Source organism: Salvia hispanica, chromosome 2 (assembly GCF_029641045.1).
Source record: "Salvia hispanica isolate PSC_SH4W2 chromosome 2, Shi_PSC_v1, whole genome shotgun sequence".
NCBI classification, from domain to species: domain Eukaryota; kingdom Viridiplantae; phylum Streptophyta; class Magnoliopsida; order Lamiales; family Lamiaceae; genus Salvia; species Salvia hispanica.
The window spans coordinates 24,678,311-24,750,399 of NC_142693.1; the positions used below are offsets into that span (position 1 = coordinate 24,678,311).

Sequence of the window (72,089 nt, forward strand, 5' to 3'; positions counted from 1 at the left end):
AACCTGGCTGATCTCTTGACTAATGAGTCTCAAAACTCTTTGGTGTCTTGAGGTAGCCTTGTAGGCAGTGATGAAGCAACAGCTGACTAAGGCTCTCCCCATGTGCTCCCAATAGGTCCAAGGTGGAGAATGTTGAATATTAGTGGACCATTGAGTTTTGGACTCACATATTAATTAATTGGGCTGGCCCTAATCTAATTAATATTTGAGCCCATGTTTCAGGTGTAGGCCCAATTAAGTTATTTGGCTCGTTACTTGCCTGCTTACTCCGATGACCGCCACGTAGGCAGCTCCACGCGGATTGTGAGTCTTAGCCGTTGGATCTGGAGTGTGTTTGTTAAGTGAGAGTCTGACCTCTCATTCTTCTTATTCTGTGATTTCGTTCTAAGACTTCTCTCTCTCTCTCTTCGAGTGTGCTCTGCCTTCTCTCTAGGGTTCCGGCGACTCTAGTCGGAGTTTTCCTTCAAGCTTGTGTTTCCACCGATAATTCTCAGTTTTTAAGAGTTCTATCGGTTTAGTTTGAGTGTTAGGCAACTTCTTCGGTTTCCTTCTCAAACCCTAGGGTTCGGTCTTCTTTCTTGTGACCGATCTCCTGAGCTTGGAGGTGGTGTAGTGAGAGACCTTGGTCGTGACTGTGTTCAGAGAGACTTGTGGTGGTCCGCGTGTTGAGGAGGCCTACTGTGGTGGTAACCGGTGAAACTTAGGGTTTTTGGGGTCCTTGTTTAGTAATACTCCCTTGTGACGTTTGGTTGAAGCTTTGGGGAGGTTCTTGGCTCGGTGTAGTCGCCTGTTGCGACCTGAGCCATATTCTTGTGCTTGTAACCTAATCTAGCGCTATTTCTTTGTTTGTTTAGATCCTGCAGGATCATCTCTTGTGTTACTAACAATTCTACTTAAGTGTGCAGGATTATTGAAGAAGATGGAGACTCAAGTTATGTGTGATACTTGAACTTAGTCTAGGGTTCTTCAATTGTAACTCCTTGTACTTGTGTAGAGTGTAATCTTAGTATCACTCTTGTATTGGCTTGTATCTCTGAGATTAGCCATCTCGGACCCAATCAATAAAAGAGGTCCCGGTAATTAGCGAATCCCGAGTGGTCTGATCCCTACATACACAGTACAATTACTTTTATTTACAAGAACAATGGATACGATTACTTTTATTTACAAGAACCATGATTTTTGATTGAAGATTATGAAATGTGTTTAAGATAACTTATTAGGAGTATAAAATTAATAAGTATCTTACAATTTCCCAAATTGGAATGAGATAACTTAGAAACTACAATAAGTATATAGTAATACACACGATAACCAGGCCAACTAGTTACACGTTTAAAATACTATATTCTTTTACTAAAATGGAATGAGACGCAAGTAATAGGACAATAAAAAAAAAGAAAGAAAGGCGTTTCGTACGGACAGAAAGAGTATATAAAATCACATATATATTATAATCTCAATAAAACATATACTATGATAACATTATTGTTGACTAAAACATATGATGTCAATCAGTAATTTATAACAATTACATAGGATCAACACATTTGCTCTTAGGATTCCAATCGCACAAAAACCATAACTTTTCCAACGGTGGGTATATATTTGTGAAGTAGAAACCTTCAGGCTGCACAGCATAATAGCATATCCCATGTTTGCATCGATTATCACCCCAGTTTGCGTCAAAAACATGAAAGCCCCTGTCCTTTCCGTTCCATTGGAAACGACAGGAGAACATAGTAGAAAAAGGTTTCAAACAGAATGCGAATCGATATTCTACATTCGGGGTAAGATTATGATATCCCAAATCGTCGTCTTTCGATATGCAATGCACCTGTAGAAGCGGGGAATTTGGAGGGAGATGGCTTACAATGTAAACAGCAATTTTTAGGGTAATACATTTAGATGGTAGCAAGTCTTGCGACCATGTTGTTTGGAGCAAAAGAGAGAAAGCAATAAGAAGAAATAAGTTGTACTTAATCATGGTGCTTTCTTTTAAATATTTGTTGGAGGTGTGAGTTTTTTAGTTTTGAATTGATCTTATTTATAGATCAAAGTGCTTCATCATGCATTAATTGATTGAAGTCAACTTCTTTTTTGTCCAACTACATTAAAACATTTCTACTCAAATTTATTATTACTCAAAATTATATATACAGTTGAAATTGTTGTTGCAGATTCTCTACTTTCCAAAGTATTTAAACTAAAAAAAATTATGAGGATTAAATGACTTTTGCCACAAATAGATTAAGTCAACTGAATTGATATTCTACATTCGGGGCGAGTGTTGTATCCCAACTCATCGTTTTTAGACATACAATGCACTTGTAGATGTATTCATAATAAGAGCCGCATTTCTTCGTAACACTGACTTTTACTGTGAGATTTATAAGTTTCGAAATTAAATTATTATTGGGTCATATCATCATATTTAATGAGGTGTATAATTATTAAGTGGTGAGGTGCATAGTTTAGAATACTAAGAAGTGGGCCATCAATATTATCAGTGTTATGGTTGGGCTTTAGTGTTGGAAGATTATATATGGGCTAGCTATGGTTATATTATGTTGGCTCACACTTTTTTATAGAAAGGAAATTAAGAAGGTCCGCTTAATTAAGCTAAATCATGGAAAAATATAAGCACATTCCTAAATACATTTCAAGTTAGAGAAAAATAATTACAACGTAATTATTCTTTTCGAAATAAATAGAAAAGTATTGGAACGTCACATCTTTTATTTGTTTATTTGATAAATCGATTAAGGAGTCTTACACAAACACTTTTAGCATGCTTACTTCTATGTACAAGAACTATAATTTTTTCTTGAAGCTTATGACAATTTTTAGGATAAGCTTATGGAGCTGATCTGAAAGTGGAGCGTATATTATTGTTTTGAGCCTTTCTAAATGCATTAAAAAATGAAATGGACCAGATTAGGGTAGACGAATCCTATTAATTTGGCTACTTTCTAATTCAACTTCCGTTAGGGAAATCTTACATTTTCTAAAGATGGAGAAGCTCGGAATGCTACTGTATATTAATTTGAAATTTTAATCATTCAAGAAATATCAAATTATTTATTTTTTCTTTTACATTGTTTCGCACTTTATTTCAATATTAGTTCTCGGTTGATCGACACATTTTGCTTCCACGACTTTCTTTCTTTGTTCTACGTACTTGTTGAGACGGAAGGAGTGTTAATACTCAGTTACATCTCAACCAAATAAATTATTAATGGGATATTATTAGCTTGTGGGATCTAGTTTAACATTAGTAATATGATTAGGCTGTGGGATATGTATTTAACATACTACTCAAGCACTCTCTATCACACATTACGTATTCTAATTTGGACTGTTCCGACTAAAGTGATGCATTTTTTTATTTGGCAAAACCAAAAAGATCACTACAAAAAAATCGCTATTTAGTGACAGATATTTCTGTCACTAAATCTTATATTTCCTCCAATAAACGAGTCAGTGACGGAACAAAAACGCTGCAAAATATTCGCCGCTAAAATATTAGTGCAGTTTATTGGAAGATTACCCACGAAAAATAGTCCGCCAAAGAAATTCAACGAGTAAAGATTAGAAATAGTGGCGGATTTGAGACGCCATTATTAGTGGCGGAATTAGTATCCACCACTGAAATTCTGTCATTGTTCCGCCATTAACGTACAATGCTATTTAGTTGGTAGAATGAATCTGCCACTATATTTTTATACGGATTTTAATTTTATTTATTTTATTATTTACCCATTCCGGTATGATAATTTTTTCAACTAATCAATACATATTTCATGGTGACCAAAGTTTAATAATATTGAACATCAATGCAAATTTTAAAACTTAGTTAATAACAAATAATGATTCATGATCATTCTTAGTCTCATGTCTAGTGGAAATGTTGTTGGCAAATTTATCATACACACATATCTTGTTCTTTCTCAGTCTTTTGAACTCCGTCTCTTTCCTTTCCAAATCTTTGATCAAACTTATTTGTTCATCTCTTGAGCCAGTTTTTGATACATGAAACTACAAGAGTCGAAAGAAACCAGAAGAAGTGCCATGTATCACTCCCAAGAAGTGCCCACTTAAGCTAAATATTGAAAAATTATGCAAGCGCAAATAGTTTAAGCTAGAGTAAAATAATTAAAACGTAATTATTCTTTTTGAAATAATTAAAAAAGTGTAGGAACGTGACATCCCTTATGCTATTTAATTAATCGATGAAGAAGTGTTACACAAACACTTTTAATCATAAGAACAAAAACATTTAACACGATTGTTTACTGTTATGTACAATTACTTTTATTTACAAGAACAATGGATACGATTACTTTTATTTACAAGAACCATGATTTTTTATTGAAGCTTATGACATGTTTTTAAAATAAGTTATTAGGAGAATAAAATTTATCTTGCGATTTGCCAAATTGGAATGAGATACTTAAAGTAGAATAACTTAGAAACTACAATAAGTATAGTGATACACACAATAACCAGGCCAACTAGTTATACAATTAAAATACCATATTCTTTTACTAAAATGGAACGAGACGCAAGAAATAGGACAATAAAAAAGAAAGTAAGGCATTTTGCACGAGACAGAGAGTATTTAAAAATCACACACACACACACACACACATATATATATATATATATATATATATTGAGGGTAAAATTGTGTGATAACCCTATAACTAAATCTCCACTACACATTTTTAAAATATGTGGTCTAGATGTAATCTAACAAAACTATCATTTTATCAAATAAAACTATCATTTTTGGATATATTGAGGGTAAAATTGTCATTTCATTTTAAAATTTGGTGGGAAATAAGAAAACTTGACTCAAACGCCTCGTTCAATTTCTCTCACACTCAAACCCTGCATTCAATTTCTCTCACAATCAAACCCTCTTAATCGTGTTTCAAAGCCTACGAATCGAAGGAAAAATCATCCGATTCTGGAATATGTCGAAGGAAAATGCTCAAGCATCATCGAAGAAAGGTTGGATGAAGTTTATTACTTATTTCACTTTTGATTTTGCTCGATTTATCATTTTGCTGGAGATTTTCTCAATTTTTTTTAGATTCTGTAGTTTTTTAGTGTAGATATTTCTTATATTTATACAATATCATTCATGCATGACAATATTGAGAACAATCTATATATTTAGATTTACATTTTGCTGTGTGTGCTGCTGCTGTGTGTTTTTCTGTGTTTGTGTATGTGTTTTGCTTTGTTTATGTGTGTTTTCCTGTGTGTGTGTGTGTTTTTGGATGATCTGTTTAAATGTAGAAATTATGCTTTTGCTTGATAAAATGATACTTTGGGTGCATAAAATGATAGTTTCTGAAAATGATAAAATGATACTTTGTGAATAGTGTTTTGTTCTACTTAAGTGACAAGTTATGCCCTCTCTGCTTTTTTGAACTCATTGAAATTTGGAAAATGATAGTGTCAGAAGATAAAATGATAATTGCTCTTGATAAAATGATTGTTTCAGATTATAAAATGATGGTTTTACATTATAAAATGATAGTTTCATGGGATAAAATGATACTTTGACTTTATATAATGACATAAACTGTTTAACTGAAATCTTTTGTTTATTAGGAAAGAACATTCGTGATGATGATGATGATGATGAACGTAGAACATTAGCAGAAGAAGTAGAACATATAAGAAATAAGAAGAAAAGAAAGAATGATGATGCAATTGATGGTAAGACAGCTTCAAAGAAGGGCAAGGAAAAAGTTGTTGAAGATAGTACAGTCATTAAGACATCAACTTTGGCAGGAGGAAGGAATACTGACTTCTTCGTTGACATGCTTGAATCTCTAAACAAGAATCAAAGAAGAGCTGTTCGAAAGATTGGGTTTGGCGCACTCCTAAACTTCAATATAAGAAGTTTCCCAAGAGCATTGGCGTATTATCTGATCTACAACTTTAACCATAAAAGTTCATCAATTGAGTTGAACAGTGGGGAATCACTCACATAACTCTTGGGTTCCCGATTGGATCTTTACCTATCAATAAAACCAAATTTCAGAAAAATATCCACATCAAAACTGAAATTGCTAGATTCTGTAAAGGTGGAGAGAAAAAAATGGTGCCAAAGTATGTTGTAGAGCAGATGGAGAGAGACAAAGAAGGTGGTGAGTTGTTTAAATGGACTTTTATGGTTCTCATGGAGTATGCCTTGATTAACACTCCTGCTGATGGAAATATGAGGCCAAAAATTTTAGATTACATAGCTGATGTTGAGAAGATCAAACAATACAATTGGTGTAGCTATGTCATATCTAGATTGTATGAAACACAAAAGAGGTGGAAAAAAAACACAGCAAAGATATTTACCGGGCCAGTTATCTTTGTAGTGGTAAGAATATACTCCCTCCGTCGGAAAAAAAACACAGCAAAGATATTTACCGGGCCAGTTATCTTTGTAGTGGTAAGAATATACTCCCTCCGTCCCATTAAAAATGAAACGTTTTCCTTTTTTGATTGTCCCATTAAAAATGAAACGTTTTCTAAAATGGAAACAACTCTATCTCTACTTTTTCATCTCTCCTACTTTACTCTCTCTTCATTAACTCACAAAACAACACTACATAAAATCCCGTGCCGATTCTCAAATGTTTCATTTTAAGTGGGACGGAGGGAGTATTTGTTTTCCATTGTCTATGAATCTATTTACAGAAAAACTAATATTTAGTTTTTGTTTAATGTAGGCTTGTTACGTGGACATGATTGTCTTTGAAAAAAAAATGGTGCCAAGATGTTATCCAACAGTTAAAGGATGGACTACCGAACTGTTGAAAGAAAGACAAAGAGCAGAAATGGAGAATTCAGCTTTTGGTCTGGGTCATAAGTATGACCGATATAAAAAGAAGCCACATGAAGAAAATGATGAAGATGACGAAGATGATGAATCTCAAGATGTAGAAGGTTTGAAGACAAATGATCATGATGAAGTGGGGACAACCAGTGAATGGGAGAATTTCATAAATGAATGGAAGGGAGCTGCAAAGGATGTTAAAGCCTCAATGTTGAAGATTGTTGATGTCCTTGAAGCAGCGTCGGATAAACTCAGGAATCTCAATAGCTTTAAGATAATCTGTGATACAACGAGAAATGCAATGGGATTGAGAGAGGAAGGTGTGCAGCATGTTATAGAAAGTCAGAATACAATGACACAGGCTATAAACAATGATGAAACTGATGATCCTGAATGGATTGATATCATGATTGAGTTAACTAAAGCTGCTGAGAGGACATATATACTGAAAAATACGATTGAGTTCCCTACCTTCACTCTGATACATGAATGTGACGACAATCCTAATGAGAATGAAGAATTTAATCGGGAAAAGGATATGGAGAAGGAAAAAGATGATGAGGTGGAAAACGAGCAAGAGAAACAGAATGAAAGTGAAAAGGAAATGGCTAATAAAGTAGCTGGAAAAGAAAAGGAAAAAGTTTCAGAGAAAGAAGTTCAGAATGAAGAATATGAGGTAACTTTTAAAAATTATAGTTTAAGTACATAAAATGATTGTTTATATGGTTAAAATGATATATGTTTGATGATGTTTTTTGGTGGTTCTGTTTTATTTGAAAACTGATACTTTTGCATCATAAAATGATAGTTTAAGCGGATAAAATGATACTTTTGCATGATAAAATGATAAAATGATAGTTTCAGGGAATAAAATGATAGGTTCTGTGAATAAAATGATACTTTTGTTTCATAATGATAGTTTTAGATTTTTGGCTGATAATGTGATAGTTCTTGTGGGTAAAATAGTATCCCTTCAGTCAATAACAATTTATATTTGTTTTAAATGAAAGCATGACAGAGTTGATACCATAATATCCACTGTCATGGAGGATATAAATGGTGAAACAGGGGATGATGAAGTTTTAAAACAGAGAGAAGAAAATTTGAATAAGGACAAAGGGAAGAAGATGGTTTCTCAAGATCCTCCAGTCGAAAAGGAGAAAGTGGTCAGAACAACAAAGAAAATTGTTGAAGCAATATGCTCTCCCTACAATGTCAGAGCAGTAAATCTGAAAGGAAAACTGAATAAAGAAGAGAGAGAAATAATGTACTGGTTGATGACAGATGAAGAAAGTGAATAGCAAGTTTTGAATTACATAATTATATTCTTATTCATTTCTTTTAACTAACATTAAATATGAATTTGAAATTAGTTATGAGGTAGTTTATGAGAACGACATGATCAAAATGTTCAAGATTGATTTCCACAGCCTTGCTCCATGTACATACGTCAGGATCAACATCATAGATGCATGGGTTGTGTTCCTCAACTACAATGAAAAATTCAAATCAAAGGCATCACCGAGTCGTCTTTTCATCATCACCGCACCTACGGTACCGTAAACGAGTAAATAAATAATAGTATTACATTAAAAGTTAAATATATTTACAAAAATGTAAACATGACAGATTTACAACATTACTGCAAGGAGATCTGGTTGGAATGAAGCAGAGAGTCGAGAAAGATTTTGCTCAAACTTGAATGAATTTGTGTCAAAGATTGAAAATTTCAAATGGGAAAATTATGACATGGTAAGTCATAATTACATATACATTACAGAACAGGGGTGCGTTATAATGATAACCCATATTTATGTTATAAGTTAATAACCCTATCATTTTATGGGTCAAAAGTACTCCCTCCGTCCCATAAAAGTTGATACAAAACTTTTGGACACGGAGATTAAGAATTTATATTAAATAAATAGGAGAGATGAAAAAAGTAGGAAAGATAAGAGAGAGTAAAGTAAATGATGGAATAAAGTAAGAGCGATTAGATGTTTTGTCTTTTGTTAAAAAAGGAAATGACTCAACTTTGTTGGGACGGACTAAAAAGGAATACGACTCAACTTTTATGGGACGGAGGGAGTATCATTTTTACTAAAAATTATATTTGTACACGATAAAATGATATTTTTTCAACATGCATAAAATGATACTTTTAAACCATAAAATGATATTCTGTTCTATAAAATGATACTTTTCGTCCATAAAATGAGGGTTATTAGGTTATCACCATAAATATGAGTTATGATATGATCACATCCCTCACAGAACAACATACCTATATTTTTAAAAATGACATTTATATATAATGTTTTGAAAATTAGATATTCTTTCCGATCTGGGCGTACGAACATTATTATATCATCTGTTTCAATTTCAAAATGCAAATGATGGATGTGATTGACAATTCTCTGGTTAGTGAAGAGTTAATTGAGAAGAAATATGAAGATACACCAAGTACTCTGGTATGTTTAGTTATATGCATTCAATATTTATTAGTTAAAATGCATTGAATATAATTCAGTATGGAACATAATATCAGTTTTAATCAACCTCATGTATGTTTTGTGTTATTTGAATAGAAAAATTTCTTCCGAATTTATCTTGGAAATGGAGTCAATCCATCAATGGGGAGAACTGTCAAACTGTCAAAAACCAGATACATGAATATGCCATGGCAGAACGATACAAATAAAGTTGACTATGGAATTTATGTGATGCGCCATTTGGAGACTTACATGGGTGGTCCTGTTTGTAACTGGAACTCGGGTTTAACGAAGAAGGGAACAGTGTCTTTCATAAAACTCCGTGCCAGATATACTGAAGCATTGCTTATTGGAGATACTAACAAGAAGGCTTTTGAGACATTTACAATGATACAGAAGAAGTTTGAGAATGACAGCAAAAAAGGAGAAATTGATGTTGAAAAGATGATTAGAGAATTTAAACTCCCTGTATAAAAACTTGTATGACTTGATAATAGCATTTTGTAATAGTGGTTTCGAATATAATCACCCAAGATTATCATTTTATCTGCTGCAAGTATCATTTTGCCATTATATAATTCAGAAGTATCATTTTATCTACTGCGAGTATCATTTTATAATTTTATCAGTCAGAAGTATCATTTTATTAGCTTATATATCATTTTGTCAGGTTAAAATATCATACATCATTTTATAAGGTTATTGTCATTTTATTTGCTGCGAGTATCATTTTTTCAGGTTAAAGTATCATTTTATCAGTTTATAAACAAAAGAATCAGGTTATCAGCCAAAATGTCACTTTATAAGCCCAAAGTATCATTTTATTAAACAAAAATGTCATTTTATGCACCAAAAATACCTAAACTATATCAAATGTCTTCAATCTGTCTTCTCATTGACTCTACCACAATTTCTTGAATCATGACGACCCAGCTCATGACATTTACCACACCGTCGTAGAGGCTTATTTGCTTTCCTTATTGCACTCTCCCTCTTTGCTACTCTTCCACTAGCTGATCCTTTGGTACTAACAACGTCTGGAGGATGTACATCAATTACATCAGGTACTGCCATTCCATAAAAATCCTCAACCATCTTCTTCTTTTCAATGACTGAAGGTGCTGCACAATTTCCAAATATATACTCTTCCAAATCATCAAGACCAGCACTTAACAAAGACAAATGATCCATACTTCCCTCAGACTTTTGGACTAATCGATAAAAGTTGGAGAACAACTATTTCTTAACTTCCTGCTTTTCATCCAAATCTGCAAGATAAAAGATAACATTATTACAATAAATACTATCATTTCTCTGACTGAAAAATAGAATTTTTAGAAATAAGGTTAAAAATGGAGCACACGTTCAAATGGTTGTGGTTCCTCAGATGGTAGACCATGGGCTGCCTTTAGTAAAGAGCTCTTCATCCACCTTCGACCAAAATATTTCTCAGGAATGAGATTAGCAGACTTATTCTTCAGTAAACAAAATATATGACAAAATAACAAACCAATTCTGGAAAACTTCTTGCAACTACAGTCGAATGTGTCTTGCTTACAATCATACTTAACATCCCATGTTCTACCATATTGGTCCTTGACCTGATGCATCTTGATGTTATCCTCAACAGTTATAGAAACAATCTCACAAACCATACTTATTTCCTGTTGTACATGTTTGAAAATAGAATCAGTGTAGATTGTAGATGCATGCTTCTCAATAGGAAATTGGGTTAACAAATCAGGAATAGTTGAGTAATCCAAGTAGTTCAATCGTGAATTGGCATTCCTTTGATCTCCCACAGCATAATTAAAGAAATTGATGAACTGTACAAGATTTGCACGTGACTTTGTGTAGTTTTAAAAAAAGCTATTCTCCGATTCAGACATCGATGTAGTCCTAAGAAGCGACCCCATGGGAAAATCTCGAAAATAAGCAGGAACCCAGAATTCTCTATCTTCAAACATTGATCCAAGCCAGTGCACGTCTTCTAATCCATACCGTTCCATTATATCATTCCATATTATATCAAACTCATCAGGCTCTAACAAATCAGACCAAACACATGCATTCAACTCTTTTTTGAAATCTTCATTACCAAGTAAAGATTTGGGCAACTTATCTGACACCTTAACCATGATATGCCACATACACCATCGGTGCCTTGTTTGTAAAAGTACTTGTTGAACAGCAAGTTTGATCCCCCAATCTTGATCAGTGATAATCAATTTGGGTGCTACCCCATGCATCGAACAAAACAGCCAAACAACCAAGAATAGGAGTCTCTACCTTCACTTGATAACAAGCCAGCTCCAAATGTAACTGGTCTAGAATGGTTATCTTTTCCAGTGAATGGAGCAAAAATCATGCAATACCTTCAGAATATAACATAAAAATGAATTATATTTTCATGCATATAGAAAAGTATCATTTTATCAGCTATGACTATCATTTTATCAGCCAAAAGTATCATTTTATCAACTGAAATATAATTTAATCAGCAAAAAGTATCATTTTATGTCTATTAGCAACAAAAGTAATATACTTGTTGGTGTTGTATGTTGAATCAAATGAAATTACATCTCCAAACATATGATAATTTCGTCTTGAAATAACATTAGCCCAGAAGAGTCTAGTTAACTTTCCATGAGATCCTATCTCAATTTCATAATAGAAGGCATCAGATGATTCCTTTTGAGAACACATATAATCAAAAATCATTGGAGCATCTGAACCATCAATATTGGACATAATATCACGATAACCATTTCTAATATCAATAATATCACATCCAACATTTTCAGGTCCACCCATTATCTCCTTCAAAAGTTTGAATGTGAGAGTGGGACCAATATTACACCTGCCACAATCCTCCATAAACCTCCGATGGATAGGATCCAGATTGCGATTGGCCATCATAAAATGCCTATGCTCATCCGCAACCATTAAGTGATTATGATACTCAACAAACTGATAAACCTCATATCCTCTGCTCATGCCATCTGAAAAATATCTCAAGTTGAGCTTATCAAGACATTCACACCTAAATGACCGACACCTACGCTTCTTAACAGACACTTCAGTTGATTGGGATGCATGACCAGGTATAAAATTCTTAGAGCCTTGTCTGCTGCAAGCCAAATACTGCCACTTAGTAATACCTTGAACTGATTTGTTGCCCATTTTACGAATGCCAAAACCAACTGAACGAGCATAATGTTCATAGAAACCAACTGCTTCTACTAATGTATTGAATTTCATACCAATCATTGGCTTCAAAGAATCATCACAAACAGGAATGTACATACCTACAAATAAGTAAAAGTATCATTTTATCAGAGTATCATTTTATCATAGTATCATTTTATCCGACAAAACTATCATGTTATGCAGTAAACCTATCATCATAAACAGGAATGTACATACCTACAAATCAGTAAAAGTATCATTTTATCAGAGTATCATTTTATCATAGTATCATTTTATCCGACAAAACTATCATGTTATGCAGTAAACCTATCATCACAAACAGGAATGTACATACCTACAAATCAGTAATAGTATCATTTTATCAGAGTATCATTTTATCATAGTATCATTTTATCCGACAAAACTATCATGTTATGCAGTAAACCTAACATTTATAAGCCAAAAGTATCATCTTAACACATAATCGGCAATACGTAATATAATCAAATAAGAATTTCAGTACATCAGAAACATAAACTAATCGACAACTAATATTAATCTAAAATCAAATTCAATACGTGAGGAATGCCAAAAACCAACTGAACGAGCATAATGTTCATAGAAATCAACTGCTTCTACTAATGTACTGAATTTCATACCAATCATTGGCTTCAAAGCATCATCACAAACAAGAATGTACATAGATAATGATTGTACCTTCGTTATTTGCTACAGACTCCATCGAAGCAAATTCTGACAGCAATTGAAGAGGTAATCAATGAAAATAAGAACGCAAAATTGAAAACATCTTCTGCGATCACAATTATGCGAGAAATATGGAAACAAAATCTGGAGACTATGGAATAACGAACCAAATCGAAGAAAATCTGGAGATGTTGAAATAAATAGGCGAGAAATATGGAATATGAAGATGAGAGAATCGATCTGTTAGAAGGTGAGAGAATTGAGTTCCAACAGAATGAAAGTTTGAAACGAGTTTGGAGAAAAATCAGAAATTAAATGAGGAAATTACATTTTTACCCCCCTGCGCCTTTTTTATGAAGTAAATCTAAGTTTGAATCTCAACCACAAGATTATCAAATATGTGTGGTCCAGATTTGGTTATAGAGTTATTATGTGATTTGGGGGTTATGATATGATCACATCCCTATATATATATATATATATATATATATATATATATAGATGTGTAATTTTAAAGAAATAACTAGAGAATAAATCTCAGCCACACAATATGTCAATCCAAAGGCTAAAAATAAAGGAAACAAATCTTTTCCTATTTAATTAACAAAAATAGAATAAGGGCATTATTGGAAACCAAATTTTATGGTAGAACCACACAATCTCACGCAAAAGTGCTCACACAAAATCAAACTCGGCGATGCCCTCTTCTGCTCCGCCACCGCTCGCAGCACCGGCAAACCTCCATGCCCGCGCCCTTGCCTTCTCTTGCTCCTCTTCCGCCTCCTACAACTTCTTATCCCTCACATCCATCACCGCCAGCCACTAAGAGGTCTCCGACGCCGTCGACGTGGCGCTGCGTTGCAACAACAATATAACCCCCTCTTCCTCGACTAATTTCAATGCTTCAACAAGATATAGCAAGACAGATGCTGATTTGTTGCAATCTTCATCGTTTATGCTCACGCTCAGCAATCTCCATTGTCAATTGTGAAATCTTCACTGCAAGAGCTAATTTCTTCATCTCACTTGTTGATTTCACGATCAACTATATCTGTATATCATTGCAAAAGATGGTTTCTCCCTTGTCAATTGTTGACTTCATGATTTCCTAATTCAATATTTCATCACAAGAGTTGATTTCACCATCTCATGAATTGAATTATGTGATGATCGAAGATGGTGTAATTTAAGAAAAAATTAGTTCACTTTATTTCACTAAAATATGAAACATCATATTTACTTCACTACAGACAATATTTACTTCACTATAAACATCATAGCATCACTATATGATCAATATGCTTCACTGAAATGAAAAAAATAGTACTACACTATAAGGCATGCAGAATATACTTCACTATGTGCACAATATACATCACTATATACTTAATATACATCCCTGAAATGATAAAACAGTGCACTATATTCTGCACTCAAATATCAAACATCATATTTACTTCACTATATGCACTATATACATCACTATACTTTCATTATACTTCACTGGAATGAAAATCAGTACACTATAAACAATATTATTCACTGAAATATCAAGCATCACATTTACTTCACTATAAACAACATGTTAAGTGAGTTTATTTTGTTGCAAGCTTGTTTTTAGTTCACTTCTTACATACGTGTAGTTCACTGCATACTTGTTTTAGTTCACTACTATAGTTGTTCACTTCATACCAAAACTTATTAGATCACAATTTTAAGTTGTGAACTATATTTTGTTTAATAATTAACAAGTATTCATATGTGAACTAAATAGATTGAACATAAAGTGAAGTATATTGTGCATATAGTGAAGTATATTGTGCATGTCTTATAGTATACTGTTTTTTTAATTTTTAGTGAAGTATATTGTGCATATAGTGAAGTAAATTGAACATGCCTTATAGTTTACTATTTTTTCACTACAGTGAAGTATATTGTGCATATAGTGAACTATTATATGCTTATAGTGAAGTATAATAACTTTACAGTGAATTACAGTGAAGTAAATATGTTCTATAGTGAAGCAAATATGCTCTGCAGTGAAGTAAATAGTCTAACATAATATTGAATTTTATTGAAACGGATGAGCTTTATATTGAACTAAATGACACATATTATGAACCATATCAGTTTCATACAAATGGTGATGAACGCTTGTAGTTTACAATCATTTTTCCACATCTATATTCATGTTGTTGCTACATTCTTGATAATGTTTGGATGTTGTCGCCAAGTTATTCAATGACTCATGGTTTGCTTCCAACAACATTAATGCCCTGCAATTCTTTGCTCTTAGCCTTTGGAGTATTCCCTTGCTGCTTCTTTTAGGAAATACATTTCCAATCTTGTTCCCTCTCACCATAGAAACAATCATCATATACTTCACTCTAAGGTATATACACTTCACTCAAATCAGAAAACACAAAACACTATAAGACATATATCGTATACTTCACTCTAAGCATAAACTGGTTCACTGCAAAGGTAAAACACTTCACTCTTAACATTTATTAGTTCACTTTAAGCTCTATACACTCTAACCATTGAATACTTCATTCTAGCCATGTTTTACTTCACTGAGATGAAAAAATAAATCACTAAAAGCATGCATCACAAACACTTCACTCTAATAATGAAATACTTCACTCTATGCACATTATAGTTCACTGAGATGGAAAAAAAAGAGCACTATAAGCATGGATCACAAACACTTCACTCTAACCATGAAATACTTAACTCTAAGCACGTTTTACTTCACTGAAATGAACAAATAGTGCACCATAAGCAAGGAACACAAACACTTCACTCTAAGCATGAAATACTTCACTCTAAGCACGTTTTACTTCACTGAGATGAAAAAAACAGATCACTATAAGCATGCATCACAAACACTTCACTCCAACCATGAAATACTTCATACTATGCACATTTTAGTTCACTGAGATTAAAAAATAGAGCACTATAAGCACGGATCACAAACACTTCACTCTAACCATGAAATACTTAACTCTAAGCATGTTTTACTTCACTGAAATGAACAAATAGTGCACTATAAGCAAGGAACACAAACACTTCACTCTAAGCATGGAATACTTCACTCTAAGCACGTTTTACTTCACTGAGATGAAAAAACAGTTCACTATAAGCATGCATCACAAACACTTCACTCTAACCATGAAATACTTCATACTATGCACATTTTAGTTCACTAAGATGAAAAAATAGAGCACTATAAGCACGGATCACAAACACTTCACTCTAAGCATGTTTTACTTCACTGAAATGAAAAATAGTGCACTATAAGAAAGGATCACAAACACTTCACTCTAAGCATGAAATACTTCACTCTAAGCACGTTTTACTTCACTCAAATGAAAAAACAGATCACTATAAGCATGCATCACAAATACTTCACTCTAACCATTGAATACTTCACTATGTGCACATTTTACTTCACTGAGATGAAAAAAAACATATCTCTATAAGCATGCATCACAAACACTTCACTCTAATCATGGAATACTTCACTCTATGCACATTTTACTTCACTTAGATGAAAAAATAGTGCACTATAAGCACGGATTACAAACACTTCACTCTAAGCACGTTTTACTTCACTGAAATGAAAAAATAGTGCACTATAAGCACGGAATACTTCACTTTAACCACAATATACTTCACTGTATGCGCAATATACTTCACCGAAATGTAAAACTAGAACACTATAAGGCATGCATCAAATACTTCACTATAACCATAATTTGGTTCACTATAAAGGTAAAATATTTCACCGTAAACATTCACTATATGCACAATATATTACTAGTTCACCATAAACAAAATATACTACTAGATCACCTCACATACTTCACTATAAATAAAATATACATCACTATAATCATATAAGCATTTCACTGTAATCATGTTATCACAATATAGGTAAAGTAGGCTTACATACTTCACTATAAACAAAATATACTCCCTCCGTCCACGAATAAGAGTCCCGTTCACTTTTTTGCACATGTTTTGTAAAAATGATAATAAATAGTTAAAGTGGAGAAATGATAAAGTAAGATAGAGAATAGTGTAGACAAGACTCTTATTTACATTATTTTCTATCTTACTTTATCATTTCTCCACTTTAACTATTTATAATCATTTTCACAAAACAAGTGCAAAAAAGTGAACGGGACTCTTATTCGTCGACGGAGGGAGTACATCACTATAAACAAAGAATAGGTACTTCAATTACACAAAATATACTTCAGTTTCTACGGTTAAACAAAATATACATCACTATAAATAACTATGCATTTAGAATCACATTTTCTACACAGAAATATCGTAAATTAAAATTTAAAATAAAAATAGGAATGACTCACGATCGAAGCCTTGGAGTATTCCGTCGAGACCTCCGGTTGCATTTTCTTCTAACGTTTAAAACCTACAAAAAATGAAATCTGAATCAGTTGAAGAAATAATAAAAAATGAATTCAAAATTGGTAGGACAACTTGCATTTTGAAAAACATTTCTGATTTGAATCCGTTATTCGTGACGGAATGAGAGAATTAGATGTTGAGGAAAACGGAATGAGGTGACGACGACGACGGAGTGAATCGGCGTTTTGTGAGAATTTGAGGTTTAGAGAAGAGGAGATTTGTTCTCTAGTTATATACTTAAGGGGTACTTGCCCTATATCACTACTATATATATATATATAGAGAGAGAGAGAGAGAGAGAGGTGTATTCATATACTTTTCCAATATTTGATGCTTTTTCCTTCTTAATCTCCACCATTCATTATCAAGATCTAATGGACGAGATTAGGGCCTGATTGAATTAATTTTATTCATTAAAAAATCGGTAAAAGGGCTTTTAAGGGAATGACAAAATCGTTGGTTATGGTAAGTCCATGATTTTCTCCCTCAAAAGATCTTGCAGCGGTTTTTTCATAGTCTCCCAGAATTCTTTCTTCTCTGTCGTCCTTCTTCCATCTTTCTTCTCTTTCATCTTTCTTCGTTATTTGGTCGTTAAAATTTCGGTTTTAAATTCCGGCTTTAACAAAGCCGTCGTTCGTGCCAAACAATGGAAGAAAGTGGTTCTTCAAAAATGGACGAAGCTTATGATTCAAACATGGACGAAGGTAAATTTGTTCAAAAACTCATAGTTTATTGTATCCACGTTTCATTACGTCCACAATTGACGTTCCATAACTGAGTTTGCATGGGCTAGGGTTTAGAAACTGACTTTCCATAAATTTGTTGTAGGGGTCTACTAGGGTTTAGAATTGAGTTCGCATGGGCTAGGGTTTAGAAACGGCGGTTGGGATGTTGTATTATTTGTTAATCTTAATGTTCAATCATTAGTAGATAATGCACAGACTCGAATAAATGTTCCAAGTTTTATTTGGTCTTGCTTTTGGTTTACACACGTTAAGTAATATAGGGTGTTGTGTTATTAGATACAAATAATGTAGATTTAATACAGTATAATGTAAATGATTATATAGATAATGCACGTTTTATTTTGTATTGTTTATGGTGGAGACTCGTTAATTACACTAGGTGTTGTGTTATTAGATACATATAATGTAGATTCATTACTGTATAATGTAAATTATTAGATAGATAATGCACGTTTTATTGTTTATTAGCTGAGATTTTTTTTTTGATTGTGTGCAGTGGTTGTTGTACTTTGAAGCCTGTGGTTGGGCAGAAGTTCAAATCTCTGGATTTTTGTTTCGCATTCTACGACGTGTATGCCCGTGCTGTGGGTTTTGATACTCGCAAATCACAAATGCGGAAAACTGATGGTATAATTACTTGGTATAACATGGTTTGCAACAGGAAGGCAGCAAGAGGTCGAGCGAGGATGACCAAGCAAATGCATGATCTGGTTTTTCGATTAAACGTCGACGTTTATCAAAGCGTTGTGGTTGTAAAGCCAGTATCACATTCAAGTTCTTCTCCGATGGAGGAGTTTCAGGTTATACTGTCGAGGAGTTTAACGAAGTTCATAACCATTACATGGTTGGGACAGAGCATCAGCAGTTTATGTCAATCAAACGAAAGTTGGACGACGTACAACATCAATTTATCCTTGATTGTTCAAAGGCTAACATAGGCCCCACGCTCACGTTTAACGTGCTGAAGGAAATTCTCGGTGGTTTTCAGCTCGTTGGCTGCAATGTTGGGGATATAAGGAATGCTTCACGAGACCTCAAAGCATACGTTCATGGTATTGACGTACAAATGGTTTTGGATGATATGGCTAGGATGAAGGAGATGTCAGAGGCATTCACATATGAGTACGAGGTTAATGCTAGCAACCAGCTGGTTGCTCTGTTTTGGTGTGATGGTTTGATGAAGAAGAATTACCACATGTTCGGTGATATTGTGGCTTTTGACACCACCTACAACACCAATAGGTATACCTGTCGTGCATTATAACAGTTTAATATGTACATTATTGAATGCATTTAAATATACTATTTATGCATTATACAAGTTTTTTGCTTGAATTATGCTGGCTTATGTTACATAAGTATTGTATGATCTTCGCGCCATTCACGGGAAATGACAATCATGGACGACCAGTAACTTTCGCTGCTGGTTTGGTAAGCAACAAGAAGACAGGCGCTTTTGCATGGCTGTTTAGACATTTTGTCCAATGTATGGGTGTTGCTCCGAAGATGATTGTTACAGATCAAGATTTGGGGATGAGATCGGCTATTGAAGAGATTCTTGTTGGGACTCGCCACAGATGGTGTATGTGGCATATCATGCATAAGTTGGCCAATAAAGTTCTTGGTCGGTTGTTGCGGGACGAAGATTTCAAGAAAGAGTTTAATGCCTGCGTCTGGTCGGATCTGCTAGAACCCAACGAGTTCGAAAAAGAGTGGAATGGAGTACTTGAACGTTACGAGCTGGAAGACCATGGTTGGTTGAAGACATTGTACGACTACAGGCAATTATGGATACCTACATACTTCAGAGATTTCCCGATGGGCTCGATGATTAGGACCACCTCTATTTCTGAGTCAGAGAACATCTTCTATAAAAAATTTCTGAAGCCACGCAACAACATTGCCGAATTCTACTTGAATTTCAACCAAGCTGTGGATTTCCAGCGGAATAGTAGAACAAAGCTGGACTACCAAGACGCGACTGCCCTACCTATATTGGCCACTGCTCTTCCTTTCGAGAAACATGCTTCTACTCCGTACACAGATAGTATGTTCAAGAAAATACAAGAGGAGATTGTTGAGGGAAATGACAGATGCCGCGTTTTGGACTTCTCGTCTGCAGACATGGTGGACACCTACAAACTCGGAGACAACCTTCGCAATTCGTACTTTGTGAGACATGATAAGAGTGACGAGTCATACTCATGCGATTGCAAACTTTTCGTTAGGCAGGGATATCTATGCAGTCGTATATTCTTTTTGTTTAGGAACAATGAAGTGAAAAAGATTCCGGATGACTACTGTGCAAGTAGATGGCTGAAGACCCCGCTAGCTAAGGCTGTCCATGGACATGTTGATGAGACTTTACCTACACAGTCCTTTGTTGATGAAAGGCAAAACGTTTCAAAGCAAGGGATCTCACTGTTCTATGGTTTTCTTCGTCGTTTTGAGACGGACATTGATGTGCTTCGTGCATTCGTAGGTGGACTAGAGGAACTGGGCAATTCACTTCAAGCTGGAACTCCGTTTCTGAGAAGAGGCGCATGATTGAACAGTTTTATGGAATGGAAAGGCCGGAAGTCGTAGAGGTCACCCTCCGGATGTGGTAAAGACGAAGGGGCACGCAAGCAGCTCGGCTAGTCGTCTGATTTCCAAGAGAGAAAAGGCTATCAAGGATGCTACTAGGCCCCTTAGACGGTGTAAGGCGTGCGATGAGTTGTGCCATCATGACTCTAGAAATTGTCCAATGCTTAAAGAGCTTGAAATGGAGAATGAGCTGCGTAAGGGAAAGAGGAAATGTTGATTTATTATCATTCAAACAACATTATTTTTCTTTGTTTTGCGTTTTATGCGCAGTGTTTAAGTCTATTTCTTCCCACCTTGAACAAGGATTTTTAAATGATTGTTCATTATTAAAGTTTTTTTTGCATTATTGTTATCTATTTTTTACATTATTTGAATTTACTACGTGCAACATATTCTGATTTATTGTGTTATATGCATTGGTATGTAACTTCACAAAAATCACGGAAAAGTGCATTATAAATCGAGTTATTTACATTATTTGTTTACTTATATGCATTGTAGTTTTCTAATACATTATTCCCTGAATATTGTACATTATTAGGCAATAATTTGTAATTATTAAGTTATAAGAAGCCATTACCAGTTTTGTGCAGCAAGCATATAGTACCAACATTTCCAAAACATTCTAAATCACCTAGTTCAGGGGTATCCAAAATATTTAGTACCAACATATCCAAAACAATCCACCATATCCAAAGCATTCGGACCCTCAACTTCAATGTTCACCCTTCCATCATAAAAAAAACATCTAGTTCATATCCAAATCAAAACCCATCTAGTTCACTCGATCCCATAATTCTCGACCCACCTTTCAAAGCTGAATTTAGTCGGCTTATCCATCCAATGCTTCGTGGCTTGTGTTTGGTTGGTCCCAGTCTTCGAGTTGTGTGGAGAAGTTAGCAGAGCAGTTGCAAACTTCATTCGCAACAATTCCAGGCTCTCCATTCCTTTGCCAGTTAGACCACAGTCCCAATCCTTCTCCCTCTCTCCGAAGTACGTCTTCATATGCCTCATCACATACACCCCCGTGTCCACGGTGGCACTGTTGTTCCTCCACGGCATTGCCACGACATGCGCACTACATTTTCTGACTTGTGCCGCCATTTTTGAAACCATGGACTCCGTAAGGGCTGCTGCAAAGAATTTTTTCTACACGGCAAAAAAAATAACAAATTAACACTGCAATATGATGTGCAATTTGTGTTGTGTAATGCAGAAATTGTGTTGTATAATTCAGAAATGGAGAATGAGACACTGGAATATAATGTGCAATTTTAGATGTGTAATGCAGAAATTGTGTTGTATAATTCAGAAATTATATGCTGTAATCTATACTACCAGAAGAGAGGGTGTCTCCCCATATTTTTCTCCAAAGGTCCCGTGTGTCTCCGCCAAGGTGTGATCAATATGTTCATATTGGAATCTCGAAGATCAAAACAGACCACATACTGATGGGATGCTCTCCAAACTGGGAAGAAGAACTGCACAACAGAAGGACCATTGCAACACATTATTATCTCCATTACATCTAAGAAACAACTACATTATTTCACTATAACTCACCATTTCATACTTGTCCCACTGATAGCTGCCCGATCCAATTGTTTCCTCCAACACCCTGGTCCATAACGTATCAAACTGGAATTCTTCGGTCCATTCGGGTTGTGCGTCCACCATTGACTGAATCTGTAGTTTGTTTGGGTTAGCCGTATCAAACTTGATAGAAACATGGAGAGAACGGTGTACACTCACGCATGGTCTTGTTGAGAAGAAAAGCTTGGAAACTGTCTCCGGTGCCTTGTTCCTTTCCATTGTATTCAGGTAAGAGCTCCATGTGTCGATAACATCGGGGCTCACTGGCTTAAATGGCGCTAATGACTGCATCTCGATCTGCACAGTACTCTTAAAGTTGTCGTGGTAGACAACTGAATCTCTGTACATGTTTAGCCAGTTAAAACAAATTGACATGTCCCAAAAATGAGAATATCTAAAGTATAATTTTTACCTGTTCTTCTCCGCAGTGTTAAGAACCCAGTAGTAGATTTGCTTGTCCACTGTGTGTGGCTTGGCCGTCAGTCTAACCGCTCTCTCGTTGAATGGAGACCGGGCAGCCAGACTAGGCTTCTTCATTCGTCTTGTTTCCTTCTTGAAAAAAATAAAGACACATATAAAGCAATTAGTGGATCTATTACTTTATTTTTTGAATTAACTACGCTATTCGATACCTCATCCGCATCCGACTCCTGTGCGATGTGTTTCCCTCTCACTTTTTCTTGATCACCAACCTTTCGACCACCATGCTTATGAACTACAGGTTGTAGTGACTCATTTGTTCGCGCAACACCAATCTGTACGCCCTTAAGGGGTGCAGCAGTTTGTACCTGTAAACAAGAAAAATATACTCCCTCCGTCCCATAAAAGTTGAGACAAAACTTTTGGGCACGGAAGTTAAGAATTTATATTAAATAAATAGGAGAGATGAAAAAAGTAGGAAAGATAAGAGAGAGTAAAGTAAATGATGGAATAAAAAAGAGTGATTAGAAAAAAGGAAATGACTCAACTTTGTTGGGACGGACTAAAAAGGAATACAACTCAACTTTTTTGGGACGGAGGGAGTATTACAATTCAACAATGCATGACATCAACGTAATAATGCATAAAATTGTGTCTCCATTTAGATATTCAACCTCTTGTCGAATGTCCATCTGTTTGCCCTTTGCTGCCTTCGAAGTTCCCTCCCTAGCTGGCTGTTTTCTCTTGGCTGGCGGAACCTCAATGCGTCTCCCTTTGGTTGTCTGGGTTATTTTAAAAAATAGTTAAACAAAATGAACTGATTAATGCAGTAATATATACATATAATGTATAGCTTGGGGCATATAATGAAAGATTTTTATTACCGAATGCAAGTAATGCTTGGGGCATATATTTACCTTGACGGTGTCCTCTACGGCTGCACTCTTTGATTTGTCTTTATCTTTCCCGGCTTTACTCTTGGCCGCTGCATCCTCCCTATCCTTCCCATCATCTTCGACACTGCTTCTACGCACCTGCAAACAATGCAACACATATAAAAAATGTGTAATATTGTTACTAATTAATAACACTTAAACATTTAGTTTCTTAGTACATACCTCAGTCGCTGCTAAGCTGGAAGGTTTCTCAGGCCGGCCACCACCATCATTGACTGCTCTGTTATCAGGGATGTCACTTATAATTTCCACTTGCAAGGGCATGTCCTCAGGCTGGACAAGAGCGCCCACCGGCTGATCTTTTGCTGTATTATCATTGGTTGTTGTCCCTGAACCACCAGCCCCGTCTGTTGGTTTGCTGTGTAGCAAACGGGTCAGGACATTCAAATCCGTCCAGCACAAAAGATGGCCTATCGAAGCCTCTTGCAATCGTCTTCTTTTTGTCGTATGCCGCCATCATCTTTTCCATCTCATCAATCCACTCTTGACTGTATTCCTCCTCATCCTCCCTCGCTTGAGTCAAACGTGTAACAATCTCTTCTGGCTCAACCATATGTTCCTCCTCCAACCCCAACAACTTCTTCCCAATTTGACTGCCTAATCGTACGCAGTCATTCTCCATCATTTCAATGGGAATCATCTTGAAATCATCTACCCACGTCGAAATCGCGTACCCCAAGAGAGTGCTTGACTTGATAAACCTATCTCTTACAAGCTTTGCTCTATTCCTGCTGGGTCCTGCACTGCCTCCTTTGTTCACATCTTCCAATCTCCTTGCTTCCTCTTCCACCAAATACTTCTCTTTATCTATTCGGTCCTCCAATCTTCCAGTACCGAATTGGTCGCGCTCAGCCTCCTCTCTTTGTTTTAAGTTTTCCATCGTCCAGCCTTTTATTGTTGGCCAGGCCCAGCTGACTCGCCTTCGGATGTGAACCACGCGGTCCACATACGCCAACTGATAAACACAGAGTTGCAAAAGGTCAATAATCAAATATTTTGTATGCTTCATGCACGAATAATTTATTTTAAAATGCAAGAAATGAGGGACAGTAATGCATAATTGTAACATAATATTAAATATGATTATGTATGAACACATTCAATAATGCACGATGTTATCTGCTATTAATGCATGTAACTTAACTTTTAATGCGGAAAGAGTTTCACTTACCAATAAAAAGTGCATAGGCCCGGTGAAATATAGAGTTTCACCTTTCTTCCATGTAGGAAAGGTGGCCTCCAATACTAATAAGACGTAGCCGCACCAGTTGAGATTTCTAATCTCATCAACGTCGTCGATGAAATGTAGAATCTTCGGCTTCAAATTTCCATCTGCCGAGGTCTCAATTACTGCATTTTCTAGCATGAACATGAACATCCGTCTGAAATCAGGACCACCGTTCACCTCCAGCTTAATCAGTTTCGCAACATCACCCGCTGTCATTTTGTACCGACTCTTTCCACAACGTTCTGCAACGTAGTCATTGAACTGGAATTCGGTTTGTTTATCAACTGGTCTTGAGATTGGTCTTGGGCCTTTCAGAAAACCTAGGGTCAGATGGACATCGTCCTCATCGATCGTCAACCCTCCTCCCCCACACAAAGGTATCTGGCAGCGTGCAAGGTTCAATGAGTTGAGAACCCAGTAGGCGATGTACCCGGGGATCTCACTGACGTTGTAGTCTAGCATGGCCCCGAATCCAAGTTCTTCCACTGCTTCCTTTTGCAGTGGGGTAAGACCTTTCAAACAATTTACAAATTCTGTGGTGCTCCTGGTGTATAAATGGTCAACCTTTTTTCCTCGTGCCATCCTCTTATCCCCTTCTTCAGTTGAGGTACTAGCCTCTGCCCTCTGTTGTTCCTTAAGTCTATCTCTAAACTTTTGTGCTACTCATAAAGATAAAGGGAGTACATCATCCACAGCCTGATCTATATCCAATCTTGGATGTTTGGAAGCTGCAAAAAGGAATAAGTACACAATTACCATTAATGCATAAAAATAACTGGATAAAAAACGTGTACAATTTCTGGCAACAATTACTCAGATATGGAATATATTAGTAATGCAAAAAAACATATAAGCCCTCTACTAACTATTAATGTAACCATATAAGCACTACAACTACACAGCCTCATTTACATAACTAACACAAACACAAATAATGCAGATAATGCACCTGAATAATGTGAAAAAAAGGCAAACCACCTCTAGAAACATTAATTAGAGATGAAATTGTAATGCAAAAAGACAGGAACAAAATGCACCAACATGCGTTCATAATGTATGAAACTTATCTCTAGTCCACCATATAGTTGTAATGCATAAGAACCCGAACAAAATGCACCCAAAAAGTTTAATAACGTAGAAATCTAAACTGCAAGCCACCTACTCTGAACCTAAATTGTTATAAATTTGCAATCAATAACAATAATGTTGATATCCCATTGAAAGGTACCAAAAAGGTAAACCACTACTACCAACATTAACAAAGAGATGGAATACATTTGTAATGCAAACAAATAGGAACAAAATCCACAAAAAATGTCCACAAAGTTATCAAGCTTCTATGCAGCCGCACTATAGACCAAAAGATGATGAAACCGATATAAATAATTCAGAAACCACTTGTAAGAACAACTACACAGCAATGTAAAAGAGGTGTAATGCAAACAAATACCCATAAAATGCACAGCGAACGTTAAATAATGTACTAAACAATGAAAAATGACACTTTTGATTTCATCAGAAAGGCGCAGCGTTCTCACCTTCGGTCTTCGTGGGTGGGCTCTTGTAGGGGCGTCCTCTTTTCGACATCACCAAACTAACACACAGAACAACAACAACAACAACAACAACAACAACAACAACAGAAACCGCGTTAGAAAACACGCGCAGAACAACATAAAAGGAACATCTAAAGCAAAAGTGACAATAATCGTCAAATTGAGGACGAATACAACCCAGAACCCTAACATTAAACCAAATTGAACTCACAAACCCACAATAAACATCCAAATACTGAAAACCCATCATCTAATGCTCACAATTTCACATTTATCACAGAAAATTGACTAAAAATCGAGACTTCATAGTCGTACCGTATATGAAGATCGGAGATGTATACTTCACCGACGGCGACCGTGCTCTTAAAACTCAACTATGACTGGGAATCGTCGACCCACGTCGCTTTTCACTGTAACAAAGGAAGTCACGGCCGGTTCTAAGCAATTTCAACGGCGGCGGCTAGGGTTGAACTGGTTTAACAAAATTGAGAGAATTGTATGTGTGCGGTTTTTCGATTTGATAGAATGGGAGAGAGAGAGTAAGAAGTTGGAAAGGTGTATCAGAATCCCGCTTAATTATCGGGACTTCCGTTTTGAAACATGTTCCAGACTATATGTTTTTACTATTATAACCTTATAATGCACAAAATGTTACTCATAATGCAACACGGGATTAATTTCATAAATCTAATCTTGACCGTCCAATACTATAATCTAATGGATGTGATTAAGAAGGAAATAGTATCTTAAGGGGTAAAAGGAGCTTAATGCACCCCTATATATATATATATATATATATATATATATATATATAGAGAGAGAGAGAGAGAGAGAGTTATATATATATATATATATATAGAGTCCTATTAATCACAAATCCACCCTTAAAGACCGAACTAGAGACCAAATTAGGGCAACTCATTTTTCTTAATCTTATGGTTATGATTAAATTACAATTAATTTAATATTTTATTAAATAAAAACGTTTTTTCTTATTTTTTAAATTTTAAAAAAAAAATTATATATTTTTAAAAAAAAAATTTAATTTTTTTTTAAAATTTTTTAATTTTTTTTTATTCGATAAAAACTTGATTGAGTAAATAATGAACTATATTCACTACATAATGAACTAAATGAATGTATGTTATGGACTTATTACTTCATTCAGTCGTGCTATTACTTCATTCAATTAGTTTATTACTTTATTTATTAATGCTATTACTTCATTCTATTAGTTTATTACTTCATTCTGTTAGTTTATTACTTCATTCAGTCATGCTATTACTTCATTCCATTAGTTTATTACTTCATAATGTGTTATGACATAATTATCTTTCAGTTGGGTTTAGGGTTATTACTTCATTCCGTTAGTTTATTACTTCATTCAGTCATGTTATTGTTATGAGCTTATTAATTCATTCAGTCGTGCTATTACTTCATTCCGTTAGTTTATTACTTCATTTATTCATGGTATTACTTCATTCTGTTACTTATTACTTCATTCCGTAAGTTTATTACTTCATTCTGTTACTTAATTACTTCATTCCGTTAGTTTATTACTTCATAATGTGTTATGACATAATTATCTTTCAGTTGGGTTTAGGGTTATTACTCATTCCGTTAATTTATCACTTCATTCAATTATGTTATTACTTCATTCTATTAGTTTAGTACTTCATTCCGTTAGTTTATTACTTCATTCAGTCATGCTATTACTTCATTCCGTTAGTTTATTACTTCATTCAGTTATCTTATTACTTCATTTCATTAGTTTACTACTTCATTTCATTAGTTTATTACTTCATTTTATTATTTTATTACTTCATAATGTGTTATGACATAATTATCTTTCAGTTGAAGTAAATTCAATATATAATGAATGCGGAAAATTACTTCAAAACATACATTCATTTAGTTCATTATGTAGTGAATATAGTTCATTATTTACTCCAGCAAGTTTTTATCGAATAAAAAAAAATTCAAAAAAAAAAAATTAAAATTTTTTTTTTAAAAAAAATTAAAAAATTATTTTTTTTAAAATTTTAAAAAAAATTTAAAAAAATTAAAAAAGTTTTCATGTAACATCCCAGATTTTAGAACCCTAAATTTTGAGCCCTAGAATTAATTGTTGATGACGTGGCATCGAGAATGCTTTTATTTCACGAGTTGATATGGTCGATTTGAGTTAGGGTTTGCGTTGAAAGTTTGAAAAGTCAAACCTATTTAATTTAATGATGTGGTATGTGATATCTTAAATTATGAGACTATGTGGCAATTTAATTGTTTATGGGTGAGTGAGAATATTAGAGAAAATTTCCATAAATACTTATCACCCTAATTCTTATAATTTTCGAACCCTAGACCCCTTGGAGAAAGAATTTCTATTTGTCCGAAATTTATTTAATCCTTGGGATAATTTTCCAAATTAAATTCCAAGAGCCAATTATTTCCTTGTATAGAGATGGAAAAATTGAGCCCCCTTATTCTTCTAGTGATTTTCGAAAATCACTATATTTGGGAAGGAAGAAATTGTTTTATTTTATTTGATTCCTTACTTGATTTCCTTCCATACCTAGAATTTAATTATTCTACCAAATCTTTCCATACTTCAAGAGATCTTGCCTTACTTTATTCTAGTCAATATTCAAAAATCCATGCCTTATTTAAAAGGCTAGAAATCGCCCCTTGTCTTGTTTCATGGAGGATTTTCCTTATTTTTATTTTGGTCCATGATATTTTATTCTATATGGAAAAATACCAAAACAAAATCTTGGCTTTTTGGAAGGCCTAATTTTCGAAAATTATAGGGATTTGCCCTAGGATCTATTTTTGTTAATTCTTCTTCCCTACTTATTTTATTTATTTATTTAATTGGGAGAATGAGATCTTACCAAATATTCTATTCTAATTACCTAAAGATCTTGTGGAACTCTATAAATAAGAACCAAAACCCCAACCCTAGCCCCCCATATTTTCGGCCCCCTCACTCTCATACACTCTCTCAATTTTTTCTTCTACATTACTCCATTAATCCTTCACCCTTTGAGAAGAAATTGAAGTTTAATCCAAGAACTTTGAAGAATCAAGGCTAATACTTGTTTTCTACCGATTGTTTTTCGCTAAAAAGGTATTTTCGATTAAGAGTTATGTTTGTTCTTCTTCTACCTCTTCTTTTCTTCTTCCAACTGATTAATCGGTCTTCTTGAACCCTCATGCATCTTAGTTGAGTGAAAGAGGGATAAAAAGGGATGTGGGAACATGTGTATGTGTGTGTGTACCGCGTGTGTGTGTGTGTTGTTGTGTGGTGTAGTGTGTGTTTGATAGTTAAATAATATGGTGTGATAAACATGATCTTGATTAATTAGTAATGATAAGATAAATCGTTGGGAAGAGGGAAAAAGTAATGAGACATGCATGAGTAAGAGTAGTATTGAACCTAATTTGTGATATGTGTCTATGTGATTAAAAGGTGAAACTTTGGTTGCGAAGCCGGATAACGGAAAAGCAAATCTACTTGAAAACTAAGCAGTCGAGGTAGGCTTTACTCTTAAAACTCTCTTTTATTTTGTCAAAATGTTATTCGGTGTTATAAGGGTGGTTTAACTGTTATGCCATGCCTATGTTTGTTTTAATGTGATTGTTGGATATGCTTATACGAATTCGGGTCTGAGTATGGGCCGCAAGCCCTACCAGGCTGTGTACACGATGGGATCGAGAGCCGTCCTTGCTAGTCGGCCGGTCTCGTGGGCGAAAAGTGTGGCCAAACTTTCGTCGCACCATGGAATGATTGTTAATTGATGAGAAAATGGGAGGTTATTTTGACTGGCCAGTCTATGAAAATATATTTTGTGATACTCGTGATATTCTTTTATAACTGCTTAAAACTCGAGTTCACTTGGTAAGGGTGGCATAACTTATAAAATGTTTTGGCAACGAGCTCACTGAGTATTTCAAAATACTCAGCCCTGCATGTGTTTTCCTTATGTGCAGGTTGAATGATGACGAGTGGTGGCAGGTGTTGAGAAGCTTAATTAATTAATATGGATATGTGGAACTCTAAGTGTGGTTGTGTCACCATACATAGCTATACCTTCTCTTGGTCGTTTTCCGCTGAATTTTTGATACACTTTAGAATTTCTTTTTGGAATATTTGCATCTTGCCTTCGGTTTGAAGCCTTAGTCTTTTCTTGTGATTTCGTCTTGGATAATGAGCCGTGCTCTTAAGATATTTTGATCGTCATTTATGATATCTTTCTTCCTTTAATCTTCTAGGTTAAGTTGTTGCATTTAATACTCTGATATCTCTTTCAATTCTGTTGGTTAGTACTCTTTAAATGAAACCCTAGCCTATGTTTACTCCATTAGAGTCGGTTTGGGTAGCAGCCGCCACATTTATTGTATCCTAGGAGGGCGGTCCATCACAATCTTTCCATGGTGCGACGAAAGTGTGGCCACACTTTTCGCCCACGAGACCGGTCGACTAGCAAGGACGGCTCCCGATCCCCTCGTGTACACAGCCTGGTAGGGTTTGCGGCCCGTACTCAGACCCGAATTCGTTTAAACATATCCATAGCCCAATAGCCCAATGGAGCGAACACTCATACTGGGTATCAGGCGCACAATATCACAACAAAACAGACATAGGCATGGCAAAACAGTTAAACCACCCTTATTTCTCCACATTCATATATTTGCATATAAAAGAGTTTAAGAGTAAAGCCCGCCTCGACTGCTTAGGTTTCAAGTATGTTCTTTCCCTTGTTATCCGGCTTCGCAACTGAGGTTTCACCTTTTTAATCACATAGGCACATATCACAAATCAGATTCAATACATACTCCTAACTTATGCATGTCTCAACGTTTTCCCCTTTTCCCACCGATCTATTTTAGCTTCATTAATCAATCAAGATCATGTTCATCACATAAGTTCCATTCGTATCTCAATTCTAGGTCTAACGTCAACATATGTCACACAAGAGTATTTTGCCAACATACACACAACACACACACACACAACACGCACGCACACCCACGCCACATGCATACATATTTTCCATATCCCTTTTATCCCACTTTCACTCAAACAAGATGCATGAGGGTTCAAGAATACCGATTAATCGGTTAGAAAGAAGAGGAATCGAGTAGAAAGAAGAAGATAGATATAAGAATACCGTATGAGGAAAACGAACGATAGAAATTAAGTATTAGACTTGGTTCTTCAAGATTCTTGAATCAAACTTCAATTATTCTTCAAAAGATGACAAAATATTGGATAATAGAAGAAAAATTGGAGAGAGTTGGAGAGAAGAGAGGGGCGAAAATTATGGGGGCTAGGGTTAGGGTTTTCTCTTATTTATAGTGCTCAATAAGATCTTATATTTGGTAAGATTTTATTCTCCACAATTAAATAAAATAAAATATTGTGGAGTAGGGAGGAAGAATGAAATTAACAAAAATAAGCTCTAGGCTCAAGCATGGCATTTTTTTCGAAAATTATGGCTCTAATTAGCCAAGATTTGGTTTTTGGTGTATTTCACGGAGTAGAATAAAATATCACGGAGCAAAATAAAATAAAAATTCTCCCATTGGAGGAAAGGAAATAGGCGTGTAGTAGCCTTTTAAATTAAGGCATGGATTTTTAATATTAACTAAAATAAGATATGGCAAGATCTCTTGAGGTATGGAAAGATTTGGTAGAATATTTAAATTCTAGGTATGGAAGGAAATCAAGTGAGGAATCAATTAAACAAGCAAAATAATATTTCCTTCCATACATGGGTGATTTTCGAAAATCACCTAGAAAAATAAGGGGCTCGATTTTTCTCAATAAAAATAAGGAAATAATTGGGTTTTGGATTTAATTTGGGTAATATCCCAAGAATTAAATTAAATCCGGAAAAATAAAATTCCTCCTTCAAAGAGGTCAAGGGTTCGAAAATCTCAATATTTAGGTGACTAGTATTTATGGAAATTTTCTCTAATATTCTCACTCACCCTTAAACAAATAATTCACCTCATAATTTAATAAATCACATGCCACATCACATAGTCAACAATTTTGACTTTTCAAACTTCTAGGTCAAAGAAACTCACGCAATAAATTCGTTTATCAAATAAATCACATCTCCCACGTCATCAATAATAAATTCTAGGGCTCTAAAATTAGGGTTCGGAAATTCGGGATGTTACAGCATGTCTGTTCAAAAAAAGCATGTTATGTTTCTTTTTTAAATAGTAATTTTTATGAAACACGTCACACTTCAAAACATAATTTTCTAATTATTTAGATTTAAAATATAATTCATTTTATAAAAAAGGTTGTGGAAGATAAAATTTACACGTATATATTAATATTTAAAAGATACATTTTTTAATTTGAATAGATAATTTGATTAAACCATAACTTATTTTATAGTATAATTTTATACATAAACATAGAATACAGTTTTTAATATTATAATTAGATGACTAAAGTTTAATTGCGAAATATATAAATAAATTAAATAAGTAATTTTCATCTCATGGGTTGCTAAGATTACGAACGTGTACTAAACTACCATATTTGTATCATAATATTAATGAGTATCGAACAAAATTTTGTATTAAAATATATTAATTCATTTATTTTTAATAAAACACTTATCTCTATTTTAGGTAGAAGTTTGTCAATCAAGATAATGAATAATGAAAAGAAATATTAGAAATACCAAATATGACAACATAAGGGTAACAACTTTTCAAATAGTAATAAAGACTAACATTAATTAAATTGAGCAAAAGAAAGATAAAAACTCAAAACTATTTGAACATCCATAGTACAAATAAAACCGAAATTCATAGATTTTGTACTTCAGTGGAGTATTCATTTTTATAAATAAAATTGTTTAGGTATTCCCTTATGTTGCTCTTGCCCTTATACTTTATTGAGATCAAGCATGCTTGTCTCAGCCTTATCGTTTTTCTCAAAACACTTCTTAATTTGGGCAAGGTATTCACTGACCTTAGTAATATTCTAAGATATAGTGCATTGAAAGGCTTCTAGGATGCTATACTTAATGATCATTAGACTTACGCGATTCCAGCATTTTTATTTCTCATAGTTTCTCCTATGATCAAGAGTACTATTATCCATACGAGAAATAAATTGCTCGATCCTTAGCACGTAATCTAGATCCATGCAACCCAAAGTAATTAGAATATTATCTTTCCAACCCATTAAAATTTGACCCATTCAACACTAACATATTGTTCATGTTGGAAGATGCTGTAGGGGTAGATATCATGACATAATAGAAAACCAAAACCGAAAACCAACACTAACATAATAAAATTCAAATAAGAAGGTAACATCTCGAGGTACCGACACAACATTCATATCAAGTCTTTGTACAGTAATATGAACTTGTATGTGGCAACCTCTTTGTAGTGATCAAACACTGACAATAAGATCATGTCAAGTAATGTCCACCTTTGGGCATCACAATTACTCACACGAAAATTGGATAATTGTCACCTATTTATAACCACAGCTATATGTGTATCTCGTGCCAAATATTAATCTTCCTTTGGGCCGACTAATATCCGCATTAAAATACACACCCACATCACTTCCTAATATTCACAATAAAGAAGTCTAGACAAGAGAGGTTACTTTTGCAACGTCTTGCTTCGACTAATCTACTTTGAACATTAGTAAAACATTACGAGGTTCCGAGCACAACATCCACATCAAATCTTTTGACAGTAATGTGAACTTGCAAGTGGCAACCTCCTTATAGTGATCAACACTGACAATAAAATCATGTCAAATAGTGTCCACCTTTGGGCATCACACTACTTACACGAAAACTGAATAATTGTCACGTATTTATCACCAAAGGTATGTGTGATCTCGGGCCAAATATTAATCTTCCTTTGGGCCGACTAATATCCGCATTAAAAACGCACATCAATAAAAGGAACATTAGATGCACCAATACAAGTCGATGATAACTTTCCGGAATACAGTGACTAGCCAACGAGGCGTTGGGTTTGCATACCTTACAAACTCAGCAAGTCGTTAAATCCTTACGGCCAGCACAATAGCTCCCTAGCAAATCGCAAATTGCCGACTCCTAATGGAATTCCATATAAATTTTCCAAATCCGATTTTCACTAAAATCGACAAAATCCAAATTTTGATGTTTTCCAAGAACGAAACCAATGAACATAACAGCCATAAACAACATCAAAACAATTAAAGAAATCCATAAAACACAAACTCTAAATTTTATGGATTCATCAACACAAGCCAGAATGAAACTCTAATTTCCTAACAAGAGAATACACAATTTGCAAATCCTCAACGTAAACCAAAACAACAGAACACATAAGCATAAACATGAATCTCAATTCTCAACTAAACTGGTATAAAACCATGAATTGATAAAACAATTTATCAACCGAAACAGTTATATGCGTTCATAATCACAATAATTAACTCGACGCCGACAACCATCCAACAACCATGAATGGAGTTCTCAATTTACCAACTCTCTACGTGAATTCTCCATAATCAAAACCAACAAGAATTAATTCAATTCGTTACAGTAAAGAAAGCTAAAGTTCTCAATTGTGAATGAATTAACAAAATAAAAAACTTGAGCGGCGGCTGTCAATAGATTAAGGCAACACATTGTAATGATTAACAATTAATCGAATAAAACTTGCACATGCTGCGGCGGTGAGTTTTGTTACATAAAACTAGTTTGCGAGATTATGTATACACAAATCAATTCATCAAGACAGAAGAAAATTTTGACATTGAATTGAAATTTTATTCACCGTCGATTAAACAAATCCATAAAACCAAACCCTAATTTTATGGATTTACGGAACAAACAATAATTAAAACCTTAACTCTCATTTTCCTAATTCTTAGAGAATCATCAATAGAGTGGCTCTGGTACCACTTGTTGGAATAATTGAACAAACAATTACATAAAGCTCTATACAATGATTAACCGAGAACGATGGAGAAGGAGCATAAACTGTAGAGCGTACCTTGATCCATAACGAATTGAAAGGTGGAATTGTTTTGCAGCGGCTATGGATCTTCCGAACGATCAGAGACATTCTTCGCAATAGTCTGCCGAGAGAATACAGAGATATCGAATGTTCTTATGACGTCTAGGACGACCATAACCCTAGCTTACATTTATATTAAATATAAACCCCTTTATTTTCTATTCGGTCCCTCGTCAAATAGAAAATCCTATATGGTATCTACACTTATTTCCATAACAAATAAATACACTTTAGCCCAAACATTTATTTTTAATAGATCACTTTAATTGGACAACTGAAAGATAACCATACACATTAAATTAGTCACGTGGAAGCCCAAAAATTCTAACATGAGATGCATATTTGATTTTATCTGTCACTTTATTCTCTTTACATCTTTGTTATTACTTGATCCCGTGTTTTACTTTATGTACTCCACTTCACATATATCTTCTTTTTATTCTTTGTGCCAAAAGTAGCATCTAATAACATAGAATGAGAGGATATTAAGAAGAATCATTTTCGCAATAAAGCTAATAGTTCAAATATCATTGAGAATTTTTTCAAGTTCAACTCTTCTCAACATCAAGCTTGGAACGTGTCAGTTCACGGTTGAACCAAGTGATCTAGTCCGGATTTTAAAATATCGATATTGCGTTATCTAAAAAACATGTGAAGTCGCTACAACAAACAAAGGACACTTTTTATGGATTATGACTCCACTAGACTCACTCACATCTAAATCCTTAATTTTCACTCCATTAGGCAATCCAAAATCGAACTTGTGTACCAACTTGGCTAATGTGAGCTCATCCACCGCCATCGCGAAGGTAATACCAGGGCAACCCCTCCTGCCTGCCCCAAACGGAGTCAACTCAAAATGCATACCTCTAATGTCTACGCTCATTTCAAGGAATCTCTCCGGACGAAATTCCTCAGGATTTTTCCACAATGACGGGTCCCTAGAAATTGCCCAATCATTAATCATCACACGCGTACCAGATGCAACATTATAGCCCAATACTCTTGTGTCTTGAGTTAATTCACGAGGGAGCAACAATGGCCCCGGCGAATGCAACCTTAGACTCTCCTTTATCACTGCCTTCAGATAAGGCATTTTCTCCAAGTCTTGCTCATCAATTTCATCCTTATTTCCAGCTACTTCTCTCACTTCATTTTGTAATGTTTTCATTGTTTCTGGATTTCGAATCAGCTCCGTCATCGCCCACTCAAGAGTTGTATATGTAGTATCAGTTCCTGCAACAAACATATCCTGCAAAAGAAATATTCAATCAAAATAGAAAGAAATATTCAATCAAAATAGTGCAGGCATAATAAGGAGATACCAAGGTTTAAAAACACTATATAAAACTATTTGTGTGTAAGAAAAATATAAATTGGTTAAAATCCTAACTAAAACACACGAGTATTTCTATAAGAAAACACGTGAGTATTTATATTGGAAAACAAAAGAATACATATGATAAAAGAGATGTATTCATACCAAAACAGTAGCTTTGATAGTGTCATCTTCAATAGGGGTGCGGCTTGCATTCTCTCTTTGAAAATCAAGCAATATGTCAGCAAAATCCAGCTCACTACCATCTCCCTCTCTCCTCTCCCTAACTCTATGTTCTTGAATCACAACCTCCAAAAACCTATCCATCTTCTTAGCAGCTCTTTCTACTCTCTTATCCAAACCATCAAACCTTCTCATCCATCTCAGGCAAGGAATGTATTCCCACAAAGGTAAAATCCCCACCAAATCCCCAAACTCACCAAAAATCTCCTTGAAATCACTCCCCAAACTGTACTTCTTTCCAAGCGCCACCCTACAAATCACATCGATCGTCAAAGACTGAATGACGTCGCTCAAGTTCACAGGCTTTGATGATGCACCCAACCTTCTGATCTTGTCGACCATGAGGGAAGTGTCTTCTTCCCTCACGCCACGATAGGATTGAACCCTTTTGTTGCTCAGCAGATGAAGCACACAAATGCTGCGGATCTGGCGCCAGTGTTCTCCATACGGTGCGAAAGCCATATCCCGGTTGTTGTAGAACAGCCTGCTCGCGACGCTGAATTGGGGCCTGTTTGAGAAGATCAAGTCCTGGTTTTTCATGATCTCACGAGCCGCCTCAGCCGAGGAGGCGATGAGAACAGGAACCTTGCCGAAGTGGAGCAGCATCAGGGGGCCGTAGCGGCGGGAGAGTGACTGAAGGGATCTGTGGGGGGCTGAGCTCAGCTGGTGGAGGTTTCCGATGACAGGGAGCTTTGTGGGAGAAGGTGGCAGCCTTCCCTGGGGCTTCGGGGAGTTGCTGCGGCGCCATTTGTGGAGGAAGAAGAAGAAGATGGATGCGGAGAGTAGCACAGCCAAGAAATGTGAGATAGCAATCATTTTTGGTTTGGAGAAACTAATGTGCAAACTGCAAAGAGAAAGGGTTTCCTAGATGCCCTTAAATAATAAATTGATGAGAAAGTCAACTGAGAGTAATAATTTCTTTAGAGATATTTTGTTATTTTTAGACATAAGATTGGCCTTGTAATTAATGAGAGATGGTAGTTCCAAATTTAAATATGGGTTTAAATTTGCTATCCTTCTAGAATATGAGATGAAGATATGCAAATTTTTAAAAATAAGGGACTTGAGATTTTTTTTTTTTTTCTTTTATTTTATTTTATTATTTCTCCTACAATATTACGAATTGATCAAACTATCCCAAATATTTTCATCCTAATTTCAATATTTTTCTCACTATCTTTTTCATTTTCACCCGCAATTCTGATAAATTGCGTATCTGAACTCCACCCTCCGGCCTCCTCCCCTTCGCACCCTCCTCTCGTATCTGAAAACTACCATTTCGTAATCTTGTTGTCTTCATCCTTGCATTCCAAAGGGGATTGTGGCAACTGACCGTGTGGAACAGGCTAATAATCAAACCTCAGGAGGAAGTTAAAATTTAAGGTCTGTTGTAGGTGAGTATTCAGATTCGTCTGGAAGCTCTCTTTTTCGGCCTCGTGACTTGTTGATATAGTAGAGTACTAATTTTACATACTTTTGGTTTTACTCCTAGCTCAATGATGCCTTTTTTTTCAATCTACCGGGATTCGCTAACTACTGAATAAAAACCACTTATAATTACGGCATGCATATTTAGCAAAAATGGTCGAATTGGGGTGTGATCAATTGCTAACTTTTTTAAGTTGCTAACTTGCTAACTCATCAACGCAGTGTATTAAAAATGTCAACACATAATTTTGTTGAACTTCAATATAATTTGTTGATATTATGTGTTGACATTTTGATGTCACCGTGTTGATATTTTTAATACACTGTATAGATGAGTTAGAGTTAGCAACTTAAATAGTTAGCAATATGACGCACCCCTGGTCGAACATTACATAGTTATGGCATGTATAATTCGCTAACTCATTTTTTCCACAGTTTGCTAGATTTATTGGGGGTAAAAATATTAGGGATAATTTAGTCCATTCTTAACTAGTTGTAAGAGAAAAAACTGAAGAAAAAAGATAAAAATTTAAAATCATTATTTATCGTGAAAAACTCGCATATCCCCATCTCAAATTTCACAAGGTTGCGAATTTAATCCATTTTTTGAAATATCTCTTAATTAATAGTTTTATAATAAAATGTGAGTGAAATTGTGTTAGTGGAATGTGAGACTCATTACCAAAAAGAGTAAAAATGGAGTGGGACAACTAATAAGTGACCGACCAAAATTGAATATTGAGACACATAATAGGGGACAGAAGAAGTATACTCTCTTCGTCCGTCATTAGGAATCCCAGTCACTTTTGCGCACTCATTTTATAAAAATGATAATAAATAGTTCAAGTGGAGAAATGATAAATCTTACTTTATCATTTCTCCACTTTAACTATTTATTATCATTTTTACAAAACAAGTGCGCAAAAGTTACTGGGACTCCTAATGACGGACAGAGGGAGTATAATAAGTAGAGCTTACATTCCACTAATTTTTTCCATCCATTTTTTTTCACAAAATCAAACAATTTCTTAAAATCTCATCGATGAATAACTTTTAATTAATATATTGAATAATTAAAATAATAATTTGGTTTAGAGAGAAAAAGGTTTCCCTAAATTCCTTTAAATAATAATTTGATGAGAAAGTCAACTGAGAATAATAATTTCGTTAGAGAATACACTAAAAATAATTTAAATAAATAGGATTGACCTTGTAATTAATATATGGAAGAGTTTAAAATAATGATTTGATGGACAAGTCAACTGTGAATACTCCGTATCTTGCGGTTTTTAAAAGAGTACATAAATGGTATCTGATCTTTCACTTTCGCAAGTAAATAGTACCTGATTTTTATTTTATATCGCTTTTGGTACCTATAAATCACATTTTTGGTACCTGATATAATTTTCTTCCCAAAATGCCCTCTAAACAAATACATTTTCTCATTTATGCCATAAAGGATATTTTAGGTATACAAAAAATTAGTACCAAGAGTGATATTTTAATATCTTCTCTCATTCTCCTCACTCTTTATACTATTATTATTAATCAATATTAATATTATTATTTTGATGTTATAAATTAATAATTAATTTATTTCTAATATCATTCAAATATAGTTAATTATAATTATAGTTATAATCATATTTAATTATTATAAAAATATTATTTTTATAATACTAAAAAGTAGTAGTAATTAATAAATAATTATAGTATAATTATATAAATTATGAATCAGATAATATTATGTATAATAGTTGTGAATTGTATTCATAATGATATAAACAGTTGAATATTTTTAGTTAGGTGTTTCAATCTTAAAATGCGTATAAAGTAATTTAATAAAATTTAATAAAAAATATTCAATTACTTTAATTATTTTAAATAATTAATTTGATTAGACATTTTATTCTTGATTTATATTATGAATGCTATTGATGTATGTATAAAAAACTAAAAGGAAAGAAGAAAAAGAAGATAAAAGAAAAAAGAAATAAGAAGAAATATAAACTAAGGAGAAAAAAAGAGAGAGAAGAGAATGATAAAATACTATAAAAAAAGAAGAAAATGAAGAAAAAAGAATGAAGAAGAAACTAAAATAGAAATAAGAAAGGAAGAAAAAATAATCACATATTTGATACTATTTAATTGAAATTTCCAAAAATATCCTCCATAACAAAAAAATCACATGTTTGGTACCTAGGTTTATTTTTGTCACAAGGTACCAAAAACGATATAAAATAAAGATCAGGTATCATATATGTGCGAAAGTGAAAGATCAGGTACCATTTATGTAGTTCACTCTTTTTAAAAATAGGATTATTCTTGTAACTAGGGACGTCAATGTAGCCCGAAACTCGCGGGTCGACCCGAATAACCCGGTAAAATTATAGGATTAGGGCCGGCGTATTGCAACCCAAATGCAGAATAGGGCTACACGGCTGACCTATTCGGGTTGGCGGGTTATGCGGGCTGGCCCGGGTGGGTTGTGGGTTAGCCCATGGGTTGAGCATTTAAAATAAAAATATAATTAAAATTTAGGATTATATACTTATATGATGTATATATGGTAATATCAATTCCTTTGAAATACATGATTTCTATTTAATTGTAGTCAGATTCATGATATGTTTATGTATTTTGTTTTAATTTTTAATTGTTATTATTTTCTTTCTCTGGGTCACTTGATAATACTTTACTATTCGCAAAAAATTTGTTTTTTTATTAGTTAGAATAGTGGATTTGATAAGAAGTGACACATGAGATCACTTTTGACCCGAATAGCCCGTGTGTTAGCTCGAAACCCGAAGATTCAGGGTTAGGGCCGAAATTTTTTAACCCGAAAAATTCACAACCCGAATAACCCGCACCCAAATAGCCCGACAACCCGAGTGGATTGGTCCGAACCCGAGCGGGTTAGCCCAATTGACATCCCTACTTGTAACTAATACTCTTACAGTGCGTATCACTTCTTTTGTCCATGTCCAAGAAAAATAGTCACATTTTGTAATTTTGGAATATTCATAAAAAATTGTTTTATTTCTAAAAATAGAAAGTTTCTCTTTCATACTTTATCTACTTTCTCCTATTTTTCATACTTTATTTATATTTTCTCCATATTTTTCTTACTTATATAGCTACTTTTTCTCCTTCTTTCTTACTTTACTAATTTCTCATTAAAACTCATGACGTCTATAAATGAGATTATATTTTTGTGGACAGATGGAGTAATTGACGTCCGGATAAAAATAAAAAAGAGTAATGCTAAACAACTATAATGTGGATACTCCCTCCGTCGCTGAAAATTTGTCACTTATTTTCTTTTTCTTCTCTCCCTAAAAATTTGTTACCTTTCACTTTGACCATTTTTGGTAGTAGACCCCACACTCCACTAATTCATTTCCCACTCACATTTTATTTTAAAACTAATATATAAAAGTAGGACCCACATGCCACTAACTTTTTCAACTCACTTCCTATTACATTTCTTAAAACCCGTGCCGGGTCAAATAGTGTCAAATTTTAAGAAGCGGAGGGAGTATTACTTTAGGGTGAATAGTGGAATTTCGGATATTAGATAAGCCAGAAAATATTAACTTGGATATTTTATTATTGATTCACTTTAATATTAACAAAAACTTAACATTTATTAGTGATTCCCTTTAATTTATTTTAAATTAAAAATATCAATTTGATTAGACTATTTTTCTTCCGTTCTCTACAAAATAGAAATATTTAAAAATACACGGATTTTAGAGGAAAATTAGTAAAGTAAAAGAAGAGTGGAAAGAAGTGTGTTTGTAAAAAATGGGGCCCACCTCAATATAGAGAAACCAATTTTTCAGAAACGCCCATTTATAAAATTTTGCACTTTCTTATTAAAGATAGAAATGTGAAACCTCTTCGGTTGAACATTAGACTCTTGAATTACTCATATTAATTAAACTCTTGAGTTCTTGTGTCATTTAATTGACCCTTATTAGTTAAACTTGGAACAAACATCTAATTATAGGGAATCAATGTTTACATATGTAATATTACTGCATTGCATTATATACATAAAAAGGCATTGATATTAGGTATAACTGCATATGCAATATAATAGAAATACCCTTTATTAGTTCACGGTTGAACCGATTAATCTAGTCCCATTTTAAAATATCGACATTGCGTTATCTAAAAAAGAACTTGTGAAGTAGCTACAACAAACAAAGGACACTTTTTATGGATTGTGATTCCACTAGATTCACTCACATCTAACTCCTTCATTTTCTCTCCATTAGGCAATCTAAAATCGAACTTGTGTACCAACTTGGCCAATGCAAGCTCATCCACCGCCACCGAGAATGTAATACCAGGGCAACCTCTCCTTCCTGCCCCAAACGGAGTCAACTCAAAATGCAGACCTCTAAAGTCTATGCTTGTTTCAAGGAATCTCTCTGGATGAAATTCCTCAGGATTTTTCCACAGTGAAGGGTCCCTAGAAATCGCCCAAACATTAATCATCACACGCGTACCAGATGCGACGTCATAGCCCAATACTCTTGTGTCTTGAGTTAATTCACGAGGGACCAACAATGGGCCCGGCGAATGCAATCTTAGACTCTCCTTCATCGCTGCTTTCAGATAAGGCATTTTCTCCAAGTCCTGCTCATCAATCTCATCCTTATTTCCAGCTACTTCTCTCACTTCATTTTGCAAAGTTTTCATGGTTTCAGGATTTCGTATCAGCTCCGTCATCGCCCACTCAAGAGCTGTAGATATAGTATCAGTTCCTGCATTAAACATATCCTGCAAAAGTATAAATCGGTGAAACAGATCAGAGTATTACTATAAGAAAACACATGAGAATTTCTATAGGAAAACGAAAAAACATACTTCATATTGTAAAAGAAAAGTATGCATACCAAGACGATAGCTTTGATAGTGTCATCATCAATAGGTGAGCGACTCCCATTCTCTCTCTGCAAATCCAGCAATATATCTACAAAATCCAACTCACAACCATCACTCTCTCTCCTCTCCCTAACCCTATGTTCTTGAATCACAACCTCCAAAAACCTATCCATCTTCTCAACAGCTCTTTCTACTCTCTTATCCAAACCATCAAACCTTCTCATCCATCTCAGGCAAGGAATGTACTCCCACAAAGGTAGAATCCCCAGCAGCACCCCAAAGTCAGCAAACGTCTTCTTGAAATCACTCTCTAAACCGTACTTCTTCCCCAGCGCCACCCTGCAAATTACGTCGTTCGTCATACACTGAATGATGTCGCTCAAGTTCACAGGTTTTGAAGAAGCACCCAACATTCTGATCTTGTCGACCATGAGGGAAGTCTCTTCCTCCCTCACGCCACTATAGGACTGAACCCTTTTGTTGCTCAGCAGATGAAGCACGCATATGCTGCGGATCTGCCGCCAATACTCTCCATAGGGTGCAAACGCCACGTCTCGGCTGTTGTAGAAAAGCCGGCTGGGGATGCTGAGTTGGGGCCTGTTTGAGAAGATCAGGTCCTGGTTTTTCATGATCTCACGAGCCGCCTCAGCCGAGGAGGCGATAAGAACTGGAACCTTGCCGAAGTGGAGCAGCATCAGGGGGCCGTAGCGGTGGGAGAGGGACTGGAGAGATCTGTGGAGGAGTGGGCCCAGCTGGTGGAGGTTTCCGAGGAGCGGAAACTTTGGCGGAGAAGGTGGCAGCCTTCCTCGGGGCTTCAGAGAGTTGCTGCGGCGCCATTTGTGGAGGAAGAAGAGAAAGATGGATGCGGAGAGTAGCACAGCCAAGAAAAGTGAGAGAGTAACCATTTTTGGCTAGGAGAGACTGATGTGTAAGGAGAAAGGGTTTCCTAGATGCCCTTAAATAATAATTTGATGAGAAAGTCAACTAATAATAATAATTTAGACAGAGAGTCCATTGAATATATCTTGTTCTTTTTATAAATAGGATTGGCATTGTGATTAATTATAGATTTAAAAAAGAGGGATTATATTCGTTTATTTTTTTAAATTTAGGATTAAATTTTCTAACCTTCTAGAATATTGGATAAAGATTATATGCGATTTTTTTGAGTTTTTCTCTTTTTTTTTTCTCTCTTTTTTTATTTTTTTATCTTTCCTTCAATATATATGCATTGACCAAACTATCCCTAATATTTTCATCCTAATTTTAATACTAAGTACTATTTTTCATCTTATCTTTTTCATTTTCACCCCAATTCTGATGTATTGCGTATCTGAAATCACTGTCTCCATCCTCCTCCCGTTGCTGCTCCACCCTCCTCGTATCTGAAAGTTCCCATTTCGTAATCTTGTTGTCTTCATCCTTGCATTCCAAAGAGTCATGGAACTGTGGCAACTGACCGTGTGGAATAGGCTAATAATCAAACCTAGTCATAAAGTTGAAATTTCAGGTGTGTCTGATACGCTCGAATTTTGCACTGTTTTAAGGCCATTATTTGGTCCGTTTTTGATGTCAAAGTCACTTTACATATCCATTAATTACATATTTTATACATTTTGGTATTTTGACGTGTTTTGTGAGAAATGTGCATATTTGAACCGAAAAAGAGAGTCAAAATGCAAAGTCGGGAAATCTGGAGTTCACACGGCGACCGGCGACCGCCGCAAGGTGTACGGAGACCGCCGGCGCCGGGCGGCCAGTGAAGTGTAGCGACCCGCCTCGGAAATTCATGCTTGGAAAAGAGTTTCGTCTGGCGACCGCCGGAGGATGTGCGGCGGCCCACCGCCGAAGAGACAGAGACTCTGGACTGCAACGCGGCGACCACCGGAGGATGTCCGTGTTAGAGTTTGTATACTAGAAATCACCTTTCGAGTGATTGAATACTGTTAAAACTCTTATTTTATTTTTCAAAGGAATAAACAGATTATTTTTGTCATAATGTTGTTATGTTTTACATTTAATGGATGTATATTACATGTTTAAATGTATAAGTAACTTAACAAAGTCTAAGTCTTTATTTTAGTAGACCGGTTGTGGGCGTCGTTCACTTTAAGGTGACACGGTCAGTTCTGAACAAAGAAAAAGAAGAATTTCACAACCTAGATAGGCCTAGAATACCTATCGTGAAAAGTTGCAATGTCAGTCCGATTATTTCTAAGCCTTACTGAAATAAGATGACGTTGGTGTGGTATAACACTGAATTGGATCTAACAGCGAGACGTGTCTTTATGAAAAGTTGCAATAACAGCGAGGTCTCGTAAATTATTGTTTCTTAATCAATGTACGTTAGCATTGAGCATACGGTATTGATTATGCACTACTTTGACTTACCAAATGGTGCGGATTTTTGCAACCCAATAAGCCTGGTATATTGGATAGTGGTGATGAATATCTAGCAGTGCTAGGATTGCTATTATGTTGAATCGTGCGCGGGGTGAGTCTCATTTGATAACATCCTCAAGGGGAGCTTGAAATAAGATTTTATTATTCGGAAACTAGCTAGTTGGAGTTTGATTACTCTATGAATAATAAATAAGAATTTCTTGTTGAGTTCACTCTTGGAATAAATAAGATATTAATTAATTAAGTCCATAACAGACAATAATTAATTAATGGATGTTTCTATCTTAAGCGCGGGAAATAAATATCAAGCAATGGAAACCCGAAGTACTTATAATTTCGGATTTGGATGGGGAGTGCAATATTACTTCTGTAGTGTCTGCTCGTAATATTCCAATTATAAGCTTATATTAAATTGGGTTCAATATAATTAGTAAAAAGCTAATTGGAGGAGCCCATATCCAAAACCTTCCATAGATCCTTGTCTGGGCCCAATATGTGACTTAATATAAATAGGAGAATAAAGGAGACAGAAAACACACTTTTTCTAGAGCATAATTTTCATCCCCCTCTCTACTTAGACAAGGGGCGATTTTTCCTCTTCTTCGAGGGATAGGTTTTCCGTCTTCTTTATTTAAGTCCTAGTATACTGGTGAGATCAGCCCATCCTGATATGTCCGAGAACTAGACAGAAGATCCGTGGTTTAGTACTGAAGATCTTCACGTGGAGAAGACGCTAGCTATCTTCGATTCTGTTGGAGAATCATCAAGGTAAAATAGCTTAACCGTAGAAAAGCATGTTTTAGGTTTTAATTAATTTAAAGCATGATTTATTTGATTTATGAGCATGATACATGATACATGTGATAATTGCGCGAATAGAATTTTTTCAAATAATCTGCTAAATAGATCAGGATTATTATGTAATCGATTTAAGTGAGCGCTTCCGCTGCCAACCCCTTCAGTGCGGCGGCCCACCGTTGAAGAAGGATTTCATGAACATCAAGAACGACAAGGATTCAACCTACGGGTTATATTTGCTTTAGTTTTATGTTCCAATTGTTTTCCCTTCAGTATATGTGTTTAGCTTATTTCACTATGTGTAACTAAACTCATAGGATTCTAGGGATAGTAACGACTTTGATTATACAATTGCAGTTTTTCTATTTAATATCCGTTTTGTTTTTACTTTGTTTCTTCCCTAAGTTAATCTTGATGCTTCATGATTGAGTGACACAATCGTGAATGATTTAATATAACTTGCTTCATAACTGTGAGAGAGTTCTAGCGAGTTAGGTCCACTTAGTAGACGCTACAGTTAGCTTCCTTTAAAACGACACTATTAATTGAGAGTAAGGACTTTTCAAGGGTCTTAGGAGCTTTATAGAGTTACGTGTTAGGATTGACAACCCTAATGTTAGTAATCAACGTTTGCATCGCATGAGCATAAGCTAGGTGACTCGTTCTATCAAAGTAATAACTGTGCTAGGGTATTGTAGTTTGGAATTTGTATAACCATAACTATGAACGCACATCCCTGGAATTCCGCTTATCTCTATATTTTATCTCCGTGATTTATCCATAATTAGTTGTTATTTGCTTTCTATTGTTTTCAATTTTCAAAATTTCCAAAAACTTTCGGTTCTCCAAATAGTAATTGAGTTTTAGTAGAAGATAGACACTTTGTATTTGTTTTCCCCGTGTTCGATATCCGATACTGACCTTTAGCTATATTATTACTACTCTGTATACTTGCAAGTATTTATAGTGCTAAAAAAATAGTGCATCAGTGTCCCATAATAGATGGCATATTTTTGGAATGACATGGAATTTTAGGAGATATTTTGTGAATTAGGTGGAAAGAGAAAATAATGTATTTATATTAGGGAGATATTTTTTCAAAAAGGAAAATGTGCCATAATTTTGGGAACAAACTAAAAAGAAAAGTATGACATCTATTATGGGACGGAGGGAATGTTATACTACATTTTCATAGTTTTTGTTTCACACCTCCTATCTCCAAGATGCCCTTTTTTTCGATCTACCGGAATTCGCTAACCACGTAATGCTTAATTAAAACCAATTATAGTTATGGCATGTATAATTAGCAAGAATGGTCCAACGTAGTTATGACATGTATAATTCGCTAACTCAATTTTGCCCCAATTTACAAAATTTTTAGGGTAAAAATATTTGCGGTAGTTCGGTTAAATCTCAACAACTGTAGGTGAAATTATAACAAAAAAGAAGAAAAATATAAAAATTTAAAAATCCTTTATTATTAAAAACTCGCATATCTCAGCGCCATATTTCAAAAAATTAGCTACTTTCATGGTCGATAGGTTGCGAATTTAATTCATTTTTCTAAAATCTGTTATAATTAATACTTCATTCGTCCCAAGTTACTTGAGTCGTTTTCCATTTTGGGTTGTCCCAAGTTACTTGAGTCATTTCTCCTTTTGGCTAAAAACAAAACATCTAATCACACCTACTTTATTCTTTTTTTACCTTACTCTCTCTTACTTTATTCTATCCTCTACTTTATTTTAACACAACTTTCTTAAATCTCGTGTTCAAAAGAAACGTCTCAATTAACATGAGACGAAGAAAATATAAGGATGGGCTTAAAATAATGATTTTATGAAAAAGTCAAATGAGATTAATTTGATTAGAAAGTCTACTTTGTCTCGTTACTCTTGTATTCCCTTTGTTCCAAGAAAGATTACTCTAATTTGAGTGACACGATAATTTAATGAAATTTTATATTATCTTCAGTTCCTGTGTCATTTGATTTATCCTTACTAATTAAACATGGAACAAACCTCTAAGCATACGGAACCAATGTTTACATATGTAATATTACTGCATTGCATTATAAAATAAAAGTGCATGGATAATAAGGAATAATTGCATATACAATATAATTGGAATAGCAGTTATTCTGGTACAAGATGGTGAATTATTTATTTGACAGACTTCATGTAACAGCCCGCCCTCCTAGGATACAATAAATGCGGCGGCTATTACCCAAAACCGACTCCAAGAAATCAATACATAGGCTAGGGTTTCATTCAAAGAATACCGACCAAAGGAAACGAAGGAAAATATCAGAGTATTTAATGCAACAACTTAACCTAGAAACTTAGATAGGTACACAAAAGGGAGTTTTATAAATGACGATCAAAACTTAAGAGAATGACATAGGTTTCAAGATAACGTTACGAGAAAAGTATAAGGCCTCAAAAACGAAGAAGAGTGCCAATCAACCAAATCAATATCAGAGTATTAGAACTTAGCGGAAAACGACCAAGAGAAAAAGCATAGCTATGTATGGAGACACAACTACACTTAGAGTTCAACATATCCATTAATTAATTGAGCTGCTCAACACCCGCCACCGCTCGTCATCATTCAACCTGCACATAGGAAAAACACATGCAGGGCTGAGTATTTTGAAATACTCAGTGAGCTCGTTGCCAAAACATTTTATTCAAAAGTTATGCCACCCTTACCAAGTGAACTCGAGTTTTAAGCAGTTAAGAGAAATATCATGAGTATCACAAAATATTTTCCATAGACTGGCCAGTCAAAATAACTCCTCATTTTCTCATCAAATTCCACAATCACATATCACAATCTTTCCATGGTGCGACGAAAGCGTGGCCACGCTTTTCGCCCACGAGACCGGCCGACTAGCTAGGACGGCTCCCGATACCCTCGTGTACACAGCCTGGTAGGGTTTGCGGCCCATACTCAGACCCGAATTCGTATATCATATCCATAGCCCTATAGCCCAATGGAGCGAACTCACAAACTAGGCATCAGACACACAATCTCACAATAAAACAAACATAGGCATGGCATAACAGTTAAACCACCCTTATAGCTCCGATAATTATCTTTGACAAAATAAAAGAGAGTTTTTGAGAGTAAAGCCCACCTCGACTGCTTAGATTTCAAGTAGTTTCGCTTTTCCGTTATCTGGCTTCGCAACCGAGGTTTCACCTTTAAATTCACATAGGCACATATTCACAAATTAGGTTCAATTATAACTCTTAACTTATGCATGTCTCGTTACTTCCCTCTTTCCCATCGATTCACCTTAGTCTTCATAACTTATAAATTTCAAGTCACACTCATCATAAATTACTAATTTCAAGTCACGCTTAGCATACGTATATTTCTTAGCATCTCAACCCTAGATCTATCATCATATGTCATACAAAAGTATTTAGCCATCAAGCACACACTACACAACACACACTTCAACACACACTCACACGCATAACACACACACACGGCACACACACCTCACACACTCTCGGCACACACACACATGTTCCCATATCCCTTCTTATCCCTTTTTCACTCAATTAATATGCATGAAGGTTCAAGAACACCGGTTAAATCGGTTGGAAGAAAAAGAAAAGAAGGGGTAGAAGAAGAATAAACATAACTCTTAAGCAAAAATACCTTTTTAGAGAAAATCAATCGGTAGAAATAAAGTAGAGACTTGGTTCTTCAATATCCTCGGATTAAACTTCGATTTCTTCTCAAAAGATGAAGGATTTATGGAGTAAAGTGGAAGAAAATTGAGAGAGTGAATGGGGGTGAGGGAGCCGAAAAATATGGGGGCTAGGGTTGGGGTTTTGGTTCTTATTTATAGAGTCCAATGAGATCTTTAGGTAATAAGAATAGAATATTTGGTAAGATCTCATTCTCCCAGTTAAATAAATAAATGAAATAATATTGTGAAGTAGGGAAGAAGAATTAACAAAAATAGAAGATGGCAATATCTCCTAATTTTCGAAAATTAGGCTAGGTAATTAGCCATGGTTTTGTTTTTGGTATTTTTCCATATAGAATAAAATATCATGGGGCAAAATAAAAATAAGGAAAATCCTCCATGAAACAAGGTAGGGGCCGATTTCTATGCCCTTTAAATAAGGCATGGATTTCTTGAATATTGACTAAAATAAAGTAAGGCAAGATCTCTTGAAGTATGGAAAGATTTGGTAGAATAATTAAATTCTAGGTATGGAAGGAATCAAACAAGGGATTAACTAAAATAAAATAATTCTTTCCTTCCCATGATTAAGTGATTTTCGAAAATCACTAGAAAAACAAGGGGGCACGATTTTTACATCTCTAAACAAGGAAACAATTGGCTCTTGGAATTTAATTTGGATAAATATCCCAAGGATTAAATAAATTCCGGAAAAAAAATATAAATTCTTCATCCAAGGGGTCCAGGGTTCGAAAATTACAAGAATTAGGGTGATAGGTATTTATGGAAATTTTCTCTAATATTCTCACTCACCCATAAATAAATAAATTGCCACATGGTCTCATAACTTAATATATCACATGCCACATCATCAAATTAAATAGGTTTGACTTTTCAAACTTTCAACACAAACCCTAACTCAAATTGACCATATCAACTCATGAAATAAAAGCATTCTCGGTGCCACGTCATCAACAATAAATTCTAGGGCTCAAAAATTAGGGTTCTAAAATCCGGGATGTTACACTTCATGTCTAGATCGGACTGGGCAACACATCAGTTCATAATTGAACCGATTGATCCAATCCGATTTATAAAATACTGACATTGCGTTACCTATTAAGCATGTGAAGTAGCTACAACAAGTAAAGGACATTTTTTATGGATTGAGAGTCCACTAGATTCACTCACATCTAACTCATTCACTTTCGCTCCATTAGGCAATCTGAAATCGAACTTGTGTACCAACTTGGCTAATGCGATCTCATCCACCGCCCCTGCGAACGTGTAACCAGGGCAACCCCTCCTGCCTGCCCCAAACGGAGTCAACTCAAAATGCAAGCCTCTAATGTCTATGCTCAATTCAAGGAATCTCTCTGGACAAAATTCCTCAGGATTTTTCCACAATGACGGGTCCCTAGCAATTGCCTAAACATTAATCATCACACGCGTACCAGATGCAATGTCATAACCCAATATTCTTGTGTCTTGATTTAATTCACGAGGGATCAACAATGGGAGCGGCGAATGCAACCTTAAACTCTCCTTCAGTACTGCTTTCAGATAGAGCATTTTCTCCAAGGCTTGCACATCAATTACATCCTTACTACCCGCTACTTCTCTCACTTCATTTTGCAAAGTTTTCATAGTTTCTGGATTTCGTATCAGCTCCGTCATCGCCCACTCAAGAACTATAAATGTAGTATCAGTTCCAGCACCTATCATATCCTGAAAAAGAAATATCCAATCAAAATGGGGCAGGCATAAAAAGAAGATACCGGGGTTTAAGAAGAAAAGAATTCATACCAAAACGATAGCTTTGATAGTGTCATCTTCAATAGGGGTGCGACTTGCATTTTCTCTCCGAAAATCAAGCAATATGTCCACAAAATCCAGCTCACCACCATCTCCCTCTCTCCTCTCCCTAACTCTATGTTCTTGAATCACACTCTCCAAAAACCTATCCATCTTCTTAACACCTCTCTCTACTCTCTTATCCAAACCATCGATCCTTCTCATCCATCTCAGGCAAGGAATGTACTCCCACAAAGGAAAAATCCCCAGCAGCACCCCAAACTCAGTAAATGTCTCCTTGAAATCACTCTCTGCACCATACTTCTTTCCCAGAGCCACTCTAGAAATCACGTCGTTCGTCATACACTGAATGACGTCGCTCAAGTTCACGGGCTTTGAAGAAGCACCTAACATTCTGATCTTGTCGACCATGAGGGAAGTCTCTTCTTCCCTCACGCCGCGATAGGACTGAACCCTTTTGTTGCTCAGAAGATGAAGCACGCATATGCTGCGAATCTGCCGCCAGTACTCTCCATAAGGTGCGAATGCCACATCCCGGTTGTTGTACACCAACCAGCCCGCGATGCTGAGTTGGGGCCTGTTTGAGAAGATCGGGTCCTGGTTTTTCATGATCTCACGCGCTGCCTCAGCTGTGGAGGCAATTAGAGTGGGAACCTTGGCGAAGTGGAGCAGCATGAGGGGGCCATGGCGGCAGGAGAGTGTCTGGAGGGATCTGTGGGTGGCTGAGCCCAGCTGGTGGAGGTTTCCGATTAACGGGAGCTTTGGTGGAGACGGAGGCAGGCGTTTCCGGGGCTCTGGAGAATGACTTCGGCGCCATTTGTGGAGGAAGAAGAGGAGGAGAGATGAGGAGAGTAGCACAACAAAGAAATGCGAGATAGAAATCATTTTTGGTTTGGAGATACTGTTGTGTAAGAAGAAAATGGTTTCCTAGATGCCTTTAAATAATAATTGATGAGAAAGTCATGGAGACAATAATTTGTTTAGAGATACCTTGTTATTTTTAAAATTAGGATTGGCCTTGTAATTAATGAGATATTTTTAAAAGAAGGATTTAATTGGCTGACTATTTAAATTTTGGGATTATTAGTTGACGTTCAGAGATGGGATCAAGATAATAAGGAATTTTTTAGTTTTTTTTTTCCTTTATTTTTATTATTCTCCTCCAATATTTAAATTGACCAAACTATCCCTAATATTTTTCACCTTATCGTTTTCACCCTCAGTTCTGACACATTGCGTATCTGAAATCACCCCCTTCGCCGCTCCACCCTCCTTGTATCTATAGCTCCCATTTCGTAACCTTGTTGTCTTCATCCTTGCATTCCAAAGGGGCGCGGATTTGTGGCAACTGACTGTTTGGAATAGGGTAGCAATAAAACCTAGAGAGGAAGTCGAAATTTTAGGGTTGTTTCAAATTTGTATGGAATCTCTCTTTCTCTCCCTTATGACTACTTGTTATAGTAGTAGTACATTTACCTAGTTTTGGTTTCACTCCATGCTCCATGATGCTTTTTTTTTCAATCTACTAGAATTCGCTAACCATATAATTCTGAATTAAAACCACTTATAGTTATGGCATGCATAATCCGCTAACTCATTTTTTTGCCCCAGTTTAGTTTACAGGATCTGTTGGGGTAAGTATATTAGGGCTAGTTTTGTCAATTCTTAATTGTAGTAAGAGAAATAATAAGAAAAAAAAAGAAATAAAGAGAATAACTAAAAAACCCTTTTTCTTATAAAATCGCATGCATCAGTCCTATATTTTAAAATTCCAGTGAATTTAATATTTTTTTTAATCTCTCATAATTAATATATGGATGAGTTTAAAATAATGATTTCACGAGAAAGTCAATTGAGAATATTAATTTGATTAGAATGTGTTGAATGAAGATTGTTGACTCATAATTGAAAGTATCGGGACTTAGTCTTTGTTGGTTTCAACTTTAGTTTGACTCATTCTTAGTTAGTTATTTAGTGTTCCTAGTCATTAGCTATATTCTGTTATTGCTGATTTTTAGCTCATTTCAGTTTGCCGTTGTAATCTTCATGCTTAGAGGGCTTATAAATAGCACCTCATATTAGTGGAATAATTAAGTCTTTTGAGTCATTCTTCTAATACACAAAGGCTACGTTTATTTCTTTCTTCTTGCTGTACTCTACTCTCTGTTTCCAACATTTGTGGCATCTAGAGCTGGGTTCAATTACGATGGCCAGCAACGGAAGTTCGATGAGTGCTACACAACCACTCATTCCAGTCTTCAAAGGAGAAGGCTATGAATACTGGAGTATTCGGATGCAGACTCTACTGAGGTCTCAAGATCTATGGGACTTCGTGGAGCAGGATATGCAGATCCCGACGAGGCGAACAGATTGCGGGAGAACAAGAAGAAAGACTCGAAGGCGTTGGCGATCATCCAGCAAGCGGTGCACGATAGCGTCTTCTCCAGAATTGCAACGACGACCACCTCGAAGCAAGCTTGGTCAACTTTGCAGAAAGAATTCAAGGGAGATTCAAAAGTCATCGTCGTGAGATTGCAATCACTTCGACGTGACTTTGAAACGCTGATCATGAAGAATGGAGAATCTGTGGCTGATTTTTTGTCGAGGGCAATGGCAACTGTCATCAAATGCGATCTTGTGGAGATAAGATCACGGATCAGACCATCGTTGAGAAGGTGCTAGAAGCTTGACTCCAAAGTTTGATCATGTTGTAGCTGCAGTTGAAGAATCAAAGGACCTATCGGTTTTTTCATTTGAAGAACTGATGGGATCTCTTCAAGCTCATGAGTCAAGGATTAACCGATCGTTTGAAAAGTCTGATGAAAAAGATTTTCAAGTGAAAGGTGAATTCTCCAATCAGAAGGAGTTCTCTACGGCAAGAGGACGAGGCAGAGGAGGTTTCCGAGGTCGCGGGCGTGGCCAAGGTCGAGGTCGTGGCAGTCGATCTGATGCAAAGCAATTTTTTGGTGGACAGCAAGGCGACAAGAGCCAAATTCAGTGTCATAATTGCGGCAAATATGGGCACGTGAAAGCAGATTGTTGGTCGAAGGAAAAACAAGCAAATTGCGTCCAAGAAGAGGCGAATGATAACAAGTTATTCATGGCGGTTGCAGACGCCGTGGATGTGCCGAATGATGTGTGGTTCGTGGATAGTGGTTGCTCGAATCACATGTGTTCCAACAAGGAGATGTTCAAAGAGCTCGATGAATCTCGCAAGATTCAAGTCAGGCTAGGTGATGACAAATCTATTCAAGTTGAGGGGAAAGGTACTGTTGCAGTAAAGGATGGCCATGGTAACACCAAACTCATTTATGATGTCTATTTTATTCCACACTTGGCACATAATTTATTGAGTGTTGGGCAATTGATATCTACTAGATATATGGTGGTGTTTGATGATCGTTTATGTGTCATCAAAGAAAAAAAATCTGGGCAAATCATTGCAAAGGTTTGCATGATGGAGAATAGAATGTTTCCGCTACGAATGTCAAATGTGGAGAAATACGCTCTTGTTTCTAGCACGCAAGAGGCGTCGAGGCTGTGGCATTTACGATATGGGCATCTCAATACCAATGGATTAAAGCTTCTATGGGAGAAAGGTATGGTTCATGGGCTGCCTAAATTTGATGATTTTGATTTATGTGAAGGATGTATCTATGGGAAATAGAGGAGGAAATCATTTCCTAGTGGTGTATCGTGGAGAGCTTCTAATTGTCTTGAGCTCATTCATGCTGATTTGTGCGGGCCTATAAATACGGAGTCGATTGGTGGAAGTCGGTATTTCTTTCTAATTACCGATGATTATAGTCGCATGAGTTGGGTTTATTGTATGAAAAATAAATCCGAAGCCTTTGAGAACTTCAAGAATTTCAAGGCTATGGTGGAGAAGCAAAGTGAGAAGAGCATCAAGGTTCTTCGTACAGATAGGGGTGGTGAGTTTTGCTCTAATGAATTTAATCATTTTTGCGAGACTAATGGAATACGCAGAGAGTTGACAGCACCATATACGCCGGAGCAGAATGGTGTGGCGGAGAGGAAAAATCGCACCGTTGTAGAGATGGCGAGAAGCATGTTGACGGCGAAGCATCTCCCCAAATCCTTGTGGGCAGAAGTTGTTGCTACTGCCGTATTCTTGCTGAATTTATCTCCTACAAAAGCTGTTCAAAATCGCACACCATATGAAGCTTGGGGAGGTACGAAGCCGACGGTGAGCCATCTAAAGGTTTTTGGATTTGTAGCTTATGCTTTGGTGAGCTCTCAACATCGTCGAAAGCTTGACGAGAAATCTGAAAAGTGTATCTTCATTGGGTACTCTTCTCAATCTAAAGCATACAAGTTATATAAACCTCTTAGTGGAAAAGTTATTATCAGTAGAGACGTTGTTTTTCATGAAGATGCTGTCTGGGATTGGGAGAGCAAGCAAGATGATCCATATACTCTCTTCCCGCTGGACACGAGTGATGCAGATTCTGGTGTGAATTCGCCGCACAGCAGCCCTCCGAATTCACCACAAAACAGCCCCATAAACTCACCAAATACTACTCCTCCAAATACGCCTCATACCAGCCCTATAAATCCTCCAAACTTAAATACACCACCTTCATTAATTAGTTGTTCATCTCTCGAAACACCCCCTCCACGAGGCTATAGGTCTCTAACTGAACTTTATGAAAGATGTACTTTTGCTCTTATGGTTGCGGATCCAAATCGGTTCCATGATGCTGCTGGAGAAGAGAAGTGGCAAAATGCAATGAATGAGGAGATTGCAGCAATTGAAAAGAATGGAACTTAGATGCTGGAAGACTTGCCGGAAAATAAGAGTGCAATTGGCTTGAAGTGGGTGTTCAAGACGAAGTATAATGCAGATGGGAGTGTGCAGAAACACAAGGCTCGTTTGGTTGTCAAGGGCTATGCGCAGCAGCAGGGCATCGACTATGAGGAAACGTTCTCTCCGGTTGCTCGCTTCGAAACCGTGAGAATGTTCTTGTCTTTGGCTGCTCATCTTAAGTGGCCTATCTATCAACTTGATGTCAAGTCTGCGTTTCTGAACGAAGACTTGGAGGAGGAAGTCTATGTCATGCAGCCGGAAGGATTCGTTGTTGAAAGCATGGAGGATAAGGTCTATAGGTTGAAGAAAGCGTTATATGGCTTGAAGCAGGCTCCGCGAGCGTGGTACAACAAGCTGGATTCGTTTTTCCAGCAAGATGGATTTGAACGAAGTGCTAATGAGCCTACATTGTATGCAAAGAAGGGAAGTAATGGTAGCTTGCTCCTAGTTTGTGTATATGTTGATGATATAATATATATGGGATCTTCTAACTCTCTTGTTACTGAGTTCAAAGAGAGTATGATGAATATGTTTGAGATGACAGATTTGGGTTTGCTTAATTATTTTCTTGAATTGGAAATTAAGCAAGGAGAAGATGGAGTGTTCGTTTTCCAGAAAAAGTATGCCGAGGATCTTCTCAAACGCTTCAACATGACGAATTGCAGAGCTGCAGTTACTCCCATGAATATGAATGAAAAGTTGCAGCTCAAAGATGGTACGGAGGAAGCTGATGCAGTAAGCTTTCGGAGTCTAGTTGGAGGTTTGATTTATTTAACGCATACGAGGCCCGATATTGCCTTTGCCGTTGGTATGGTTTCCAGATTTATGCACAATCCAACACGTCAACATTTTGGAGCTGCAAAAAGGATTCTTCGCTACATAGCTGGAACTCAAAATTTTGGTATTTGGTACTCAAATGTTGCCGATTTTGAGTTGGTTGGGTTCACGGACAGTGATTGGGCAGGTTCGGTGGATGATTGGCGAAGTACTTCAGGCTTCGTATTCAATCTCGGGTCAGGAGCTGTGACATGGAGTTCGAAGAAGCAAGGAGTAACAGCGCTTTCGACTGCAGAAGCAGAGTATGTGGCTGCTACTTCTTCAGCTTGTCAAGGAGTGTGGTTGAGAAGGTTATTGGCTGATTTCGAGCAGGAGCAGAAGGAGGCTACTGGAATTTTCTATGATAATCGATCAGCTATTGCGATTGCAAAGAATCCAGTTATGCACGGGAGAACGAAGCACATCGATATTAAGTTTCACTTCATAAGAGATTTGATTAATGAAGGGGTCATCTCTTTGAAGTTTTGCAGCAGCCTTGAGAACTTGGCTGATATTTTCACCAAGTCGTTGTCTTCGGAGAAGCACGTCAAGTTCAGAAATATGCTCGGAGTGTGCAATTATGAATCAAGGGGGAGTGTTGAATGAAGATTGTTGACTCATAATTGAAAGTATCGGGACTTAGTCTTTGTTGGTTTCAGCTTTAGTTTGACTCATTCTTAGTTAGTTATTTAGTGTTCCTAGTCATTAGCTATATTCTGTTATTGCTGATTTTTAGCTCATTTCAGTTTGCCGTTGTAATCTTCATGCTTAGAGGGCTTATAAATAGCACCTCATATTAGTGGAATAAATAAGTCTTTTGAGTCATTCTTCTAATACACAAAGGCTACGTTTATTTCTTTTTTCTTGCTGTACTCTACTCTATGTTTCCAACAGAAAGTCCACTCTATCTTGCTATTTAACATAGGATTATTTTTGTAATCAATACTCCCTCCGTCTGTCATTAATTGACATATTTTGATTCGCACGAATTTTAAGAAATATACTTAAAAGTGAAATGAAAAAATTAGTTAAATGTGAATCCTACTTTTATATATTAGTTTTATATTATAATGTGAGTGAAAAAAGTATGGGCATTATCAAAACTTGTAACAAATTAAGAGTAACACGTTCTGGCGAAAAGACCAAAAAGGATACTGGTTACAAGTATTGGTGAATGGACAGAGTATATGGATGAGATTATGTGTTGTGTTCAATTCAATTCAATTCAAATTCTTAATCTCAATCTTCAATGTCATGAGGTAATCGCACACCATTCTTCATTCACCTTTTTCCTTTAACAATAATTCAAGGACCATCCATTATAAAGAAGAACAACCCTACTTTCTCCCAATCCCAATCAAGCGTGAGTGAGAAAGAGAATAAGCCAATTCTTTCACTGCCTACAGGTATAATCTTCTTCCCCAATGTAATTCCACAATCCATGAACTGCATAGCATGTTGTTCCACTCAATCAAATCGCATAATCAAAACAATAATCACAATCTGTTATCAATCTACTAATCGAATAAATCGAAGCAAACTGAATTAAAGAATCGGACTTTAATTCACGAAATCAATTAAGAGCTTATCTGCAGCGCCTGTCCAGCGGCGACGGCCGAATCTGTAGCAGCGGTGACCCCACTGGAGCCAACGGGATTTTTGTAGAGGGGTACACTGGTCTGGGTTTCAATTTGGAGTGTGTTCTGTTTTGGGAAGATACAGTAGAGGGAGAAGGGATTATAGCCGACAGTTTTTGAAGAAGGGAGTATATGAATCTTTTTAACCCCATCACCTTTATCAAATTGTGTTTATTTATTTTAGTGTTTAATAAAAGTGGGAAAGAAAGTATAATTTCTTTATTCTTCCAATATTTCTTTAGGCTGTCTCTTTTGAGTTGGGCTGATGGTGTTTATTCCTTGGGCGACCGGAATTAATCGTATTACCCAAGCTTCTAATTGGAAAATTTGTAATCTTGATCGAAAAAATAATTGGAGACATAAGATGCATGCATCTTATTTTATTGGAGTTCCTTGTGTTGACCTCTATGTTATTTTTAAATTGTAAAGGTGATATCTCGCAAGTGAATCGTGATCGCAAGGAAAAGAATATAATTTCGGATCAAGCACTCGAGGTGGGCTCTCATTTAAATAAGGACAATGTAACGGCCCGCTTTCCTAGGGTACAATAAATGCGGCGACTGCTATCAAAACGGTCTTAAAGAATTCAACATAGGCTAGGGTTTCATAAAAAGGGTGTTGGCCAAATTATTAAAGGAACCATCAGAGCATTTAAAACAACAACTTAACCTAGAAGTTTAAAAGAAGAAGGAAGGTATCTTAAATGACGATCAAACATCTTAAGAGTGCGACATAGTTTCCAAGGTAAAAACCACGAGATAGTCTAAAGCCTCTAAACCGAAAGGAGAGAGCAAAATACTAAAAATAAACATAAGTGTATCAAAAACTCAGCGGAAAGCGACCAAGAGAAAGTGCAGCTATGTATGATGACACAACTACGCTTGAAGTTCAAAGGAAAACATCCATCTTAATTAATTATCATGCTCAACATGCAGGGCTGAGTATTTTGAAATACTCAGTGGGCTCATTGTCAAAACATTTTATAAGTTATGCCACCCTTACCAAGTGAACTCGAGTTTTAAACAGTTAAGAGAAATATCACGAGTATCACAAAAATATATTTTCATAGACTGGCCAGTCAAAATAACTCCCCATTTTCCTCAACAAAATCAACAATCACAATCATTCCATGGTGCGACGAAAGTGTGGCCACACTTTACGCCCACGAGACCGGCCGACTAGCAAGGACGGCTCCCGATCCCATCGTGTACACAGCCTGGTAGGGCTTGCGGCCCATACTCAGACCCGAATTCGTATAAACATATCCATAACCATATAGCCCAATGGAGCGAACTCACAAACTAGGCACCAGGCGCACAATATCACAATAAAACACACATAGGCATGGCATAACAGTTAAACCACCCTTATAACACCAAACAATATTTTGATAAAATAAAAGAGAGTTTTTAGAGTAAAGCCCACCTCGACCGCTTAGATTTCAAGTAGTTTCGCTTTTCCGTTATCCGGCTTCGCAACCAAAGTTTCACCTTTTAATCACATAGGCACATATCACAAATTAGGTTCAACACTACTCTTACTCATGCATGTCTCAACACTTTTCCCTTTTTCCATCGACTTATCTTATCATTACTAATCAATCAAGATTATGTTTATCACACAAGAATATTTAGCCATCAAACACACACTACACAACACAACAACATACACACATACACGACACACACACACACACGCCACACACACACGCCACACACACACACATGAACATGTTCCCACATCCCTTTTATCCCACTTTCACTCAACCAAGATGCATGAGGGTTCAAGAAGACCGATTAATCGGTTAGAAGAAGAAAAAGAAGAAAAAGAGAAGAATAAGAAGAACTCATAAACAAAATACATTTTTAGAGAAAAACGATCGGTAGAAACAAAGTAGAGACTTGGTTCTTCAAGAATCTTGGCGTTCAAACTCTAATTCTTCTCAAAGGATGACAAAATATTGGAGTGTGGAAGAAGAAAACTTGAGAGAGTGAGGGGAGGGGGTTTCGAAAATTATGGGGGCTAAGGTTGGGGTTTTGGTTCTTATTTATAGAGTCCAATGAGATCTTTAGAATATTTGGTAAGATGTTATTCTCCACAGTTAAATAATCAATATTATAGAGTAGGGAAGAAGAAATACCAAAAATAGACTCTAGGGCAAAATCTCATGATTTTCGAAAATTAGGCTACTTAATTAGCCAAGATTTGGTTTTGGTATATTTTACGGAGTAGAATAAAATATCACGGAGCAAAATAAAAATAAGAATTCTCCCAACTTGGGATGGAATAGGCGTCCCTATGCCTTTTTAAATAAGGCATGGATTTTGAATATTAACTAAAATAAGATAAGGCAAGATCTCTTGAAGTATGGAAAGATTTGGTAGAATAATTCAATTCTTGGTATGGAAGGAAATCAAATAAGGGATTAACTAAAATAAAATAAATTCCTTCCTTCCCACAATAGGTGATTTTCGAAAATCACCAAGGCACAAGGGGGCTCGATTTTTCCTCTTCAAAATAAGGAAATAATTGGGTCTTGGATTTAATTTGGATTAATATCCCAAGAATTAAATTAAATCCGGAAAAATAGAATTCTTTCTCTAAAATCAAGGGGGGGTTCGAAAATCACAAGAATTGGGTGGCAAGTATTTATGGAAATTTTCTCTAATATTCTCACTCACCCTTAAACAAATAATTCATCTCATAAATTAATAAATCACATGCCACATCATAAAAGCAATAAGTTTGACTTTTCAAAGTTTCAACGCAAACCCTAGACGCAACTCGGCCTTAGCATCACGGGAAATAAAAGCATTCTCGACTCCACGTCATCAATAATTAATTCTAGGGCTCTAAAATTAGGGTTCGGAAATTCGGGGTGTTACAGACAATGTCCTAACTATTTTTTTTAATCAGTGAGAATGAAATGCGAATATGTTTATCATGCAGTATTTTTGGTTTTAACGTGCCAATCTGAAATGGCTTTGCCATTCATTATTTAAATCGAATTCGGGTCCTTGTAGTGCCGCAAACCCTACTTGGGTTAGTGTACAACTATGGTAGACCGTGTGCCAGCGTACGGGTTGGCCGGTCTAGTGACTTGGTTTGTGGCCACATTCCAAGTCATGTATGAGCAGATATGGTAAACGTCTATGGAATAATGGCTTCGCAGCCGCGATTTTTGAACGATGGAATATTTTTTTGGTGCCTCGGGCCTTTCAAAAGCTAAAACCCCGATGGTTACCTATAATGAAATGATAAATATAAATATTTTTGATAACTTGTTTTCGGCATGAGTCCATGAGTATTTTATAATACTCAGCCCTGCATATGTTTTCCCTATATGCAGGTTGAGCGGCGACGAGCTTGGGGTGGTGTTGAGTCGAACCTGAATTATTCTTGGATTTTGTTTTGAACTCCGAGGGTCGTCGTGTCTTCATACACGGCGTCACTCTTACTCTTGGATGCTTCCTCTGAGATAATACTATTTTTCGCAATTATATTTTGAACCACCCCTTTTTCTCTTGGATCATAAATTATGAAATAGTAATCGTTTGTCGTTGGATTTAAGACATTGCTCTGATTTTTCCTCTGTTATTTGAATAATAAATATTTTTGTCAAACTCTTTATTGAAACCCTGAAATATTACTCTTTCTTAAATTCCTATTAGTTACGACCACCAACATTTATCGACCCTAGAAAGGGCGATCGTGACAGGGCAACACATTAGTTCATTAATAATAAATTTTAAATATTTTTTAAAATTCTGATTTGAAGTCATATTAAATTTATTTTAGGTCATCCTAACTAAAATGTTTAACTAACAATCATCTATTTATGTTTGGTCCTGTGTTTTGTATCCAGGAGTAGGAGTCTCATTTTTCTATTTTGGTTCGTACGCTAATAGGAATCCCGGTTCATAATTGCCATAAATAATAAAAAGGCCTCATATTCCACTCACATATCATTTAAAACTAATATATAAAAGTGAAACCTATTTTCCATTAACTTTCTTCCACGCACTTTTTCTTAACATTTCTTAAAATCCGTGACAGAAAGAAATGGGACTCCTATTCGCGGACGGAGGGAGTTATTTTTTTTGTGTTCGCCACTTTACAACAGATTGAAGTATTTCTATAGGAAAACAAAAAAACATACATATGGTAAAAGTAAAGTATTCATACCAAAACGATAGCTTTGATAGTGTCATCTTCAATAGGGGTGCGACTTGCATTCTCTCTCTGAAAATCAAGCAATATGTCCACAAAATTCAGCTCACCACCATCTCCCTCTCTCCTCTCCCTAACTCTATGTTCTTGATTCACAACCTCCGAAAAACCTATCCATCTTCTCAACAGCTCTTTCTACTCTCTTATCCAAACGTTCTCATCCATCTCAGCTGTGGAATGTACTCCCACAAAGTTAAAATCCCCAGCAGCTCCACAAACTCACCAAAAATCTCCTTAAAATCACTCCCCAAACTATACTTCTTTCCCAGAGCCACCCTAGAAATTACATCCCGCCAGTACTCTCCACATACCGTGCGAATGCCACATCCCGGTTGTTGTAGAATAGCCTTCTCGCGATGCTGAGTTGAGGCCTGTTTGAGAAGCTCAGGTTAGAAACACCACTGAAAATATCTTGATATTTTTAGAAATAGGGTTAGGCTTGTATTATATAGATGAGATTTAGTGTTCCATAATTGATGTTTGATTTACCATGGCCAAATCTAAAATTAATAATTTTAAATTAAAATAAGAAATTGCATAAAGAAAAAAAACCAACACTTAATTAAAATTACAAAAGAGGAGAAGTGTGCTGAATTTCTTCAATGAGACATGTTGGAGTTAGCCTAAACTCATTTTTTACGAGGGTAAATGTGTTTTTTTTTAATATTCTCGGAATTCATTTTTTACCACTAACAACTCTTTGAGAAAAAATAAAAATTAATAATGAAATTAGAAGCATTAAAAATCACAAAGTACAAGGAAACAAATCAAAATTCAGCAACCATAAGTGCCACATGGCACGACTGGATTAGACTTCATCATGTGGTCAGGTAAGGACGAAGCTAGGAATTTATACCGAGACAAACAAATATATTACATGGGAAAGATTTAAGAGTTTATGAGGGACATTTTATAAAAAATAAGAATTATTAAATTTTATAATAAATGATTTATTCATATGTGAGGATATTGAATGGGGCCTACATGCTAGATCAGTCCATGAAGTTAGGATCGCTCTACAGTTGGCTATGTGGTCGACAAGCACGCCTGTAGCCTGCCTCACTCTTCTACAACCGCATTGTTTGGCGCCGTTGTAATTACTCATCTTAGATATCATTATCTTATATTCTTGTGTGAATATGATGACCCATATGTTTGGCTGGCCCCAAATTTTTGGGTATACGAACATATAGTCAAATTCGGTCGTACAATTAATCTAATTTTATTTTCCAACTTGCACACCCGTTTTAGAAGATCTGGTTTTTCAAGATCTCACGCGCAGCCTCAACCGAGGAGGCAATAAGAACGGGGACTTTGCCAGAGTGGAGCAGCATGACACTACAAAAAAAAAAGTAGATTAGTGACGCAGCGGAAATTCAGGAATTAGTGACGGATTAGCAACTGATAAAGTCCGTCACTAATTCGTGACAGAATAGTCCGTCAGAATCTGCCATGGTGGCAGCCTTTGATTTCTGTCATTGTAACTTTAGTGACGGAGATCCGTCACTAATTTTTTTTTACGGACGAGCTTATTATTGACGGAGCTGTCAATAATTAATCTGTCACTAAATATGTTAATTGCCTAAATTTCGTTGATTAGTGACGGAAAATTCCGTCACTAAATCGCGAGTTTTTTTCTAGTGTGAGGGGACTGTGGCGGCAGGAGGGTGACTGGAGAGATCTGTGGGGGTTTAAGACCAGCTGGTGGAGGTTTCCGATTAACAGGAGCTTTGGTGGAGACAGAGGCAGGCGTTTCCGGGGCCCTGGAGAATGACTTCGGCGCCATTTGTGGAGGAAGAAGAGAAAGAGATGTGGAGATTAGCACAGCCAACAAATGTGTGAGGAGAAGCAAATGGCAAAGGGTGTTTTGTAGATGCATTCGATTAGAAAGTCAAATGAAATTAATATTTTGATTAGAAAGTCGACTGGAAATATCTTGATATGTTTCATTTTTCATGAAACATATGTAATGACCTATAAGGTGGTGCACTAGCCCGATTCGTTCGTACAATTGATGGTTCAAATGGTGTTCCATAATTGATGTTTCATTTTCCATGCTATGAAATTAATAATTTCAAACTAATATGTAATGCATGACCTATAAGGTGTGTTGAACACAAAACAACATTTGACTTCAAAACTTCATAAATCCGTAGTTGGACAACACATGTTGATCCGTAATTGAACTTCATAAGTGCTACATGGCATGACTGGATTGGCCTTCATCATGTGGTCAGGTAAGGATGAAGACAGGAATTTATACCGAGACAAACAAAACTATTACATGGAAAAATTTAAGAGTTTAAGAGGGACATTTTATAAAAAAAAAAATATTAAATGTTATAATAAATGATTTATTCATATGTGAGGATATTGAATGGCCCCTACATGCTAGATCCTTCCATGCAGTTACGATCTCTCTACAGTTAGCTAGGTGGTCACAAAGTACAAGGAAACAAATCAAAATTCAGCAACCATAAGTGCCACATGGCACGACTGAATTGGCCTTCGTCATGTGGTCGGGTAAGGACGAAGCCAGGAATTTATACCAAGACAAACAAAAATATTACGTGGGAAAAATTTAAGAGTTTAGGATGGACATTTTATAAAAAGTTAAAAATTATTAAATTTTATAATAAATGATTTATTCATATGTGAGGATATTGAAATCCGTCCATGCAGTTAGGATCGCTCTATAGTTAGTTAGGTGGTCGATAAGCAGTAGCTTGCCTCACTCTTCAACAATGGCATTGTTTGGCGCCATATGTTTGGCTTGCCCCATATGATTACCCATATGTTTGGCTTGCCCCAAATTTTTGGGTATACGAACGTATAGTCAAATTCGTTCGTACAATTAAGCTGATTTTATTTTCCAACTTTCACACCATTTATATAGAAATATTTTAATTTTTGAGATAATAAAAAATTTTAACAGTAAATTAATATTCATTAATTAAGATGAATTTGTAAATTTGTCATAAAATTAAACCGATAAGAAAATATATTTAGTCTATTCAATAAATGTTCCTATTTAAAATATCAAAATTTTCTCTGTCTTTTATTTTTTGTCCTAGATAATTTTATTCTATGTATTTTTCTTGTCCAAAATAATATTCTAGCTTGGCATCTGCTTCATATTCCGGTACTACAAGTCACTCCTGCATTGAGACCCCCAAAATATATTCTACATCTTCGTGTACTACTTCTGCGACCACCCTTTTTAGGTTTAATAAATGTGGATGGTCGCGACTAATGAGACTTTAAAAAGGAATAATTTTCTAGGTTTCGATAAAGAGTATGACCAAGATAATTAATTTTCAAGTAACAGAGGGAAACTCAGAGCAATATCTTAACCATCAAGTTCAATGACAACAACTTATCATAATTAATAATTCAGAGGTTCAAAACATAATGGAGAAAAATAGTCATAATTCAGTGGAAGAATTCAAGAGTAAGAGTGACGCCATGTATGAAGACACGACGCCTCTCGAAGTTCAAAATAAATCCAACAAAAATTAAGGTTCGACTCAACACTACCCAAACTCGTCGCCGCTCAACCTGCACATAAAGAAAATACATGCAGGGCTGGGTACTATAAAATAATCGGTGGACTTATGCCGAAAACATTTTAATAGTTATGCCATCCATACCATAATGAACTCGAGTTTTGGTTGGTTTTCTGGATTACAAGATAAACACTAGCCGGGCATAATACAACCCAAAAGAAGAAATAAAAACTGAAACATAATTACAAAGAAGAATTCGAAACAATAAACCATAAAATAGTGTAAGCTGAGTCGAGGAGTCCTCTTTCCGCAAGACGAGATATGCCCCGGTAGTGCTCTCGGATTGGCGTGTCGTCCCTAAAGATAAAACGGCTACGTATCTGATGAAGCAGAACTGCTACCAACAGAGCTCCGGCGAGGTAAGGAAGAGCTTATTCTTTGTGTGCTTATGAATTGGTGTAGAGAATGCAAGAGATGCATGCCTATTTATAAGCCAAGTCCAATGCATGTAGAGGAGTCAAAGTAACCATTAAGGCTAATTGTAATGGTCGGCAATTACGAATGTTACAAATCAATCGTGGAGCATGAAACTGGACGGATGTACCTAGATCAATGTGCACGCATTCTGGACGACCCGATCAATGTTCACGCATTCTATGAAGTTTTCTCTGTATGCTCATTTGCCACATTGTTTTGTCTACGTGTCCAAAATAGATAAATTAAATAATTAATTTCATATCTCCATATATCATGACATATTTTAATATATTATTTCTCACTCACCGGGAATCGGCTTAGAGAAAGTGAATATACCACAATTATCTACTCGGAGCGTGGATCGCTTATAAATTATTTAATTGTTTAAAAATTAAATTATCCGTCACATTTGTATGACCCGTCAAATTGCGTTAACCGGGCTACGATTCCAACTGTTTTTGCATTAAGAAAAGAATATAATCGAGTATTACAAAATAATTTCATAGATCAAAACAATATCCCCACTTTCTTAATTGAAATAAAAACACATATTACGTACAAATCACCAAATTTAGTTGCCTATTTACACTTGTTAATTCCTTTTTTCGTTTTAGGGTTCGCACGTCATATAGATATATAGTAGAAAAACTGTATTTTGAGTACATGAAAGAGAGGGATCAAAGTAGGTAGGAGACGCAATAGAAAGGAACTCTTTCTACCAATTTCAATATAACTGTTTTTCATATTCTACTAATACATCTCATTCATATTTTATTATTAAAAAATATATGCAATAACAATAATTTTTAGATATAATATAGTAATAGTTTTTGTACAAAGATCATTCTCGTTGATTGGTATGCCGCATGTAGTTATTAGAATAACAAAAATATTTCTTTGACACTCACTCCCCCTATATATAGCATGGCCCAATTCATTTCAGGCCCATCTATAAAAAATGAAGTCCAATTAAATGAAGGAAAAGCCGAAAATCACAAACACAGTTTGTAACGCGGAAGCCCAGTATTTCATGAAGCTTTCCTCCAGTAAATGTAAATCTGTAACACGGAAGCCCAGTATTTCATGAAGCTTTTCTCCAGCAAATCTGTAAGGCCCCACCTTTTGAACCGTAATTTTCAAACCCTAAATTTTTTACATTTAATGCCTTTAATGCAGCGAAGTCCGTGAATTAAATGGTGGGTGGAATTATTATGTGAATTCTTTGGTGACCTAATTTTTATTTGGAGTTGAGATTTGGATTGACTGAGTCAACTCCGTTGAATATATGACGCGGTTGTTTTGAATAATTGATGTGGGGAGAAATTAATTGTTGGGATTTATTTTTCTAAGGGTGAGTGAAACTAAATAGGTTCATCAATATTTACCCTAGCCTTTTTGAAATTTTCGACCCCCATGATTATTTCTTGAAGATTTCGAAATCTCCTATTAATTAGGAGAATGAATTATTTTGTGGATTTAATTGATTCCTTGTTTAATTCTTTCCATGAATTTAAATTCAATATAATCTTAGCAAATATTGCGATATCTAGGCAAATCTTTCCATATCTTATTAGGATTTGAATTTAATCCTCGTGGGAGAAGCATAAAAATCGCCCCCTCCCTATTTTAGTGGTACTATTTATTATTTTTCTTCCATTCTATGGTATCTTTCTCTCCAAGAAAATTCAAATTAAATCCTACACCTTTTTAATAGGCAAATATTGCCTATTTCTACTCTCCCTCAACTTCACACTATTTTTCTTTTCTTCCTCTAATCCCACAATATTTAGTTATTTTATTTTGAGGAATCAAATCTTGGAGGTTCTATTTTATTTGAAAATCAAATCTTGGAGATATCTATATATAGGTGGCTAACCTAACCCTAGCCCCCACACCTCACGCCTATCTCCATCTCTCCCTCACACCCACTCTCTCTTCCACTCTCTCTCAATTTGCCTTACATTCATCTTCAAGAATTCTTCATCTATTGCATTGAATTGAAGTTGAAAACTCAAGAATCATTGAAAAACCCAAACTAGTATTTGTGCTACTTTTCATTTTCATCAAGAAAATGTACTTTTGATCCACCTTTTCATGTCTAACCAATTAGTTGGTAAATTTTGAAACCCTCATGCAAATAGATCTAGCGAAAAGGGAATTGCTTGATGAATATAAAGCATGTGTGTGTATGTGCGTGTGTGCGTGTGATGTGTGTGAGTGTGTGCACGTTTGGGGCATAACTATGGATTTATTTATAGATCTGGATTTGGAAGTATAAATATGTATGTGTGAAAGCACGATGAATAAATTGATATGGTGAGCATACCTTGGTTGTAAGGGTAGATAAAGCGAGTGAGTGGTGAAAAGAACGTTCAGGGCATGCATGATTTTTAGGTTGGTTGTTGAAACTGATTGTTGATATATGTGTTATCTAAAGGTGATAACTCGCACGTGAAACGTGATACCAATGGGAAGAAAATACTTGTGAATTGAGCTGTCGAGGTGGGCTTTCTTTTAAACAAGGACAATATCCTAAATATCTTATCGATGGAAGTGAAACTGTGTTTATCATGGTGTGTTTTGGATTTTAACGTGCCTATCTGATGTGGCATTTGCCATTATTATTTAAATCGAATTCGGGTCCTCGTTGGGTCGCAAACTCTACTTGGATTAGTGTACACATATGCTAGACCATGTGTCAACGTACGGGTTGGTTGGTCTAGTGACTTAGCTTGTGGCCATATTCCATGTCATGTATGAGCAGATATGGTAAACGTCTATGAAAAATTGGTTGCGCAACCGCGATTTTGAACAATGGAATATTTTGGTGCCTCGGGCCTATCAAAAGCTAAAACCCCGATGGTTACCTACAAGAGCATGATAATTATAAATATTTTTGATAACTTGTTTTTGGCATGAGTCCACTGAGTAGCCCTGCATGTGTTTTCCCTATGCAGGTTGAGTGGCGACGAGCTTGGGATGGTGCTGAGTCGAACCTAAATTATTGTTGGATTTTATTTTGAACTCCGAGGGTCGTCGTGTCTTCATACTCGGCATCACCCTTACTCTTGGATGCTTCCGCTGAGATAATACTATTTTTCAGAATTATATATTGAACCCCTTCTACTCTTGGATCATAAATTATGAAATAGTAACCGTTTGTCATTGGATTTAAGACATTGCTCCGATTTTCCCTATGTTATTGGAAAATTAAACATTTTGGTCAAACTCTTTATTGAAATATTTCTCTTTCTTAAAGTCCTATTAGTTTACTAAAGTTATAGGCCACTGATCCAATCACAAAAGCTTGAGCACTTGCTTTGGCAAATTATGAACAAAGAACAAAACAGAGGCGGCGAAGAACAAAAGGATTTCACGAGAAAAGACCTTTTATTTCTAATTCTCGAGATTTTTGACTCTTTAATGGATCCTCTAATATATAGAATCGCAACCCTTCTTGATTCGACTCACGATTCGGGAAAGAATCAAGAAGAAAACCTGAAAAGATTATTATCAGATTAAAATTGAAGGACCTAACAATCATTGTGGAGTAGCTACAACAATCAAAGGACACTTTTTATGGGGTGTGACTCCACTAGATTCATTAACATCTAACTCCTTCATTTTCGGTCCATTAGGCAATCATGGGTTCGGCGGATGCAACCTTAGACTCTCCTTCATCACTGCTTTCAGATAAGGCATTCTCTCCAAGTCTTGCTCATCAATTTCATTCTTACTTCCAGCTACTTCTCTCACTTCATTTTGCAAAGTTTTCATGGCTTCTGGATTTCGTATGAGCTCCGCCATCGTCCACTCAATAACTGCAAATGTAGTATCAGTTCCAGCACCAAACATATCCTGCAATAAAATTATTCAACCAAACAATGGTAGCCATAATAAGAACATGCAAACACATTTCTATAAGAAAACACACGATTATTTCTATAAACTTAAAACAAAAACATACATATGGTAAAAGAAAAGTATTCATACCAAAACGATAGCTTTGATAGTGTCATCTTCAATAGGGGTGAGACTTGCATTCTCTCTCTCAAAATCAAGCAATATGTCCATAAAATCCAGCCCACCACCATCATCATATCTCATGTTTCTATCCTTATGTACTTGAAGCACAGATTCCCGAAACTTATCCATCTCCTT

At 35.8% G+C, this 72,089-nt stretch overlaps 2 protein-coding genes and 3 pseudogenes across 2 annotated transcripts; 1 reads left to right on the forward strand and 4 right to left on the reverse strand.

Annotated features, from left to right (window-relative positions):
* The first annotated feature begins 19,787 nt into the window (after positions 1-19,787).
* LOC148931892 (protein FAR1-RELATED SEQUENCE 5-like) lies at positions 19,788-20,969 on the forward strand. Its single transcript, XM_089064935.1, has one exon. The coding sequence runs from the start codon at positions 19,788-19,790 to the stop codon at positions 20,967-20,969; it is 1,182 nt and encodes a 393-aa protein (XP_088921061.1).
* A 15,498-nt stretch (positions 20,970-36,467) lies between these two features.
* On the reverse strand, positions 36,468-38,204 carry LOC148931893 (cytochrome P450 71A6-like). Its single transcript, XM_089066209.1, has 2 exons — positions 37,311-38,204; positions 36,468-37,079 (listed from the first exon to the last, which is right to left on the reverse strand). Exons 1-2 carry the CDS (start codon positions 38,202-38,204, stop codon positions 36,468-36,470), a joined length of 1,506 nt encoding a protein of 501 aa, XP_088922335.1.
* A 4,788-nt stretch (positions 38,205-42,992) lies between these two features.
* LOC148931894 (cytochrome P450 71A6 pseudogene) lies at positions 42,993-44,617 on the reverse strand (annotated as a pseudogene).
* A 7,121-nt stretch (positions 44,618-51,738) lies between these two features.
* On the reverse strand, positions 51,739-53,319 carry LOC148931895 (cytochrome P450 71A6-like; annotated as a pseudogene).
* An 18,251-nt stretch (positions 53,320-71,570) lies between these two features.
* On the reverse strand, positions 71,571-72,083 carry LOC125190105 (cytochrome P450 71A6 pseudogene; annotated as a pseudogene).
* Between the last annotated feature and the right edge of the window lie 6 nt (positions 72,084-72,089).

Bases quoted from the DNA above. Each gene is read 5' to 3' on its own strand.
- LOC148931893 (XM_089066209.1), bottom strand. From the start codon at position 38,204: ATGATTGCTATCTCACATTTCTTGGCTGTGCTACTCTCCGCATCCATC. The intron at 37,080-37,310 runs GTATGAATACAT...TTTCTTTTGCAG, and splicing joins CTATCAAAGCTACTGTTTTG to GATATGTTTGTTGCAGGAAC.
- LOC148931892 (XM_089064935.1), top strand. From the start codon at position 19,788: ATGATCTTCGCGCCATTCACGGGAAATGACAATCATGGACGACCAGTA.